Genomic DNA, 72,089 nt, shown 5'->3' on the forward strand with positions numbered 1-72,089 from the left:
TAATTTAACATATTCATTCAATCCTAAGGTATATGCATGCAAATCAAAAGGATGCATTCTCTATTTAATACATCATGTAACGAAATATATCGTTTAAATCAACCCCCTGTTAAACCAAATGTTTTAGTAAACTTAATTTCTAAACCCATAGACAAACAGTTATCATAACCTTGATCTATAGTCCGGTAGTGAGTTAAACTCTCTCATGTAAACTTGGTTATTCTAGTCACTGGATACGTGAGTTATTTTATACATATATAGTATATCAGTTAACTGTAAAACTATTGCTGTTTCCATTTATATCAATCAATAAAAATAAGCAAATTACTAATCAAAATTGTATTATTACGCTATAATTTGATTTTGTAAAGTAAAATTTACATAGCTCAGTCGCCACACGTAGGACTGAGTAATTGTTTTGGCTAGAATAATAAAATAGATATTCAACCATACCCGCTCAACATAATTGTATTACTTTACAAGATACGTTATAACCTCCCTGTGAAGTAGATGACCCATAGTTCTTGTCCACTTTTGTGTAATAGTGGTTTAATTACCCGCCAAATGTCACGCAGGAATGTTAATAACCACACCAGCATCGACAAGCAACCCTCTCCTTACTCTGATATCCTGCCCTTACCTGTTGGTATATAAATCACGAATAGTTTGTAGCAACATTGTACATTAGGCCATTATTTTATTATATTTTTTCAATATAAAACAGGTAACGTAGATATATCTAAAATTTAACTAATGAATGATTATAAGCTAAAAAAACAAAGTTTATAAATCAGTAGTGTGTGTGTGTGTGTGTGTGTGTGTGTGTGTGTGTGTGTGTGTGTGTAGTGTGTAAATTAGCTTTGGCGTACATATTAAGCTGTGTTGGTACTTGCATTTGAGTAGTATACTACGGCTTTGTAAAGGTCACTCTAATAACTCAATTAAACTTAAAATATAAAATACGATAAAATGCAATGATTGTTTACAAGCATGTACTTTCCTTTATTGCTAACAATTTATCAACTAACAACGGTATATGTATTATGCGATTTAATGTATTAACTCTTTTTAGTATCATAATTTTTATATTCAATAGTTTGAATTACTTTCTGCTTGAAGCTTACAACACATACAAGCTAGAAGTAATAGATCTCTTCTGGGCAACGGGAAACTTCTCGGTTTTAGAACTCCTGGTCTATAATCTACCACCCTTATGAAATCCCACAGTCTCGGTGATCCTTTCCTTTAGTTGGAACACCGCAACACCCCATCATCTGAAATATTCCTCTCTCGCGTCTTGGAAAGGTCTGTAACCATTTCCGTCTAGAAATCCCTTGGCCTCTATGGAAGTCAGATTCTAGATCAACTTCTGATCCGTATAGCTTTCTACCTAAAGTAACTTCTGGCCACCAAAAAACCAACTTTCTATAAATTTTATTATCTGTTCTGATATTTTATATACTCATTGGGAATCCATGTTCTCAGGAGATTTTTTTGTTTCTTGATGAATCTAATTTATAAGACCTACTGTATCTTGTCTCTAGAAGTATAAAATACTAAACACTCATCTTATCGTTTAGTGAATTTTACAACTGTTGAAATCAATATTATGAAACCCCTGTGAAGTAGTCTTCCAAACACGTACGGAATATTTAATTTTATTACGCCTAAAATAATCTACATTTATTTATTATGCTTACTTTATTAATGCTTCCTGTGATTTTTTGTTCGATTTCCACGGTAATCAATTCATAATGATATACGTCGTATTGAAAAGCTTATATATATGAACTATATATATATATATATATATATATATATATATATATATATATATATATATTGTTTTGAAATGTATTATGGAGTTTATTTAATAAAATCTGTGCTCTTTTCTAAAAAAAAAAAAAACACTAAAAATACAGTGGAATTCCTAACTATATTAGTTAATGTGTATTTACCCGCAACAAAACAAAGTTTTTTAAAACTAATTCGAATGACAGATTCCTAACACCTACGTATATAACTCATTAAAACTGGGAAGAAAATATGGCTTGGTAATATAATGATGTATTTGAAAGTTTACACAAATTACGTCAGGTTTCTGAAAAAATAAACGAATTATTTATGTAACTGATACAAGTTACAACCTTCCCATGCTGGATCTCAGAACAACTCCATCACACCAGAAGTCAGAAGCTCCTTTTGTAAGTAAAATGTTACTTCACACTTTCAAGTTTTTATAACTTCCTGATGTCTGATCCATTTAATTACTTTGGCTTACTTGGTCTAGTTACTTGCTAACTGAATTTCAATACACTAAATAGCGTTTAAAATCGTGTAATTCAATATTATTTTTATACTGACGAACAGTATTGAATACAATACAAAATTTGTAATTTAAAATTGTAATTTATTTTTACGGGTAATAATAAGCCCATGATGTATAATTTTATTGATTTCGACAAGTTTGTCTTATTTTTGTACAATATTAGTCATTAAAAATAACGAGGACGTTATAATCATGTGTATTAATGTTTGTAAATTTATTCATTTATCCATTATTGTGATAAATATTTTAAGTTTAAATGTAGTTGTTAGATTACTTTAAGTAATATTTTATACCAAGCATTTACTATGTATGTCTTGGTAAATAATTTTAGTTAAGGAGAAACACTATTCAAAGCCATTTTTATTGATTATTTATATTAACACCACACACCTTAACATATTGCTGCTGCTTTCTCACTAGTTAATTACACCCGTGCTAATAACAGTAAATTAAATTATTCTATAATATTCTATACCTAGTAGAACCTTAAAGATATAATATAAGATTGCATATTTTTGTTGCTAGGACACGGTTAAGCTTTACCCATCACCAACCCAAATTCAAAGACGCATGTTTTAAAAAGACGTATGTGCTATTATGAACGAGGATTTAAAGTAATAAAAACTGTAATAATGTAAACACACTAAAATCTTAATTAAAAAAACCATTATTTTGTATTGAACGTGTGCTTACAAATGGCACAAATTTTAAGAATCCTGGTGCACTAATTTTGATATTAAAATTAAAGACATTCATGCAGTAACGATAGTTAAGCTGATCGTCAACACAAATACAGATTCAATGCAAATATCGAGTTAAGCTCCATTTTACCTTCCGATACATGCAACATTTGAAATCTGACACTGGTACAGATATGTCTCAAGAAATCCATAAAAACCCGGTGGCGCAGACGTTCAAAACGAACTTAAATAGCTTCAACATCAGAGACACGTAGTTACAAAGGACCTCAGTCTGGTTACCCAGCTATCCAGTGTAAACTAGAGGAAGAGACATTTTTACTGTCTCATCAGGTGTACACACTGTTTTAGACACAACCCCCAAAACACGGTAGAACAACTGAGCCTTGTTGTTTTATAACAACAACACATGACGTAGCTACAGTGCAAAGGGTTGAGTCAATGTGAATATTGAGTCAAGCTCTGTTTCATCGTCCGCTAACTTTCTATATAACAATCACGGGTTTTAACTTTTCATTGCCTGTACTTTTGCTATCTCGATGCAGTACTATGTAGGCTGTAAGTATATACAGTATAAGTTAGTTTGCCAAGACAGTACACATCACATTACGACAATATATCAGGCTACCGGCAAGCGGCTGACAAACTTCACTCATAAATCCGTACACAAGTGCTGGAAGTTTTCTTGTTACTTTGACTCTGTATCTTTTGTAAGTCATCTGTCAAATAGATATATTGTTAAGTACGGCAGTATAGTAGCTATGTATAAGGAGCTGTTATTGAAAGTTGTGTTCGCTTCACCAAACTGGGTAAGATATTAAATACTTCACATCAATATAAAACGCACATGACTATTAGTACAGTGTTTGGCGTATTTTTGAAGTTGAAAGGAACAACGTAATAATGTTGAACCTAGTTTTTACGCTACCCCAACGGGTAGGATATTGGGTCATATAAGACGCTTTAGAAAATTTGTGATGATGACAAAATATGAAGCAGCTCCTCTACCACCCAAGTAGTTGAGTAACATTTTTTAATACACGATATGAAAATATGAATGGATTTAAGCTTTGCAAAGTGCATAATAATCTAATACACAATAGTGATGCTATAGTTTTATTAATACACACATTCTTACAATAAATAACAACATTTGTTGGTGGTAAACACTGAGCTGTTATTGAGTTTCTAACTTACAGTGAATCACCTCATTCAGAAACATTTTCAATTTATTGTAAACTGAGCGCTAGCGAAGCCTACATACTGATGGGCCTAGAAAATGTCACTTCTACCTCCAAGTCTGTCTGTATTTCCGAAAAATATTTCGATAAATAACTGACCTACGGACATAAGTTTTGTTTTTAAAAACTATGTAGGTCACATCTGTTTTGAGGATGGAGCATGTAATTCCATATAATTAGGCTGAGCGTTAGCGAAGACTTGTACATTATTATTACGGGTAACTATGATAGCAATGAGAAAATCGCAGATAAAATACGTTTATAATTTAGCTAAAATAATCAAAAGACAGTGACTTTGTAAAATATGTAGATATATTCTTGAAATTTTACAAGCAACCTGTTAGCAAGCAACAAAGTCTGTTATGCTACACGTGATGTGGAATTGTTGTATCTCGTTTTAACCACATGACGGGTTAATTCAACTGTAGCGGAATACGAAAAGACAACAACTTGAGTTGTGCAAATTGCCGAGAGAAATACATTAGGTACAAACCCACAGGTTTATAAAGAAAAAAAATTAAATTAAATAAAAGCAACGCGCAACTAACATGCCACATATTGACCTCGATTCAGAGGGGCAATTAATTATATTCTTCTTTCTCACTTTTTGACAACACGAAATAGCTAAAACCAATACAATTTTTTTGTAAACCCATGCCAACAAATCACACAAGCAAATCTAAGAGCTGGGTCAAATACGGTGGTAGGTGGAAGAAAACCTTGCCCGGAATCCTTTCTACATAAATCTAAGTGACATTTGCCTTTAAAGAAATGGTCAGAAGACGTATCTACTAGGTCCCACCTTTTCTTCCTAATACACCAATTCTTCACACCTTCTCAGTGGTTTAATTTCAGAAACCTAAGATATACATTCATATCAGTAAAACAAATTTCAAAAACATCAATAGAAGAAAAATAATAACTCTGTATAATTAACGGTGACTGATTTATTGTAAATATTATTCTGTCTAAAATCCACTGTTATAAAATATAATTACATGTTTTTAAGTATATTTTCTTTTTATAATATTTAAATGAAAAAGTATAAATAAGAATTTAGTATAAATAATTGAGAAAATAACAATTAAATCACCAATCCTAGTGTCGATGTCCAAACAGTCTAAGACGTTGGAGATAAGGTCTGAGTTAGAGATAGCGCAGGTCAAATCCTGTCTGTGATCGTTGCACTTTTTATCAGTACCATATACCTTGTACTGTGTCGATCTTCCCCTTTATTCTGTTTGGTAAGATCTTCGCACAGCCCAGTGACCTATGAGTACGATCAGAATAAGGTTCATAAAGGGATTGGCCCCTCCTTTTTTCAAAAACAAAGACGTTCTTGTCTTATTAATATTCGTAAAATGAGATCTTCAATAAAAACAGCCGGCTCTTAACCGGCTCTTATTATTTGCATGTTTTGCATACATTATCCCTCAGAGTTTTCCACAAGTTTCAGTTGTCGAAACGCTATTATACACCAATTTCATACTCTTAAGTTAGTAAAAAAATCACCCACTAAAAACCTCAGCAATGAAAAGATGATTTCCTGACAGTATCTCCCGTGTAACACTCTGGGGATAGCACTCGGGTTACTCTACCACTTTTGCTACACAGGATTCTGTCAACACTAGACTCAAAAAATGTTGTATTATAAACTGTTATTAGTTTGTGTTATTCGTAACGTAAAATTTTAACTGAAAACCTTGATTGGACAAAATATGTACGTATTATCTTATTGCTCCACGAAATATAAATTGCCAGTAAGACATTCCAGTATTGTTCATAACAACAATCATTACATAAATTTACCCAGAGTGTACATCGCTCTGAGACAGTGCTGCCCCAGCTGCGACGGTGAAGACCCTGTTAGCGCGATGTTCATGTCGTTACCCCGGTAACTGCCGCGTTTGTCAACTTCTTTACTTTCTTTATCACGTGTGTTACGTTGTCATTTGCGTCGTTTATACCAAGTTAACAGGCGCTCTAAGGATAGTACATCATTACGCTTAAGTCATTGCGTAACATCGGGAAATGTATAACCATACCTGGCAGTATAAAAGATGTGGCAGTTTAAATTTCTTACAGAATTTTGTAACTTATATGTTTTATTCTATCAAAACTATTTACTTATAATTATTCTATCCTTATATAAATCTTCCATGCGAATTTTTTATATAATCAATCAAGTCCCTTTAACATTCCTTCTTTTCTCCTCCTTCGCCTTTCTTCTTTATTATATTTTTCCGTTAGAAATCAAGACATTTATTTAAGTAACAAATATCGCAATGTAGTCACACGAAGCAGATCCTATACCAACAAAAAATACAGGTTAAAGAGATAATTAAAATTCATTAGCCTCTTGAATTTGTCGATTATGTATTTAGAAGCAGTTGTCCTACAATGTTATCAAAATTCAACTGGTACCTCCTGAACACCTGTTTTTGATTCAAATTAAAAGTAATAAGTCGGGAAGGTTTTAAATTATTCTTACTAGTTCATAATCCAATTTTTATACAGCTACAGGCTCTAGTACGTTTAGACAAAATAAATAATATATAAGTATAAAATAGCATGGACTTGTAAAGAAAAAAAGATTTCACTGAATAGTAACTGAACTGGCTTCACTAATGAATACAAAGGTCAGAGGGCACTACTAGAGACAAAAAACGTTTCACTGTCTAATATCGACATGCAACGTTGCGGCTTTAATTAGTAACCTCCGACACCGAGATATTAGACTATACCGTACAGGTGGAGTTTAATTAACATTTTTTTCCTTCTACAAGTTAGTAATTATTTATTTTTACCAACAATAAAAAAAATTACCATACTATTATTAATATGAAAAAATAATCATTATGAACATTATTATTATTATTATTTTATTATTATTACTATTATTATTGTTATTAGGCCTATAATTGTTTTTATCATTATTTTGGTTTATTTTGTAGGATAATATATAAATTGCATATGTTCCAAACATTGTATGGGTTTATTTATTAGTAGAATGACTTGATAGTTTCTAATAGAGAAATAGATATACTTTACATACATTGAAACTGTTATTTCCTATGTCTGAACACTTCATGAGATGAAAAACAAGTCAATGTTTTAAGTGTTATACAAGGCACGTCCAGAAAGTAAGTGTACTGGTACTCTAACAGTTGTAGGGAATACTTTTTCGACATGTTGGCATCACTACCGCGTAGCCTGAATCCTCCCCTTCTAAACGAGACCAATTCGAGGTTGGTGTATTGAAAACTCTTGACGCAGTAGCATCTCTCGCGAAAAATGACGATCGTATCTCCCGCCAAGTGCGAAATTCGCACCGTCTTTCGCTACCTCGAAAAAGTATTCCCTACAGCTGTGAGAGTACCAGTACAATTACTTTCTGGACGTGCCTCGTATTAATAATTAGTTACAAATTTTTAAACTTAATACGTACAATAATGTAATCATCGCGGTCGCCTGGCATTTCATGACTTTCAGTCGAAGTGTCAAACGCAGTAGATGATGATGTAAATATGTGAGCCATACTTAAATAAATGTACTTACACATTTCTGAAGAATTATCTAGTAGAAGAATTTTGTATTCGCAAGTGGTCGAACCATTCTCTGTTCATTTGCATTATTACTAAAGAAGGGATACTCAAGAGTTCCTATAAAATGTAGCTTTCACTAATTTGACAATATCACTTTTGTTTACATTACTACAACGAACGCCTTATCGTTGCATGAATTTTATCATCAACATGAACATTCATTACTAAATATGAACAAAACGTTGATAAAGGGCGTTATTGAGGTTTTTGGGGGTAGGCATTAAGGTGGATCTTTAAGACCAAAACTAACCTGAAGTCCCATGAAACATAAAACTCAAGAATAAGAATTGGATGCTTTTTAAGTCGAAGACTGCAGTGTCGAAATTTATAGTTTTATATGTGTTCATGAACTTAAGCTTAAATTTGAACAACTTCATGAGCCGAATGTGCTTATTGAATTCTGTAAAGGCCAGAGAGGCTACGCTCCTTAAATAGGTTTACAACAATCCGTACGAAGCTAGTACAAATAAATGGGTATTTACCAAACCTTAATTTATTCTTATAAATACAAATTAATTGCTAAATGTGTTGCTAAAAGCTAATCTCAACAATGGCTGGACACTTTGGCTAATTCGATATTTAATCGTCATTGGATTCCTTCAAGAAAGGTTTCAACGAAGAAGAAAAATACGAATATTTCAAAATGTTATGATAATATTTCTGAATCATAATTGAAATCCACGGTAAACTGCTGTTAAAAATTTCGGAAACATGAATATGAAATTGTTTACCAAAGTTTACTTTTATACTTAAGGGGGTTCGGTATGCCCTATCCTTCCCATGTTAATTTGGCCAATTTTATGTACCTTTTTCTCAGAAACCTTTAAAGCTATCATCATCAAACTTTAGGACATTACTATTTAGACCTTTGTTAACATTTAGAGCGGAACAAAGTTAAAAAAAGAAGTTTTTATTTAATTTGTTGTAAATAAAAAATTTATTAATTTTTTGTAAAATAATTTATAATTATAATTTTTTTAATAAAAATTTAAAATAGATTTTTATAATGTCTTCCGCTCTAAATGTGTGTACTGGTCTTAAGTACATGTGTATTTTTTTTATGTTAATCTGATCAGTGGATCTTGAGAAAAAGGTACATAAGTGATAAAAAAGTTAATTTTCGGGAAATCGAAACTAAGGGCAACACACATCAAATAAGTGAATTCACTGACCTTTATTATAATATTAATGACATCCAGCTGCATAACTAGGGTTATCAGGATCCTCCAACTCTTCCCACTGATCTTCCAGCTTCCTCTTGGCACTTGAGCGAGCTTCCCTTGATTTTGTTGCGACTTCGGTAGCCATGCGTTGAGCTTTTTGTAAGCGAGCTATGTCCAGCTTTTTCATTGCTTCACAAAAATTATGTCCAACAGTCATTCCAAGATGTTGTAAAACCATACATTTTGCCATATTTCCTTTATTGAAGGAACTTATGGCATCATACACTCCTAAGTGCAAGGTGTGTATGCCAACAAAGACAGTTTTTGCCAGGCGAGACCAGATTACTTGGTTTACGGACTAATTTGGGTTTTGTGACTTACCGTGGAGACATTTACGAAGCAAATCAGGTGCACTTAGGTCTGTAAAAATAGGCTTTATCTTGTTCATGATGACAGCAGGAAGGTGAAAATGTTTGGAATGGTCATAAGTTATATTACAAGCCATAGCCTTTTGGTACTTGCACCAACTTTCACTCCCTATTGGGCAAAGTCCGTGTTGAGGATTTGTATTCCTGGATAGAAAATGGTAATACTCAGCCCAAACAGCTTTTCGCATGTCTTCTAAATTGCTTGCATTTCTTCGAATTGCTAGACCATAATATTTTTGTATGGCTAATATGGCAGCTTCAGTCAGTCTGTTCCGACCGCCTATTGTTTTTCCATCGGTTTGTTTGTTTTTTCCCTCTTTTAATTTTAAATTCTTTAGGCGAGTATTTTTTGTTAGTAGACAAGTCAGGTGTACCAACCCATAAATCTAAATCATAGTTTGGAAGAATACAACTGTGTTACTATAACAAATACTTCAGTTGCAATGGAAACACTAAATTGTTGGCATGTAGTATATTTTTCAAAATAAAAATAAAAATAGTTCCCATCATAGGATTTTAATACTTTTTGCATTAAAATGTCAGGAATTAGTCATAGAATAATAAAATATTAAAACACGAAAATTTATAAAAATTTCATTTTTTGGATACCGAACCCCCTTAAAAAATGACGTTTGTATAGAGGGAAAAGACAAAGGGATGGCATAATGTTAGATAAGGATAACAAGTCTAGCTTACCGATTTAATCAAATAAAATTATGTAGCCTATTCATCTACAATACAATACCACAGAGGAATAGTTAAATTATATCAAATGAAAAAAATCTTTCTATATACTCGTAGACTGCAAGTTTGGGTAAGGGAAAGAGTCTAATATATCAGACTTATCTTAAATTAAATTCATATAGTATAACTTCAATAAAGTTTACAAAAGGTTAGTTTAAGAGTGTACAAAATACATTATTACGAAAAGCACAAAAAATATAAAAAACATACATAAGTATATATATTTATTTTAGGTACCGCACAACCACCAATCGTTTATTGTGTAATGGATGTGAACAATCCGATCACACCAGCAAACCAAATCAATAATTTCTCATATAGAGAATATTTTCGAATAAGTTCGTATTATCAGGCTTCTCAGTTATTTCAAACGATTATTATAAAATTATTACCGCAAACGAACCAGTGCCTCTGGAGTGGCACCACGCAGGTTGAGCAACCTCTGACCCACGCTACTCTTACACTCGGCAAAACTTCTACCGTCAGCCTCCAATATGTGCTGTAGTAGATTTTTATAAAGCACTTGAGCTATGAAAAAGGATTTAAATTGTCTATTGAACAGTTTGGTCGAGATATCTAATATTAAAACTGTATTCTATGTTTAGTAGTATATAGTATAATATAATAATATATTACTCCTTGTATTTTAAAAATAGTTGCCTTTCAGTTAAATCAGGACACTCTTGAAATAAAGGATTAGAAAAATATCTGCAGATTTTCCTTATAAGTACCCTTATTACATCTCTCTGCGTGACCGCAAACTGTTCTAGTACAGCGAACAACACCCCTCCACATGCGAAAACACCATGCAGAGTCGACTGCACGTGGGCAAAAAAGCTGACCTTAAGAGATCCCCACTCAATACCCCGGTGAGGTGATTAAAATCAAATATCAACTTTTTTTAATTTTTTGTTGACGTACCAGATGAGGTACACAATTCAATGTACTTTATAAAGTTATTCCTAGATATTTCTTTTGGTCCACAGGACCAATGATACCACAACTCCAGGATTTGGGGTAAGGACTACCTAAGGAGTAATTTAGTAATAATTTAACAAATAATAATAATTACTAGTATATTACCTTAATTGTATACGGATATTTTATTTCTTTAACCTTCGAAATGTTTGTGTTGGACTCTGCACCTTTTTTGGCGTTATCACTGTGTCGTGGCTAGCTATCATTGTGACTAACGTGAATAAATATATGAATAATTTACCTTACTGAATCATATAATAGTATATAGTATATTATAATAATATATTATTCCTAATATTTTAAAAATATTTGCCTTTCAGTTAAATCAGGACACTCTTGAAATAAAGCATTAGAAGCATATCTTCCGATTTTTCTTATAAGTATTTCCCTATGCTGTTACGCACACTATGCAGATTAAAATAAGCAGACAGAGTTAGATTACCTGTGCTGGGGAAACGGCAACCTCACGAGAAGGTGTTAGCTGGAGACATTTAAATTTGCGCTCTTGTGTTTTCTTTATATATAATATTGTTTTAAACTGAAAGTTTTACATAAAAATGAAGTCCTTAATATGTGAATCGATCTTCACAATAGGGTTCGATCTCTTACTCAAATTTATATCAAAATCTTCTCATTGTGTCTTAATACTATGTGGAATATTGGTTTTGGGAAGCAAGAGACGCTAACAAAAAATAAGCCATCAAAAAACTGACACTAAAGTAGACTCCAGCTTAAAGATAAGGTGATAAAGTTCTCGTTTCTCGCGTCAAAAATCTATTCCCAAAACGTGAGTTTTAATATTACTGAGATCTTAGTCTCGATATACTCCTTGTTAACTCCAATTTTAATGACGCGTCCATCCTACGTCTGAGGAGGACTAACTCTGTTTTCCTTGTTGCTTGAGTTAACCGAGGCTAACTCTTATCATGGCTAAATCAAGCTATAGCCTCTTTTAGAACCCTTAGAGCAATATCTGCGATCATTGGCTTATCTTATAAGGAAGCAATTTTTAGTAATTTTCGTAGGGAGGATTCCATTGCTTGCAATATTTTAGTTGCATCGTTCTAGGAAAGAACCTTGTCTACCATCAAACCCTTCTATAGCTGTGAAATATCCTCAAGAGGTGGCTAGGAACGCAATAGTGGCAAGCTTCTCAACATATCTAGTTGAACTGCACTGTTGCATAGGTGAAAATGCCCACCGTGCACCAGCCGACGCGACTGATAGCTATCACACTTAGCTGTTGCCTATTTACTGAGGCAGATGAACCAGTCTTGGACTAATATGGACTAATATTCCTCTGTGGAAAGATGAATCAACCCTGAACCCATTGTGATTTCCCGATACTCACTACTCGGTACTATTTTAAGATTGAAAAAATATGTAGTTGTTATTCAGTGTTCTATATTCAACCTATAAGAAATATATATATATATATATATATATATATATATATATATATATATATATATATATATAATTAAAATAATCTCTCTAAGACCACTCTTATTGATAATTGAGGTCTAATGGTTCCCTAACAACTTGCACACTTATAATAATTTTAAATGTTGCTGCAAGGTTCGTAGTTTAGCTCTTCTAAAAATGTTTTGGTAAATCACCAAAGTGCGTATTGAAATCTAAAAAAAATTAAAAAACTAAAATTAATCCCTTCTAAGTCATATTACGAATTTTCTAGAATGTATCGATTTGTATCAATAACACTAACCATTTCTTCTACTGTAAGCAGAAAAGAACAGGCTTTCGGGATGAAAAGTTTGACACTCGATATTGAGAGTGGTGAAAGGGGAAAGGGAAAGATTAGACAGACACGCGTGGGTTTTTATGAAAGTTCTTTATTTCTGAACAATGGATCATTATTTGACAGAAATCGTAAGGGTAAGGATTAAATTATGTCCCACAAAGGACAATGGAATTATAAAGAAGTTCTTACAGTCATGCCTACAAAATGGGATTTTTAATGATATAAACAAGTCCCCCAATACATAATGTAGTCAAGGGTTAATTTTCCGGCCTTCAATTCAGTTACCCGCCTTTATAGATTGTAACTTACTGAGTTATGGCATGGCCGAGCTTCTCCGGTAGAACACATGTTATCTATCCCTTAAAGGTATTACGTTATCATATGGTTAAGATATTTTAGATAGCCTACATACGTAATAAATTTCAATAAAAACGGTCTATGCGTACAAATGTATAAAACAAAAATACGAATTAAATAAACTTCCTGGGGTCAAGACAAACAAAAACGTTACTAAAAATTTAGTTCTAAAAATGGATTGTTTTCCGTTTGTTTGTTACTTCTTTACATTTTGTATAAACAACCATGGAAGGTAAAAAAGTTACAATTTTCAACATATGATAGTATTGTAAAGATCGTCAATATTTTAAAAATGTTCAAACATGTCATAGTTGAGAGTTATCAGATTTTTGTTAATCCTGGCTTCTAACACAGTATCTCTAAAATGGTCGAGCTCGCTTATGCATTGACAGATTTCGTTGAAATAAGTACCGTTTGAACAATTATACAATTCTTCAAATAGTTGGTGTCTAGTACATTTTATAATTATACTGGCAATTTTTTTATTTGACTTTAAAAATTTTCAACAGACGCTATTTCGTTAATGTTAAAGAAAAAAAATTTTTTTTCCTCTTACCTATTTTAACCTATGTGCCAAGTTTGGTTTCATTAGCTTTACTAGTTTTAGAGATAATAATGTTTTAATAAAATTTAAAAAGCGACTAGCGGCTACACGAAGTGGAAATTTTAAAACAGTTAAAAAGTTTATACTTCATTTTTAGCTTAGAATCACACATAAAATCTGAAAATGCATAGCCAGGCCACGCACACAAGGGCTGGAGGTTGACGCTTTTTGATCTACATAAGTTTTTCTGACCTTTATATTTATATATTTTCCTTTTCAAGGAACAAGTAAAACTCAGCTGTGGTGTTATAAATGTATACATAGACTCGCTCCTACACTCACAAAACATATATGAACCAGTAAATATTGAATTTCACTTTTGATTCTCTTACCAATTTATAGTCATTGAAATAATAAGTACCAGACATAATGCCTAATTTTCTGTTTGAAACATTTCATGGGGCTCCATCATACTACTTAATAGACGCATTCATTAAGAAGTCTACCACCGTTCTGCTCAATATATATTAGAAATATGTATTACGATTGTTAGGAAAATTGAAGGAAATAATTGGAAATAACGTCACAGGTGAAATCATAACTAATGACGCAAGTCATAAGTAATTTCCAGAGCTGCTGATTTCCCTGAATCGCTTATTATTCTTACGAGGAGTTTTGCCTAATAAGTTGACTGGAAAGAAGTGAGGGAAGGTTATTGTGCAGGTTCTAAAGTGTACTCGTACTTTAGAAGATAAATTGGTTTTTTAAGGTAACATTGTTACTGTTTGTATAAACGCAAATCGCTTGTAAAATCTGTTATTTATAGATGAACATAGACGAACAATAACAGTAAATCTGTGAACCTATCCCTTTAATGTGTGGACACAGACCAAGTAAATACACAAACAATAATCAACGCCACCCGAGAAGCTTCATGTATGATCAACGGATAATTCAACTACTTTTACCTGGTTGTAATGCCACTGATACCGTACATTTGGCCGAAATAAGGGCTTCATTTAACAATATTATCATATATTACGAAAGCTAACTGTGCCCATCTGTATCCTAATTACCTTTAAAGATATTACAACACTCAAGCTAAACTACGCTTATACGAGTATACTGTAAGTATTTCAGGTATTTCAATAACAGCTTACATTTCAGTAGTATAAAATAACTGTTTACAGTACTGTACTGTTTCAGTAGTGTGTTTAAGGGTGTAAAATACATATTCATATAGAGTTGTAAATGTGTATTGTACTGAATTTTATTGCAGCAAAATAAAGAATTTTTCTATTCTATTCTATTCTATAAACTTTTAATTAATTGTATTTAGACATACACCTTAATTTTTAACTAGTAAGTATAAAGGGTCAATATGTTTTTATTCAAATGCGTAGAAGTGGCCACATTAAATAGTCTAACGTATATTTGCCATAAATGATTATCACCAAAATACCCCACTTAATGCATTTTTTACTCTGCCTAGAGGTTTTAAAGTGCTTAAGACCAATGAACGGTAGTATACTGTCTTATTTATTTGTTAGTTCATATTAAAAAATCACCTCATTGTCTAATTACAACCCTGGTTAATCATTTTTAATAAATAATTTCTCTTCCATAAACAATTTAATGACCAAGCGTTAGCGAAGTCTATTCATTACTCAAAGAGGATGGAAAAATCTCTCTCCTATCTGACTGTCAGTACATTATCTTGAGAGTAAACAAATGTATAGAATTAAAATTTTCGCATATCCTTTTATTGTTATAAGGATAACATTTATTTCAAGGCGATGGCTGAATGTCAGAGAACATTTTACATTTTGCTTACGAATTAATACAATGGTAACAAAAAATTCGCAGAAAAAACAAACTGTGTATGATCATATGCAATTTTGCCATGTTACATAGTAACAAATCCTAATAATGTTGGTAAGACGTCTTACGTTCTATCGTGTCCTTCTATATTGGTTCACATATATATATATAGAAAATACATTGGGTTTTAGGGTCCAACCATAAGGTTTAGGCGATCATCCTCAAAGCCTATAACTCAGGATAACATATTGAAAACTAATTGCAACTATAACAATTTACATTCTGCTCAGCTATTACTGGCTCTGGTAATATTCCTCCTCTGTCAGTTTGTTTATATGCCTCTGTGTATTTTCCATTTGATATTTCAGGAACGAATCGAGGTAAAAATTTGAAATATTTCATTTTATTTTATTTCTATATGCAACGTAGTTTTCGATGTTGGACATATACCTCTACATTACGTGCTCAGTGTTTGCGGAACGATACTATCTGCAAGATTTCTACATAAATATTTTATCTGTAGACTGTAAACTTTGCATGACTCTTCGTTTCTACAAATGCAATGTCGTGTTTTTTTGGACCTGTCCTTCTACGTGATTTCCCACAGTATGTACCCTGCCAAACTATACGCAAGATATCTCGATACTTTACATATAGATTGTACATGTTGAATCACACTTTATAATGCGTGGAGAAAAAGAAATTAAACGAAGGCTCGAGTCCAATTAGGGAATTTGTACCCTAATAAGGCAACATAATTCCATCTACTAATACACTACTTTCATATTCAATTTCATCTGCCTTTAGTACTCAATAGTATAACGATATTTAATAAGTTCACAAATTTGGATACAAGAAATTAGAAAATTCTGTAACGTTTTAGGTTATAAAAACTCTTATTTACATAACTTTAAAATAACATAAAAAACTTATTTTTGCTAGAGAGAGTAAGTTAATGTAACTTAAGATCCATTTAAAACTGGTATCATCTCTCGAATGTTCTTTCCTAATATAAAACAATAATATTAGATCTGTTACTCAAATTTGTTATGGTTTTGAAACACTTTTTGAGTCAATCATGTACACGACTCATATATTAACCCTTGCTCCAAAACTCAACATGGTACCTTCATAGTCGCTACGGCAATACGGTATTTCATAACCACAACAACTGTAAGAACAGAATAGAAAAGTGCATTACAATAATTTTAGTAGACCAGTTTAACACTGCTCGAGTCTTGTCAAAATGTGGTGGTTTAGAAATTAACACAAGAATGTCAGCGGTCAGAGTGGTTCCGTTGCTATGGCAACCCTGTTACATTATTCAAACCTTACTTAACAATATTTCATGAAGATCCAGTTTACACACCACTAGTTACTTGATTAAATGTGCGCATAACATTTCATAAATATTAATGTAGAAATAGGTTCCATAAGTCTTATGCTCTTTCTCAGTGCTCACGACTATTATAAATGATTTTTTTTATTAATTTGTAAGTCATAATGTGATAATCACTGATTCAACGCCTATTAATAGGAACTAAGAAAAATTTTAATAGTAATATTTTAACGTTAATATATTTTGTAATTTGAATGCCTTTACTTATTTAACTAAATCCTGTGTCTTAATCTTAAGCATAACAACAAGCATCTGATCAAGGGTACCCGCTGATGCGTTACTATCCTCACGTTATCCAAGCTCATTGATAACAATTCAGTTGGTAACTTTTTCTGCAAGTCTACTTATTTTCTTCCTATACGAAGTTACCACCAACAAAGTAAATCCCTATCTTTATGTTCCCGGCCAGTATAATTGCCGTAAAACCATACATTTTTAATGATATTAACCCACATCAAGATTACACCCGTGGCTACTTTGTAACTCATCTACGTGAATAAATTATTACTAATATCCATCTTTAGTGAACAAAAATGTAGTTCTCTAGGATATAAACCCTTGAAGGATAAATACTCAGATATTTAGCCTTCATCAAAATCTACTTAAAGGGAGTACTTCTTCCTAACTGTAATGATACCGTATGTTGCTTTTTTCTGGTTATATAAAATATTTTCCTTAATTATTTCTCTTAATATTGCTATTTCTAGAAATGGACATTTTGATAGTTGTATTCTGTTAAGAAAATAGTTTTTGCATAATTGTTTTGTGTGATTTGGATTATACCAATATATATATATATATATATATATATATATATATATATATATATATATATATAATATATATATATATATATACATATAATACATATATGTATATATGTACATACATATATATGTATATGTATATACATATAATATACATTTATATATATATATATTATATACAATATATACATATATATACATATATATATATATTGTACTTAAACAAATCTATACCTGATTAATAGCCTCAGTATAGATGTATGTAGATCTAGTAAATGAGTACCAAATAGCATTGATATCCGTTATAGAACCTAAAATTAAGAACTGAACTGAATCAGAAGCCAGACCTGAAGGTTTGTTTTGCCTAATCTCAAAACCTGAACTATAAACCTTACATACCGCCACCTATTTATACTTTTGTTAAAATGTCAAGACAACTGTAATTAAGTGTACTCAAAGCATTTTAGCATACCAATTCAATAAAGGGTTAATTTTCATTGATGATAAATACTGAGACGGTTTACTTGAAGAGTCGAAGTCACTTAAGGCATAAAGGCATCGACCTAACGAGTTTAGGAGTTTAAATATAACGTTGTTATGGTACAGTCCACCCTTAAAAATCCAATGTGATCTGAGTATTTTTAGTTTTGAAGAGAAAAAAAACACAAATGAAAACTTGCATTAACTAATCACTTACTACTCAAATATTTCAGTATCTACAAACAAATTATTCAGTATCTCATCTCATAAACATAACTAAAAATCAAACACACAATTATCAGACAACAATTAGGTGCAGTGCCAGTTTAAGTAATATAAACATATAATACTTTCTCTAATCTAGGTAAAATACTATAATATCTACTGGACGGTAAAGTGAACTGTTTCACTTCAAAATTTCAACAAATCCCTTACTTAATTTAATTCATAAGTTACTCAACACTCCACTGGTTGTCAAGGAGCGTAACCCGCAGCTTGTTGAAGGCCAGTTTGAAAATATACTAAAACAAACCATTGAACCAGTATAAACCCAATCGTAACTATGTACATGAAACTAACTTGTATTAAAACCAAAAGTTTTTTATTTACAAAAGTAATATGTATCAATAAAAAAGCCAGTGTCAGTTCAGTTTTTGTTTGATTTGTTTTATGGATAGTAGATTTAACCGCTAAATTACTAGTTTCTCTTATATAAACAACGGGTGAGAAATATATTTTGTTGCTATGAAAATCATTATGAAATCGAGAAAATAAAATATCATGTTACACCTTCATATACTATAAAATAACATGGTACCTAACGTAAAATTCAAAAATAAATCTAATATAGATTTTGAATGACTTAAAATAGTCTTTAGTAATAAATACATATTAATGTATGAAATACCTAAATATTATCCAATTATACATTTGGATTTTTAATTAATTATAAACCAAAAATATAAGTGTGCAAGTTGGAACCTTGTTTAATATTGTTAAGTTAGGTTGCAATAACGTAACAGGTCACCATGGCAACAAAACCACGCTGACCAGTGACATTCCTGTGGTATTGTCTGGAATACCACATTTTGGTAAGGACTTAAGCAGCGGAAACTGCTCTACTAAAATTATTTCAGTGCACTGCACTATACTTCACTAAGTGTTGAGGCTATGACAAAGTACGCCAAACCTCATGTCGCGTCATCACCGAATGTTTTAAAGTTATTCTTACGAGTAACCATTGTAACAACGAGAAATTAGCAGGATAAATCAATTTATAACATATATATATATATAAAACATCTTATGTAGTAATTTCCCTTTATATATATATATATATATATAATATATATATATATATATATATATATATATATATAAAAAAGGCAAATTACTACAAGTCTATAAATACCAACATAAATACCAACAACCCCTCTTTGAATGATCCAAAAATGTTACTTATATTTTCCATGGCTTCTCTGAAGATATTTTAAAAGATTATAACTGAAAATGCGTTTAATCCAATACCTCTGCGAACTAAAACCCGATTGCATTGATTTAATGTTTGTTGTTCTGGTAGATATAGGAATCCTAGTTGTCATATACATAACGTACATATAAACACCATTTAAGCATTAAACAAAAATTGAATTCAGTTGATCTCCATATCGTATTTGTAATTAATTGTCAGGCACGGACGAGACGTTGATAAGTTTTAAACGTTTTAGTAATGACCTAAAATTTTTCAATAGGGAACCTGACATCCTATGTCCAACACACATAACCCCAGGGTAGTGTTCAGGGGATGACATTTATTGGTTTGACATTTGACCTTTGGTCGCTGCTGCTCTTGCCAATAAAACCTCGTGTATTACTCAGTATTGGTTCTTTTGAAATTCTTAAGATGAGTTTAACAGATTTAATTATTTTTCAATTACAACAAGGTTATTTGCTTTAATTACACTATAGACACGGTGCAGTTTTTTTAAGAAGCATTGTTATAAAAATCTATTGATTTATTATAACCCTACAATACATTATATGAAATATTTCCAAGACAACATTTTTTCGTAATAAGTTAAGCAATTTATCGATACAGAATATATAAACAATAAATCTGTCGTAGTCATTCTAAGATTATAAGTAACAAGTACAAAATGTTTTTATACCCATTTAAGAGGTATAGATGCACCCATTTTAAATATTCTTTTGTTTTATAACTTAGAAGGTTTTTTTTACTATTATAATATAATATAAATATATAATTATAAATAATTAAAGGATGTTTGAGTAAAAACAATTAAAATCTTATAATCCAAGGCTAACTATTCCTACGCCTAAAGCTCCTATTCCTTCCTTCTCCTCCCTCAATTCTTATTAGTTACATGAAGAATATTGGAACATCGTGTTAAAAATAATATTAAAAGGTATGTGACATACATGTGGCTTTATTTATAGGAGTATGTTTAGTTTGTTTACTGTCGCTTACATCTTGGAATCATACTACAAAGAAGATGAATTAAGTTTGAATTTAATTTTCGCAAAGTTGGTGTTGTGACAGCTATATATTGGTAACCATGTAAATATATTATCATCAAAAGTTTTTCCCTTTACGTTGAAGCAATGAAATATATCGCCATAGTTACAAACATGCAAAAGTTAAGTAAGACATTGCTTTGTGTTACTTTTTATTTATAACGAATAAAAGCAACGAGCAATGTGGAGTAAATGTAAAACCCCTCCATCTTAAAACATTTATTTCATTATTATAATTTGTGAAATAATACAGAAAAACATGATTGAAACTCTTATTTAAATAATTATGGCATACCTATTAAATCAGAGCTAAATTTAATTATAATAGTGCCAGTATTAGCTAAATAATTATTAGCTAGTATAATCATATTTTCATATTCTTTTATAACTTTAATAGCTACTTATTCTTACCGTCTAGTGGAAAATATGTCATTTTTAGGATCAGACACGAGTAAATTAAGTAATCTATACAGTATTGCAACTTTAATTCATTAAAAGATTCATTATTGTTCCCTAAGTTGATAAAAACGACACAGATAACGACATAATACAAGTGATAAGGAAAGTAAAGACGTTTACAAACGCAGCAGTTACCGGGTTAACGTCGTGAACATCTCGCTAACAGCGTCGCAGCAGCTGGCACTACAGCAATGTCCCGGAGCGAGGTACACTGATGGTATAAGTCTATTTGAAATGAGCAGTTGACATAAGATCTTATATTACATATATTAATATTCCTTAACTGCAATCAGACCAATAATAGGTTTTACTAATTACTCAATTCAATTTCGCGAAGAGCTTTCCACATTATGGTAAGGCAATGTTTAAAAAATGCTTCATATTCATAGGTCCGTTTATAATTTACGTGATGAAATATTTTTTAATTAACAGTTTTCTCTATATTTACCTTTATATCTATGTATAGTTAAGACTCAGTACATACTTACGAAAATCGGCATGGATGTTCTAAAATTTAATATCATGTCAAGATCTTTGTTTTGGAGGGACAAGAAGAGAAGGAGTCAGAGCTCTTGGGGTTAAGATACGTTCTATACATATTGATTAGATGTCTTGTGTTTGGATTAATTGAATACAAATCGGGACTAGGGTATAAAAGGTAAACTGAATACTATCTGAGTTCAAGAACGAGAATGTGCCAGAGAGAGAACTCCGATGGATTTAATCAGTAGCCCTCAACTCGGCTATCTTTCCTAGAAAGATTAATTTCCCTGACCCCCTCCCTCCCCCCTGGTACCTCTAGAAGTTTTCCTTTTAGATACAAGGAGTTTACAGATTTACTCGTAAATGAAAGCCCAGAGTCTGTGAGATTTTCGGAAGCTGGAAGGAAGCTGGAATCTTCAACAAGCCGTAAACTCTGGACACCATACCTTCTTCCGGGAATAAGTATTCAGTTGCCAGAAGTACTCAGTAATGGAACTTTTACGTGCTGATTTTAGTAATACATTTTATAACTATAGTAGCAATTAATAACTTCTATATTTTTGCTTAATTCTACAGCATTCAGCGGCTAAGAATGCGTAAAAACATATTAAGTAAAACTGAATCGCTGAAACTATTTTAAATAAAACAGATGTGTAATGATACTTTCTAATATGATAATAAAAAGTGAACCATTTGCTTCGAGATTTAAATACTCTCATTTGATTGAGGCCAAACATCGACAACTAACTGGAAGCTGACTTGCGGAGCCCTACACTTCTGCGACTAAGCAGTCCTTTTGCGTCACAAGATTGATTGAACTTCTCTCATTTGTCATTCCTGCTCACCCCTCTTGGAAAACTGGTGCGATTAATAAATAATCAATTCATTAGCTATTGATTGGAACTCTGCCGAGTTTCCGTTGTTTTAAATATATATATATATATATATATATATATATATATATATATATATATATATATATATATATATATATATATATATATATATATATATATATATAAAGAAAATTCAATATTTCTTAGGAAAGACTCAAAGAAATAAAAATCTATTACTCTGGTAAAATTATTGTACTGTAAAATGGTATCATAAAAACATACTTATATTGTTTATTTTAACTCCCTATTTATTCTTGTATGTATTTTACACTTAGACCTATTCAGAAAAGTATTATACATTCTTACAAATCTCAAATTACCAAAATCTATTAAAAGATAGTAAATTATAAATTTTTTTAAGTATCATTCATTTATTCTGGCCTGAAATATTTTGGTGCCAATACGTTTATTTTGACATAATTGGAAAAATATATTTTTTTATGTATAAACAAGAAAATTTTACTTTACAAGTCACATCTTTCTTATTAATTCCCCATATTATGAACGATGAACAATTTACCAATATAGTGTAAATAGAATACACAAATAGTGAACTAGGGCCGGTGTTAAACTACAGCTGAAATATGCAACGCAAGGAACATCGTGCTATCGAGTAATTGAGAGTCTCTGGCAGACCGAAACAGAACAATACAGCTGTGACTGTTGGAACTGTTAAATCCTATTTCATTAATTTATTGCCAGATCAAAACCTCCAATGAAGATAATTTTCTTATACTATGGTAATAACTGCGTGCATTGTGGCGATATATCTAAATTTAGAAAGAAAATATCGACAGTTTTAACAATGTGTTTATACATTATATCCCCTTACACATTATATATAAATGCACAATTTAAGACTTACGAAAATTCATTGGAATTAATTACATTTAAATAATATTATAATGCATTATACAAAAATTAGGCAAGTACTAAGTTTGCCTAAGTTAATTATGAAAAAATAAGTTAAAATAAAGAACGGTTTGAATTGAAGACGAATGAGTTAGTGAGAACCTGGACTAATAAATTTATGAATGTTTTTATCTTTTCTTAAGTATCCATACACGATACACAAAGCACACACTTAACACAGAATTTGGTACATTGTTACTGTGATATTAAAATTTTTCACCACCCTATTCGTGTTTTCTAAATTATTCCTGTAATTATATCAACTTAAACAATTATCCTTGTAGATTCCATATAAAACTACAAGTTTTATAACACAATGATACATTTTAAATATATGCCACTTACAAGAATAGAAATATTAGATTATAGAATTTCGAATGTTCCATGCCATTTACCATTTAACAAGCCACGACACACTTTTATACACAGAATATAGCTATATAACCCAATAGCACAATGCCTATTTAATATAATAGGTATAAATATAATATAATAATTAATAGTTAATGTTAAGGGCAGTAAAAGATAATCTGATCTTAAATGTTGCACTTAGCCCATGCCGCAATCTGCAGGATTTTGTCTCTATTTACAACGCCTTTGCCACTTAGCTCGTTTTATAGATATAAATGGCCTTACATTCAGAAATAAATTGAAGAAAAACTACGAGTACTTTCATAAAAAGGACTCTTGTCACTGAAATTTGAATTTGAACGTCTTACTTGCTGAGCGAGCATGTTATTTGTACACCACAGAAACTTTACGTTTGTGATTAAGTTATTTTTATATGACTGTCTCCATCAAAATATTTTGAAATTAGTAACAATGTATTTGAATATAAAAACTACTCATATTTACGTATGTAAGAATTGAAGTGGAACAAATTAGCGTTCTATTTTGTGGAATAGAATTATTTCTTTTACGTAATAAACAGTTGAATGCTATGTAAACGGTAACATAACTACCGAGGAATTAATACTATCGCATTCCGTCAGGCCCAATCAAACCCGACTAACACTAAATGGATCGTGATTGGGTTTATAAGTAAAAAGATTAATACATTCTCTGTTTCTATTATGAAAAATAATGAACAGAGTGACTTAAAATGTTTTTAACATTGTGTTTTTACATGTAAATACGAGCTACATCAACGGAATATTTTTATAAACCGCTGGATATAAGTTGCACAGTGAGACGTCTGGTGAATTTCGATAGTTCTCATGGGATCAAAAAAGCACTGAACAATTGACTGTAAAAAATAATCTGAGTCTCTAGTATTTTGTTGGCCGAAGGTTATACAGTCATATCAAACGTCATTTAAAACAGGCCACACTGACGATGTATACTACTAGCACAACGAGTAAACTGTTAATATACGTATAAGATACATAGCTACGATCGTAGCTAAGATACGTAAGATACGATATAAGATACGTAGCTTGAGCAAGTAAACTAACTGGTGGCGCACGTTTATGCAAGTTTGTTTAAGCAGAGTTGCGCTTACACTGGAAGCCAGCAAGTGCACGTGATAAAAATGGAACTGTCAGATGATATGGATATTGTACTTACCAACGGCGTTTTAAAATTTTAAGGGTTAGACGTAGAATAAGGTTAGAGAAGAGTAGGTGAATGAAATTTTCTAGACAGAGAAGATGGCGGGGACTATGCTCATATTTTTACAGACCTACTGCAGCAAAATTTTTGGATCATATTTTTGGATCATGCCAGACGCATAACATTGCATTTTAAAAGAAAAACTCCAGAAATACTGAGGCGTTCAAACTTGTGTACAGCTTGAAGTAAAACTTATGGTTAACTTGAGGCGATTTGCTTGGTATAAAAAAGGCCTCCTTTCTCTCTAATAAGTACTTTAACCTTCAATTTAAACGGCTTCAATCAAATTTCAAGCTAATATGGCAAAAATTTAACATAGATGGTGCACTACTCTAAAACTAACTCAACAAGCTTGTGGGAAGAGTGCACTTGCGAGTCACTGTAACCTGCACCGACAAGTCCACTTGTCTTCAAATTTGGTTTCTAAAGGCAAGCTTGCATAAGCGTGCGCCACCATTTTACTTACTGAAGCATGCAACCGGGAGAGTACCACATCTCTTTCTAAGTTCACAACTGTATGATTCCTGAACTGGTACTTAATTAATCTTTGTTGTAAAATGTGTTCCTATCATCGTTCAACTTATGTCTTGAGTGGTAGGAAGTTAAACCGTATGTTTTAAGCAAAAGTCATATCGAAAAGGTTTCGAACACTCACTCTTCACACAAACACTGTTTTTCACAATGATATGTGAATACTTGATATTTATACTTACCAACTGTCACGTAAAGTGATAGAACTACACGTTATAAATCCTTCTACTAATATTCTCATCATTTAATGATTATCGGTATTAAGTATAACAAGCAAGAGGTCACGGAAAATGAGCTTTGTGAGTTAATGAACGAAAACCCAAAGTTTACTTTCTGGTTTAAGTGCTCTTCAATCATAGCTAATAAGAAGAAAGAAAGCCAGAGTTTACGATAAGAAAACTTTTCAATCTCTGTAAATCAAAAGCAATTTTCTTTACAACTTGAAAGTTTATTATTTCACTTGTATTTTATTGTTCCGGGCTCATTGTCTTACCTCTGAGTTATGCCTTGGATCCTTTATACTGATTACAGAATAAAGAAAGTCTTATTCTTATAAACTAATAAAATGTCATATTATTTGCTTTACTCTTTACTGTTACTTGGCGATATTTCCCTACAACAACTTAACTATAGGAAATGTAGGAGAGTATTTATTGGAAACATTGCCATGGGTAGGATGTTAGTATTTTCGTAAATCTTATGTTTGTTTTTCTGAACACTGTTGTATTGGTTAATGTCTATAGTGTATAGCAATGTTTATAATACAGAAAATCGTATTGGTATGTTTCCTTAAATTTGTGATAATTTTTTCAATGTTAATGTATTAGAAACATTGTTGTGTCTAAGATAAACCAGAGTCATTTTATTCTGTGCATTTTTATTGTACAGTTAACATCCTACTACAATAATTTGAATTTAAATAAATGACTAGTAATATTATAAATATTAATACAGATCAACATCAAAAACATAACAAGTAACTAAAATAGGAACGAAGTTATTCTGTACAATAAAGTACAACTAACTTTAATTCTGAACAAACGAAATGTACTCAAAGACAATAGTACAATTCTTTGGAGTCTGCTTACAAAGTTTGCTTAACAAGTAGGTAAAGTATTACTTGGCTTTGTCTTGCTCAGAAATACCTAGAGTGTTCTTGGTACCTGACCCCAAAAATCACTTTTGCTCGATGTGTTGAACAAAGTTTTTTTTATGAGAAAAACGAAATTAAAACTTAAACGGTTTATTTAATTTTGATTACATAATAACTAACCGTAGTCTTTCTGAAAAGTTTACGTGTAGATCAGGACTTGTTTAGATAATTGAAACAACTACAGAGTTTGAGTTTATGGCACTGAAAACTATTTTTGTGACTACTGATTATTCAGATCCCATTCAATAAGGTAAAAAAAACAATCACCTCATAGACGCACGTACGTAGTAAAAAAAACAACTTATTTTTTGCAATTCAGAATAATGAAAAATGTTTTTTTGATGAAGCAGTGTTTTATATACATTGGAACGTTTAATAAATTTGAAAAGCCCTAATTTCTTAGCTAGTATAAAATATATTGTTATTCAAAGTTGAACGAATGATTACTGCAACCTTATTAATTTCTTTACACATATATATAATAAGATTTTGTAAAAAAATATCTTAGAGTAAAAGCAATTATGAAAGTATTAAAGACGTCATTTTGAACTTTTTAACAACGTAACCACGTTCATAAGCATCGAGGGCATCAAAACGTCGTTGATTGACCTCTGTAGGAGGTACGTAAGGGTACGTAAACATCGCGCCTTTGTTAAATTGGGAGAAGGAACATCTAGTAACTTCATGTATCACGGTAAACAATAGTGATCCAATTATAAAAACTAAAAGGTATTAAGTAAAAATATATTATTTTAAAGTATTAAATACTTAACACGAAACAAGTAATACGAAATACATTTTATGAATCATCCAAAATGTAAATAATATAACGATGAATTGAACCATATGTTAAGAAGGTAACTTTCTACTCATTCTATTTATGATTGTACCTATAAATAATATCCTTTTATATAAAACGTATAACACTACACTGTGTCCCAAATAGTCTGTTAGAGGTAGTATATGTGAAAAGAATGAATTTTGGTTATGAGAACCGTGAAATAAGATTTTAGAGGCTCGATTAAGAAGGACCACTTCACACTAGGCAGTAAAGACGCCGAACACACTGATTTTAACAAGAGTTCACTAGGTTACACATAATGAGTTTATGAACAGTGCATACTCAAATAAAGTGCAGAAAATAAACAGTTACCTTTGTTTTCATGAGGGGTAACCGTAGTCTGCTGTTGTTGAGGGCCAGGTTGTGATCAGGAAGTGTGGAAATAGGCTGCTGTCTTGTAGGCAGGCCTGAAGATGGAAGATGTCCTTCACGGATTCACTCACGCACAATACGACCGCAAACGAATAGTTCATAACACTGTGGCCAGTCCTGTAGAGCACGTTAGACGCGGGTGTCCGGGAACAGAGACGTTCTGGTTGAGATTGCCAATCCAGAGCACTGACTTTAATGTTAATGTAAATGTGCAACAAATAGAGATAAAACTAATATTTAAGTGAGAGAGTAACACATGGGCATAAAGTCACGTGTTGAGTAAGTATGGTCAGCAGTGGCTAGAGTGTCAAGAGCCCCAGGCGGGGACTGAGAATGTACTAAGCAAGCGTGCCCTCGCTTGCAAGGTGGGCACCACGGAGCCTTGATAAGTCAACCGTTGTGATTGGTTGGTGAGTGTACAGTAAACAGCTGATTCGTGAAACAATGGTTCATTGGTCTGTCACTGTACGTGAATATTTTAATCCAGTAAGGAATGGTATTGTAGGCACTAGGCCGCAGAAAGAGATATAGAATTAATGCAGGATATACAGTTTAGTAAACTAAAGGCAAATATAGAGTATAAATTGCCCAAAAAATATATACATAATTATTGTTCAATAAAAGTAGCCTTTTCATATTAGGCAATAAAAAACAAGTTATTTAACGCAATAATACTTAACAATATGTTTATAACTTTTACATATTGAGGTATAAAAACCTGAATGTTATTGCTGGGCATAAAAATACTATTTTAACACTTGTTAATAGATCATTTACCTTATCAGGAAGAGAATCTATGAGGGATCAAAAGGAAACACTAATTAAGAACATAGGTCGAGTATTATATTGAATTAAAGCTATTGATTAGTAATACCACAAACCGAACCAAAAAATGTTGCTTGTAGACAAATTCGTTTAAAGTTTCAAACCTACAACTCCAGATTTATTTCAACCGTTATTGTTTATGACGTATGACTTAAAAATAAAATTTAACTTTAACAATAAGTAACGGAAAACCTCTTAATATTTTATAACGTTACTTTGAATAGATGTTTAAATTACTATTTCATATAATTGAAACACACGTATATCAAAGTAGTTATACGTTGTTATAAAATCTTTCACAATTTTGTAGACACTGTGTTAATGAAATTATAGTTTATAATGACGAACATTTAGGGTAAGTGCTCGAAATAGCCCTAACTCTTAGTCGTAGCGTGCAAATCCATAATACTTTTTCTACTCTGAGTTGTTAAGTTCAAATAGGTTGTGCAGATTCGTGGAGAAAATAACGAAGTGGTGTCAAATCTGAAAGACCTGACATGCAATTCAACTGCCTATCGTCTGCCTATCTAATATAATTTGGAAACCTTATTGACGTATGGGTGATCGTTTATTGTAAAATGGGGCTGTGATTCATTCTGTTTAAATTAACTTTTGAAGTTATATCTTTTGTTGCTTTAAAGATAAGGAAGTATCATTAACCCCAAAAAGTAAGTAGTTTTATTGTTAAATACTGTTACTTATTTGAAAAATTAATTTAATTTATAACTTGTATTAATATTTTATTTTTTAATTTGTATAGTTTAATTAAGAATTCACCTATAAATTTCAGGAATCAGTCCCCTATATTTTTTGTATTCGTATGTAGCACTAGTTAAACCAATTTTGTTGTTACAAATAAATATACATTGTCACCTAAAACTGGGTAAATAAATGAAATATATGGTTAGATCTACCAGTCAAAATAAAGTTAAAGCCACTATCAGCTCCTTGAGTCACACCGATAGTGATTGCATAAAAAACGAGAGTAAAACTTTCCGTAGCATTACTTCATTAAATCCATATATTTATACTATCCATGGAAGAAATAGGCTGTTGAAAATACTACTCTGTCTTTGTTTTTTTAGCGTAATTTAGTCTCAGTCTTGTGTCCAGTTATTCAAAAGGGCTTGTTTTTGTATTAACTCATTAGTTAAATACAAAACACGTGTAGTGTTAGAGTTTAAATTTGTCCTAGAGTTAATGTATTGATATAGCTATGAACTATTGTCTTGAAAATAACTTGAATACAATACATTGATTTCTTCTTAGGGAAATCTATCTCTATCGGTTTCAGGAAAAAACCCAGTTGTGTGCTGATACAATACAAATTGGCTCTCGGCTCCTACACTATTGCGGCCATCAAACACTATTTTGGGTTCTTTACATGCAAGTATTTTCCGCCCAACTGGTAAGTAGGATATCTAATTTAGTTAAAGTTAAATACCGCTTAGTGAAATTTTTAACAAGATCTTCATATAATGTAACTTTATAGCTCTTTAGTATAAAAATAGATAATATTTTTAACTTTGTTTTCTTTAGATAAAACAATGAATCTTTGGTTATTACATAAAGTTGCTGTTACTAAAGCTCAGCGTTTGCAGAAGACGTGTCCAGTTGATAGAATTATCTGCCCCAAAGACATCAAAGGGAGAACCATCGGCGATCGAACGTTGTCTGGGGAATTTCGCCTCTGCATCAAAGTGACAAAACTGCGCTTTAGTGGACACACACCATATATAAAATATTGATTTGAACATTTGGATGTTCGTGATGCGTAACATTGAATCATTTAGTGTTTTAACCACACCATCAATTTAGTTCTCTGTAAGGTGAAGCTATATAAACACATGTTTTCATAATAACTACAATAATTTTATTGTAGTTGTAGGTACATTAAACAAGAATAGATTTTAATGAAACTAATTCGATGTATTTTAGAATAAAGTAAAAAAAAAACATTCTGACTGCTTTTTGGCATCAAAATTGTCAATAATAATCCGAAAAGTCAACCTTGATTCCACAAATTACGTTTGAACATGGGTAACAAAACACTACTACAGTAAATAATTTCAAACACTCAAAAGATAGATATGATTTTATGATGTAAAGTTTCACAATAGATTTGCTCAATTAACAATATCCTGTCAATATTGTGTTCTGTTGTTATAAACATAATATTAATGTATGTTACTGCACTTGTTTCTCAGAAGTTTAACCAATACTAGTATAGTAACATCCAAACACACAGCCATTGCTATTTTACCCTCAGTAAAATAATTTTGTTTATAATATCAATCAGGCCACATTGGAAGCTAAAACTGTACTCAGTGATGTAGCAAAGGAAAAACATGCTTTCCTGCTCAGTCAAAAAGTATATTTTCAAATGTATCATCTTAAAGGTTTTCAAACATTTAAATCATGAAACTTGTTAGAAGCATATAAACAGTATTTTAATGTGGTCTTTTTTAATATAGTTTCATTGCAACCAGTTTCTACCAAGTAAAAAAGAAGATTTACTTGTATATATTTCTCAAACTTTGTACGGCTACTATCTCAAATCCTTATGAGATGTTTAGAACATTTATGTACAAACCCCGAGCATTCCAAGATTAGTTTTTGCTCTTCTATAGAATGCTTAACAATTGAAATACAAAAATTCCATTCTTTTCTGAAAGAAAATTCAATTCTATCCTGAAAGCATAAGAGATTTTAAAAATTATGAAATACATATCTAAATTCTGTTTTAGGTTTAAAGTGCGAAATGCAGAACTCTACCCATCCTGAACTTTATTCTGAATCTACTAAAAATTACTGAAGTAATCTTAATATTGAGCAGTATTTTTTAATATTAAACAGGGTATTTCAGAACTCTCTACTAATGGCTTTGTATCTGGGCCGAAATAAACTTAAAAAATTTCTGGTATATTTTGATCAATCTTATTAATCAATGAATTTATCATTACAATCTTATTTAAAGAAATGCGTTGGTGTGAACTCTGCGAACCTCTTGATTCAAGTAAAGGCTCACCGTTTACGCCAAGCTTCGTAGATGGTCTTCGCATTTTAACCAAAGCCTTCTAATTCACAAAGGTTACCTAGCATTTTAAATGTTCAACTATCTGTTACAGCACATTACCTAGATTTGAGTTATTTTTTATGTAGAATACCTTCAAACCAACGTACTACTTATTAATACTTATGAAATTATGGTTTTGTAACATTTTCTATAATTAAGAAATGAATGGTAACTATCCAACTCTTTTTTTTAATTACAAGAATCAATATTATTACTCTGTAAATCCTTATAGTTAACAACGAAATATGTTTATTGGTTACTGGATACCTAATGTAAACTATAATAAACGGTTCTCAAAATTTACTTTCAGCATTTGTAATGAGCTTGTGATTGTTTTATCCTTAACAAATAGTTATGTATATTTACAAAAACATTTTATTTTCAGTATTTTTAATACTCTCAATCTCAATAAATCATATCATAATAAATGGAATTTTATTGTCTTTTTACTCCAATAAAAAGCTGTTCTGGAAGATGAGACTATAAAAGGGGCATGAATTAGTTATGAAATGCTCGAAGAACATATATTATCCTTCTATATTATTAGTAAAATATTAAAAAACCAAATACAATTTGATTATAATAAATTATTAAAAAAGGAAAATATTTTATATCGTACTTTTTGGACTACAGCAAATTATTAATATTATAAAACTTCACAAAATGTTGCTATGATAAACTATCATTTAAATAAAATGTTATTCCATAACTCATTTAAAGTATTGATTTACAACTCATTGAAGTAAATAAAATTAAAGTATTAAAACAAGACGGAAAGCCTGATGAGACATCTCAGACAAGGGTTCAGAAAACCTTTTTGGACGTAAACCTTGTTTAAAACTCATTATAAAAGGGTTTTCTTTGTGAAGAGTTTTCAAAAAAGGTCTATCTAAAACGAATTGTGAGGAAATAAGATGTCTTAGAACGGTCCTGACTTTGACTGGATCAAAAAATGTTCACTGTGTTTGAGTATAGTTGTAGAAAACAGTACACATTTTTTATGTTTTGAATGTTACACATTTAAATTTTACTTAAATTTAGCTTGGTTACAAAATACACCTAGCAATAAAAAATTATATAAAATATTGGCTTAATAAAATGGTATATTATATCAAGTATATACTCTTTAGATTAATGGGATATTGTTATGCATCAGGGAACATGCTAGAGCTTAGTGGTCCTTTAAAATAGTTAAAATTCTGTAGAGTATGAAAAAATTAACAAACATCTTTGTAGATAATTTTTATTCACTTTAATTTTCTGTAAACTTTTCAAATCTGCCATACATTTTTTATTAGATTTTAACTAGTCTTTATTGATTTTAATCAAAAGTCCTCTTAGTAATGTCCATAAAGTTATTTATTGGGTTACAAAACGTACAGGACAACTCTTTTAATTTCTTTTTTAATATTTTTTTATTTATTTTTTTTATTTATTTATTTTTTTTTTTTTTTTCAAAAAATAAGCCTACTGCAATTGCCATCACGGTAGCACTTACTGGAAATTTCTGCATAGATTGAAAATCCGTAAATGACCCCCAGATCCCAAAACCTCCCCCCGTTCAAATCTTTATTTATATATACATATAGAATGCTATGCTATATAATGCATCTTGTAGAAATTATAAATGTCCCAATAAAGTTCAAACTAGTTGAAACATGGTAAATGAATCTATCTCGTAAAATTCTCGGCTAAGATCGATGACCAGCTTAATACCCTATTTCGTTTCAATATAGTCATTGTTAAACTTAAAAAAATGTATAACTCAGTTGATAGTTAAGCTAGAGAAAACATAAATCTCATGTGAATAAATAAATACTATTTTGGTTGTCTCAACATCTACCAAAAGAGAAGTATTATTTAGTCTTCATGTTATGTTAAAATAAAATTATTGAATTATATAACCTAAATGACGTCTGAACCTACCAGAACTCTGGCTAAGTGAAACCAGGATAAAAGATGACTAGTGGTAAATGGAAAATTAGTTTCGACAAGCTTTTTGACTATTTTTACACATGACTATTCAGTCATATCATTACCTGTTTGGTTATAAAATACATGTTTGATTTAATACAATTGACGTTTTTTTACGTAGGGTAAATAACGATATAATTACTGGGTTATATTTTTCTATTTAACTCTAATATTGAAGATATTTATGTAGATTTCTTACAAACTTCTTAGTCATTCGATTAATGATATGATCATCATGTTACAAACTCCTTTATCGCAGCTGAGGACTCCCTCGCCAAAGTAATTCACTTACAAACTTGTTATTTACCCAATTAAAGATATGATCATCATGTTAAGAGCTCATTTACTATTGCAGCTGAGACTCCCTCGCCAAAGTAATTCACTTACAAACTTGTTATTTACCCAATTAAAGATATGATCATCATGTTAAGAGCTCATTTACTATTGCAGCTGAGACTCCCTCGCCAAGTAATTAATTTACAAACTTGTTAGTTACCCAATTAAAAAATATGATCATCATGTTAAGAGCTCCTTTACTGATGCAGCTGAGGACTCCCTCGCCAAGTAATTCACTTACAAAATTGTTAGTTAGCCAATTAAAGATATGAACACAATGTTAACAGCTCCTTCACCATCGCAACTAAGGACCTCATCGCCAAGCAATTCACTTATAGTAACTGTAAACTTAGGGGCAGCTAACTATTCGACTAGAAGTTAAGCGTTCTGTTTGGTAATTTTCCCTATTTTAAGAGTAATAATTTTACATTTAAATCACGGACATTAGCGTCCTGTCTGCTAATAAACTACGTATTATGTAAGAGAATCGTAAATAAAATATAAGCATTGTGACAGGAATTTTACATAAGGAAATAAGAGTTGTCTAAATGGAAAAGGAAGTCTACGTTAAAAATGATTACAATAAACAATATTTAGATGGAAAATTTTTTTTGTGAAAAGTGATATTAAGTATTAAGATTGATGTGTATATTTTATTATTTCACATCCTTACAAGCAATAATGTTTACATCATAATGACAAGTAACTACTTTTTTATACTTAAGTTGGTTCATAATGTTATTTTTTTCGTTACTTTATAACGAAGATCTGAAGAATTAGCGTCACAGAAATTAAATTTTGTAAGTCCTCTAATCTCAAACTTTGTTAATAGGAAAAAACTAAGATTTTATAAGTAAACTTGACAGTGTTGCTTTTTTTATACATTACGTAATAATTGTATAAGACAATTTATGTTTTATATATTTCCGTATGGTAAATACGATTGTTCATTAAAGTAAAAATGTAAAAAGAGTAAAAGTATCTTAAATTACTTCATCTTATTTCTAACCTCGGCTTTCCTTTAGTAAATCACGATTGGGCACGAAAAACAACTCCTTTTGCTACTAGTGATGAAAATACTACTTTAAAAGTAATGAATACATAGCAATTTGAAATGGCGGGACACACACACAATACTCATACGCTTTTTTACTTAATATAAATGTAAAGATGTTAGTAGTTCAGCGTGCACGAACGTTGCTGATATTGATATAGTAACATAAGGGCTCGTCCGGTCACAGTTGGCTTGGACATGAGAGACAGTTTATAGCTTATCTTGCAATATATAATCTTTCAACACATGAGAAGTAGACAAAGTCATTTTTAATAATAATAAATATCCATGTATATGCTGTAATATCCCCAACAGCATTGTTTGTTCTATTATAATGTTACGCTAACTAATGTTACGACTTTATTATAATGTAACTGACCACAATATTGTCTACAATAATCGTAGAATTAGGGTCAAAAGTGTAATATTACCCATAAATGCACTGAAATAGTCTATATACACTTTTATAACTTTATAAACAAGGCAGGAGTACGCCACATGATATAAGAAAAGTTTACACACTAAATAATGATGTATGTCTTTGGGTCATTAGCCAACAATATTTATTATGTCAGTTATAAAAATATTATATTATTTTACTCACTTTGTTTAAAAATCCATACTTTTGCTATTTCATCGTTGACACCATTGTTATCCATAAGACAATTGTAAATATATTCGTTGATCCTCAACAGAATTTCATGCAGCGGTATGCACCATAATCAAACTTAGTGTTGTCTATAAAGCCATATTATGATTTGGTCTATTTTATCATGCCTAATCAGCCGCAGCCTGATTTGAATAGGTGGCCTCTGTTTAATCTGAAAGTACCTTCATTTTTTCCATGTATGGATACAAATTTTTTAACTTTCATTTGTAAAATTGAAATACTAGTAGGTACCTTTACATCTTTATAATGCATAGATATGTGAAGAATGAACTAAGAATTTCTAAACTAACTAATCAACATCTAAAACATGTCCTAACAGAGTGTGTACTTTTTAAAAGTATAAACAGCAAAACAGTCTATTTTAATAATGCATATAATTAACTGACAAGCTATACGCATTAATTATTTGTATTGAGATTTACAAATTAAATTAAAATCAATACTAATAAATATTTATTCCCTGTACGTTACGTACGTCCTTGTTCTTTTTGACTGAAATGGTCTTATAGATATTAGCAAGTACATATTTTGAATAAGCACTTATGTTTATCTTGAGGTTGATAGAAATTTACTTCATTTATTGTTAATCTATTTCAACATTTCTTGTACTGACCCATTTATCTCAAAATAAATTCCGTATTTATACGTAACAAATATTTCATATCAAAAATTTCTTTTGAAAGAAATTTTATTTAGGATCCAAAATATATGTAATAACGAGACAAATTGTATTTTTATATATTTCAAGTGAATGTGTGGTATTTATTAATTAAAGATTTTTAATTCCTTTGAGGGGATAGGAAACTAAAAATGAAAGAAATAAGAAAGGAGGAGGAGACAAGAATGAAGGCTAGAAGGCATGATGTTTCTATAAATAAAATTTGCTTCCACACACGCTTGCAAAGTCATCATATTGATAGTAAAACGATATTTTAAAATAATTTTAATAATACTTACAACAAATTAATGTTTGCACTGATAAAAAAAGAGGTTTACATTTCCAGGCTAACAAAGTTAATTTAATATCGAATACGGTCATACTTTATCACGATATTTAATTGGTTTTTATGGAATAAACCTAATAACATGAAAAAACTATGAGAGAATTTAAACTGCTACATTTATGGCAAGGGTATTAGGTAATGGCTTAAGCCTAACAATATATTATCCTTCAAGTACCTGTTAACTTGGTAAGAACGACGCAAATGACAACGTAAAACACGTGATAAGGAAAGTAAAGAAGTTGACAAACGCGGTAGTTACCGGGGTAACGACGTAAACATCGCGCTAACAGGGTCTTCACCGTCGCAGCTGGGGCAGCACTGTCTCAGAGCGATGTACACTCTGGGTAGTAGTAATAAATTATAGCTTCTGCGACAGCTGACTCAACAAATTTTATCTCTCTGCAGGGGGTCCTTATCTGAGATAACCTTTGACTTTTCCGCATTTTTGAGATAAACACGTGCTAGATAACCTTGACCCCTTTTAAAAAGCAATTGACCTCTAATTAAATAACAATTAAATAAGTCTTATCAGACCCCAAGGTCGCTTCTATTGTTTACATTTTGTTATCGACACGCGCCGGTTCGTATCGCTAATTCTTGACCTCAGGGTTATCGTCGTTTTGAGTTATTTTGTTTGCGCTTGTTACATCGAATTCTCGTTTGATATGTAATGATTGTTGTCATAAGCAATATATTTTTCTAAGCTCGAGTGCCTTATTGGTTACTTGCATTTTGTGAAGAAATAATAACATGAAATGTAAATGTTGCCAATGTCATATTTAAATGTCATATGCTAATGCTTACTTAGAATAGTAAAATAAAAATGAAAATAATCTATTAATGATATAAATATGAATAATAATTAACGTTACAAAACTAAACTTCTTTCCCGTAACAAAGACGAGCGTTTAATCGAAAATATGTTCAAGAATATGAGATGGTGAAAAAGATTTAACGCGTCTCTAAAGAACATTTAAAAGTGCTTTTCATGAGTTACTGGGGACTATTTTTATTTGAATCCACTAAGAACGGTATTTAAATAATTTTTTTATCGTTATATATTTAGTCGTAGATTTATGCAACATTCCTTACTCAAAAATGTTATTTGTACTTGTTCACATAACTTTGAATTATTTTATAGATTTTTATTGGTTATTCAGAAAATATATAAAACCTGTTTGAACTGAATAATTTAAATACACGGTTGAACACCAGAACACCACACAACGTGTAAAGTGATTTGCTCTGCTGAGTTTATATGCAAATTCAAGACTATATTTTAATATATATTGTATCTTAAAATGTCATATGTTTGTACTCAGTTAGTGTACAAATGCCTTATTTATTTTGCGATTTTCTGGTTGCCATCGTGGCTATATATAAGAGCACTGTAAAAATATATTCTAATGCTCAGCCAAACTCTAAATATCACACGCAAAATCATCAAACTCAAATGATCCTTTACAGTTTCAGGAATGAATAGCTTCATGTAAACTTTCAAACTTGTAGGTCAGTTCGTAGTCAAGATATTGCTGAGTCATAAAGATAGGAAGTTTTACCCTAAATAGAGCTGTAAGTTCTGGTGACGCTAAATCAAATCTAAATTATTTACAAAAGAAGCAAAAACAAATAGCAGTTAACAATGAAAAATGTTTATTTAACTTGAAGAGTGATTTTGAACTATTTAATATTCTTTAAACTTAAGTGTCAATATATTCAAAACATATGGTGAGGTTTACTATAAGTTGCAATATAATGGCCTCATAAATGTTTATTTTGATAGTACAGGCTTCGATAGTCTCAAACGATAGCGCATGGTTTGAATTTAGTATTAACACAATCCTGGGTAAAACAACTGCAGGAGGGCCAAAAGGCAAATGTCATGCGAAGTACTATCCCCAGAGTGCCACACGCCAGATATGGTGTGGTGTGCTGTACACGGCTGGGACGTGGAGTTTAATGTTGTTCAACGTCAGGTTTTAAATTACTTATAAGGCGTAAAACTACTAAAGCTTAACATCGTTCTTATGAGGCAAAACTGAAGGTCGCTTTACTACAATTTATGTTCAAACAAAGAATTCATATAAAGCAGTAGTCCTTTAAGAAATGGTTAATTTACAATACACCACAATACAAAACCGTCCATTGTGAGAATAAACTTAACAAGTAAAGTAATAATATCTCATGTGGTATTAGTAGAACGCTTCTGTAGTTGCAGACTTGCGTTTAGTGTAGTACTTTGCTGTAATTTTTTACCTTAGTCAAATATATTGTAATATATACTAGCTTACTTTTTCATTAAGGTAACTCATAACAAAATAAAATATTCTTAAGGATGCTTTTACTTGTATAAAATGTTTATTGTTAAATATAAACTGTAAAATATTACATAAAGGTCATTTAAAAGATTAAGTATAAATTAAAATACTACGCAAAATCACTATTCGATAATTCTTAAACCTGTGCAATGATTTAAAGGTATGTTTCAAGCGTATTCCCCAACTTCAAAACCCACTGTCGAAAAAGTTGTTTAGCGATCCTACCAATCAATCTTACCTATCGATTAGGTTGTATAAGGTTTGTGGGGAAATGGGCTTTAAGTTGTATAATAAGTTTGGTTGAACACCACTACTGCATTTAATTTTTTATTTTAAATAAATGTTAATATTATTCTATCACATTTCAATGTTTTAAGTCTTCGTTGGGGCGAGATATGATGTAGCATATCAAAAAACAATTACAAGTTCTTAGTCATTCACCGTATATTATGTATATTTATATACATATAGAAGTGTAACTGCAAAACGTTTCAAACTTTGCACTTATTTAATTTGCAAGTTGATTTAATATTACTTGTCCATTTATGCACCGAACATTTCAATTTAAATAAAATAATAATATAAAATGAAACGTTTGAACCTCTTCGTGGGACCACCGGGCCTATATGTATGTGTATATATATATATATATATATATATATATATATATATATATATATATTCGTTTCGATCATAATTTTTATTTTCAATAGGAAAGTTAAGATTGAAAATAAAAGTCTGAGTACTTGATAATTTCTCTGCACAAATCATTATTCACCAATGTACCAGAAATTGACCATGTTGTATCTTCGTTGTAAAGGAGATTATTCATGTCTAAATTAATTGCACCCTAAATTATTCTTGGATTTCCAATCCTTTATGCAGTTCCACCGCTTTCTTATCTTTTCTATCTGTAATGGAGAAGATGGAGAGGGATTTATAATACTTATTACAGTACTTTTGAGGTTCTATTTGAAAAAATCAATGCTTTGAAATTTAGTCACGTAACTTGCTCAAAAACTTTACATGCGTAAAATGTGGGATTCCTTATTTTATTATTCATCAAATACAATATTTATAATTTTATTCGTTCTCGTTATATCACTATGAACTATATAGGCTTTGCAAACACTTAAAATTTTATCCCATTTAGTAACATGCACTATCATCGATGCTCGTTGTTTCCTATATTATAGACATTCTTGCAAGATATTAAGTGTGTAGGTCAGCTCATTCTCGAGATTTCTCAAATACACAAATATACAAAGATTAAATCTATCAGGTTGGCCTCGCCAACACTTAACCAATAAAAAACACAAATGAAAGTTTATAATAACCTATTGTGTTAACTAATCTAACAATAACTAACCTATTAAATATGTTTTTTACAATTTTTTTGTATTTTATAATAGTATATTTTAGATGGGATAAAATGTATGATAACATAAAACAATCACAACTAATTATACTTTATACTTTTTTCTCTTGGTGTATATGAAATTCACTTTACTGTTATCAATTGTATATCTTTGTTTTATGAAACTGATTCAGAAAGAAGAAGGCGATGAAGAATTGATGTAAGGGGATGAAAAGGTTGGACCTAGTAGATGTCTTTCGACAAAGTTATTAAGGGCAAATGTCTCTTAGATTTATGTATAAAGGATTCCAGGCTAGGTTTTGTTCCACCTGCTACCGTATTTTACCTAGCTCTTGGTTTTTCCTGTGTGATTTTCTAACGAGTGATTCACCAAAAACAATTTTATTATTAAGCTTACATGAAACAAATATTCAAACAAACTACTGTAACTAGCAACAAATCTTATGCTATGAAAAGTTGAATAAGACGAAAACAATTACTAATTGACACAAAACACATATTTAACATGTCAGTTGTGCATATTTACAACACTCATTTCAAAATTAACTTTTTCTTTCCAAATCTGTGTATTTGTTCTAAATGCATTACTCTAATTATAAGTAGAGTAGTTGTCTTATATATTATATAATATATCATATTTTACTATAGTGGAATTAGCACGTCATCTAGTCTAAACAAGATTGGACAAAGCCACACCACGTCGGTACCAGTCTTTACTGAGACTGCAAGTAACATTACCAGTGTAACATTACTGTTGTAAAATTTCATGTGTTAAAATGACATATGAGTTAAATCAGATCCATTTTAAATTTATCAATCCGTATTTAATGTTAATAAGACTGTAAGAATTTTCGATATGCTTAGCAAAATCCCATGGAATTGTATACACCAACATAAAATCGATATGACTTTCAGTAGAGAAATTCAGCTTTATGTAATATCTCATGTTTATAGGTCAGTTAGTTATCGTTCAGATAAATATACAGATACACAGGAAAACAGAAGCGACATTATTCTAGCCCCATGAGTAATATGCTTCGCTGACACTCATCCAACAAAGAATTGTTAATCATTTCAGGGGAGATCATTTACAGTGCGAGCAAAGTTAAATCACCATTTATTTTTTCCATCAACAAGTGTTACTTTTGACACGAACGTGTGTGTGTGTGTGTGTGTGTGTGTGTGTGTGTGTGTGTGTGTGTGTGTGTGTGTGTGTGTGTGTGTGTGTGTGTGTGTGTGTGTGTGTGTGTGTGTGTGTGTGTGTGTGTGTGTGTGTGTGTGTGTGTGACTACAGCTATGGCATTACTATTTTGTATTAGATTGTTATACGCTTTACAAAGATTAAATCCATTCATACTTTCATATAATCAGTTAAAAAAGGTACTACACTCTCCTTTAGTAGTCCAGGAGGTGTTTCATATTTTCTTATTATCACAAATATTCTAAAACATCTAATATAAACAAATGTCTTATCCGATGTGGAAGCGTCAAAACTAGATTCGGCACCATAACGCTGCGTTTTCCAACTTCATAAATACGACAGCCTATGTACTAATTGTGTGTGCTTTATGGAATATTTTATCTTTTGAGCTTAACCCAGTTTTTTGGTGCGAACATATCCTAAAATAACAGTTCTTTTTCATACATATTGTACTACTAAAAATATATCTACTCATAACATTACATTGATGTTTAAAGACGCCTGAAGACTTAAAAGATACAGTGTGAAAGTAACAAGAAAACTTCCAAGCACTTGTGTACGGATTTATGAGTGAAGTTTGTCAGCCGCTTGCCGGCAGCCTGATATATTGTAGTGATGTGATGTATAATGTCTTTACAAACTAACTTATACTGTATGTACTTACCGCCTACATAGAACCGCATTTGGAAAGTAAATTTACAATCAACAATAATTTCAAAATTGTAATCCAAAGTTAAGAATGAAAATAAAAGTCTAAGTACTTGATAATTTCTCTGCAAAAATTATTATTCACCAATATACCATAAAGTATGCACGTTGTATCTTCTTACATTCTAAAGGAGTTTATCATGTATAAATTAATTGCACCTGAAATTATTCTTGAATTCCCAATCCTTTTCGTAGTTCCACTGCTTTCTTATGTTTTCTCTCTGTAATGGAGAAGAATGAAGAGGAATTTATAATAGTTATCACATTACTTTTGAGGTTCTATTTGACCAAACCAATACTTAGAAATTTAGTCACGTAACTTGCTCAATAACTTTACATGCAAAATGATATAATTAATAAAGAAATGTATAAAAGTTGATTAACCCTTTGACCGCCAACGTCCGATTGATCGGACAGTGTAGGTTTATGCCAAAACCGCCAACGTCCGACTGATCGGACAGCCTAGGTTCGTTCCAAAAACCGCCAACGTCCGACCGATCGGACGTTCAGGAAAAAAAATATTTTTTAAATATACATATGAACTTTAAAAGTTGTGTCGACACTGTTCGACTTCCTTTTGGACTAAATAAGATGATATGTGAACAATTTTAATGTTTGGCAGTCCTGGAGACCTTGACTCAGCTGTTTGTTTACTTCTCTTAACTCGCCGAGCGTGCGCTAGTGTTTACGACTAACCTATTTTTAGAGATGCGCTAAACGATTACTTTGCCGTACCGATTACAACGATTACTGGTACAGCTTGGTACCAGTTACTTTTAGTGATTACTTTGTAATCGCGATTACTCTTGCGGACACAACTGCTATCGTAGACTGGGGAACCAGGAATCCGTTTTTGTCCGCCTGTTCCAACGAATACGATTACATCCTGTACTCACGTTTCCACCCATGACTCAGTCTGCATTCGTCATTTGGTGCATTGACCCCTATTTCAGTTCAGCAGGTTTACAAAGGATGGGGGGAGGAGGTTGGTTGGGGTTTCCAGGAATATGTCTTAGTCATCAGCGCAGCAACCAGATTGGTCGGTTACTCGGTTTATCCCGCGCCCCTTAGGAGGGGGAACTAAACGAATTCCCGTTCCATAAAGTTCCATTATATTTTCATTTCGTCGTCAATATAAGTATACTTCTTGGCTCTCTTGTGGTAAACGTGTAGTAAGCTTAGATTGTAAAAACATATTGTGTGTTGTGCAATGTTTTATAAAGTGTTAGTTAGTTGCATGGTTATTTCATTGTGTAATAAAGTGTTGTTTTGAAATTAAATGGAGCCTCCAGCAGCAAAACGTAAAGAAGACGAGTGAGATTTGGAACTTTTTTTGATCCAGTAGGTACAAATCAAGCAATTTGTAAGCTTTGTAAAAGGAAATTTTTCTTTTACTGGTTCTATTTCTAATTTTAAAAAAACATATGGGAAGGAAGCATCCAACAGTTTCATTGCCTGCCGCAACAGTAGAGTTACCAGCTACCAGTAATGAAGACAGAACTAACGTTATTACTGAAGAGACACCTATAGTTATCGAGTTTTCACAATCTCAGCCAGTAGAGCTTCCCGACACAGCTAGACTGTTGCCTTCAGTGATGTTTCCGAGTACGAGTACAATAACAAGTAAGACTACCACAGATGTAACAGTCCCTTTGTAACACGTTACCATCAAAGAAAAAACAAACACCAATTACGTCATTTGTGCCTAAAATAAATCACACCATCGGATAAAAATAAAATTGACTTGGCCATATTAAAATTATTTGCTTGGGATTTTCAGCCATTTTCAATGGTAGAGGACAGAGGCTTTAAAAATCTCATGGAAACTTGCTGTCCTTCCTATAAAATACCTGGTAGAAAATATTTTTTCTAACTCAATGATGCCAGCTATTTTTGAAGAAACCCGCACTACACTTAAACATACTTTAGAGAAGGAAGCAACAAGTGTTTGTCTTACAACAGACATATGGACATCAAGTAAAAACGACAGTTATATGGGCATCACAGGCCACTACATAACTGAAGATTTTTCAATGAAAACAGTACTTTTTCAATGCACAGTTTTCGAAGAAACCCAATACTGCTAAAAAACTTAGCAGACGAAATTTTTTTCAGCTATAAATGAGTGGGATATAAAAAAATAAAGTATCCATGATAGTTTTCAGATAATTGTTCAAACATTACTAGTGCAGTAACAAAAGTGTTGAAGAATGAAACACTATGGCTGTTACGCTCATAAGTTTAAATTTACTTGTCCAACAATCATTACATCCTGTTGAAGACCTGATAAAAAAAGTCAAAAACTATAGTCTCCCACTTTAAACGTAGTAACAAAGCATCACAAAAACTGATTAAGTATCAGGAGTTGCAGGGAGCCAAACAGCCTAAAAGGATCTTGCAGGATATTGCTACAAGATGGAACTCTACGTTCTACATGTTACAAAGGTTCGTAGATTTGGAAGAGGCTATAAAAAATTCCCTAGCAATCCTGGATACCGATTTGACCCCATTAAGTTCGGATGAGTGGGAAATTTGTAAGCAGTGTTGTGTGACGTCCTACGCCCATGTGAAGAAGTTACCAAAGAGATGAGTAGCGAAAAATATTTGAACGCCAGTAAAGTAATCCCAATAACAAGGGGTTTGAAGTCTGCTCTTAAGAAAATTTCTGTTAATGTTACTAAAGAAAGTGTGAAAGACGTGCTTAATTCCATGCTCAAAAGCTGTGAATGACAGATTTCCGAACTTGGAAAAAAGTAAAACCTTAAGACTTTGCACATTCCTCGATCCCCGCTATAAACATCACATGTTTCTAGAAGAATCTACAACCATTGAAATCAAGAAAGACCTGTGTGATTTATTAGTTGGAGTCATTAAATCAAAAAAGAAATGAACAAAATCCTGAGGACCTCAGTGATAATGAAGTTGAACCAGACCAAGAAACAGAATCTACCGAGAAAAAGATTTCAGTTTGGGATGATGTTGAGGAAATAATTGCTAAAGTGAAACCGAAATCCAATCCCACTTCAATGGCAATCCAAGAGGTAAATTAATTATTACTTTTTTATATTTTCAAAAATTACAAAAGTTACATTTGTAACCCCCTTTGTTCATTTTAGGTTGAACGACACAACGTACATTTTGTTTACTTTTGCATTCCAAGCTAACCTAACCATTAAATTCATTGAAAAAAATGTTTTAAAATAAACCCTACAGTTTTTAACTTTTTTTTAAACCTACAAATTTTATTCTAAATTGTTACAGATACAAAAATACATGGATGACAGTCCAATATCTAGGAAAAAGGATCCACTGGAGTGGTGGAAAATGCCACAAAAACATTTATCCCCATCTAGCCACAGTATTTATTCGGAGCTGTGGCATTGTCGCAACATCCGTCCCTTGTGAGAGGATGTTCTCTAAAGCTGGTTATTTTATAAGTGACAGAAGAACCCGTTTAACAACAAAAAAAGTAAATGAACTGATGTTTTTAAACACAAACCTAAAGTAGACCAAGACTTTTAAAACTGCAACTCTGGTGAATCGAGGGTAGGCCTACAGTTCTTCGAAACTCATTGTTTTTTGTATGTAATTACACCTACATAATTAATATTAATGACTCTAGTTGATCTTTTGATATTTTTTCTATTATGATGTTATGAAGTACTATCTTATTATAATTATGTCATTTCTGTTAATTTGTTCCTATTTCGTATTTAATGCCTAAGTATAAGTTACCTCAAACAAAACAGACTGATACATGTTATTTTTTCTTAATTTAGATGTGTTTTTTATAATGTTATTCGATACAAGAAATATTGATTCTCGGAAATGATTTTTCTTTATATATGGTTTGTATATAGTTAGTTACAGTTATCTGCAATATGTTTTTTCATTTAGGTTATTTGCACATAAAGGAATCCCAAAGACTTTTGTGATGTTAGCAATCATAAAAAAGATTAAATAGATGGTTTGTTTAAGATTGTTGGTATATTATTTAAAATTATACTTGTTACTCTCGTAAAATACGAAATTTAAAAAACAGCTGAAAAACCCTAATTGGAATTTCTGAGTTTTTTTATGAACCTGACTTTAATCTGAATATTTCTGAGTCACAATTTTTTTACCATAACGTTTTAACTACTGTAAGTAGCAAATGGAAAACTCACACATTTTGTTTGCCATTCAGTAAGTTCAGTAATATGATAAACCAGTACTATTTTTAATGCCTGACTTTAAACATTTAATTCTGTCTTGATTATATTTTTGTTTTTAATATTTAGATAATAAGATACGGTAACTCAAATGATTATTTTAAATACTGATTCTCGTATAATTGAGTACAAAAAAGTAGAGGCTATCAAATATGTTGTACTCAATGCTTGCTATGCAATTTACTCAGTAGTACCATTGAATTTTTAGTTCAGCTCGATTACTAATACAAGTACTATGCCAAGTAATCGCTTAGATTTGCAGTAGTAGGTGAGGGGCTCATCACGAAAACTGTTTACACGTAACTGTTACTGCTAGACAGTAGCCGCGTAGCCGCGTTCGGTGAGGAAGTGATTACTTTGTACCTGGTACTCGACGCCTAGAGTAATCGATTACTTTTTGAGAGGGCAAAGTACCAGTTACAAAAGGAGCGATTACAGTTACTTGGACCCACCTCTAACCTATTTGCCAAGTTCCCGCCTTTCTCATAGATGCCTACTTGGTTTTTTGTTTAGTTTTTCTCTGAAGTTAGTGATCTGTATTATTTGTGCAAGATGAGTCGTTCGCCGGTGAGTGACAACACAATCCACAATATTATTGTTGAGGACGAATTTCTTAGTGATAGTGAAATAAACAAATTTGCAAAACAGTTCGTCATCTGAAGTAAGTGAAAGTGAAGCTGGATGATACTGACTTGGATCCTAGTTATACTCCTACCCTAGTACAAGTTGTAATTTTCAAGGAACTTTAGCTAGCAATAGGCCTGTAAATAGGTCAGTAATTTTCGTCATCTGAGGATGAAGATCGAAGTGCAGCAACTACAACTACGCCGCGGCCACGTGGCCGGCCCCGCCTTCCTGAAAACATCTCAAGCAGTGAGTCTAATAGCGACGATGATCAGTGGGAAAATATAGAGGAAAAACAATGACCCTGGGTAATAACCATTCTTTTCAGTTCAATGAAATTCCTGGCTGTAAACATTGTCCTCCTCGAAATTCAGCCCCCATAACTTATTTGATCTTTATTTCCCTATGACTTTTTTGAACATATTAGTGACCTACACTAACTTGTATGCTAGAAATTTTATTCAACAAAAAACCTCCATAAATTAGGAAATCACAGCAGAAGTCGAGCTTGGAGGCCTGTCAGCTTTGTTGAGATAAAAGCTTTCCTAGCTGTTGTAATAAATATGGGTTTGAATAAAAAAGCCTACGATTGAGTCATATTGGAGTACAAAGTCATCCCAGAATTCACCTTGGTTCGGGAAAATGTTTTCTAGAAATAGATTCGAAATCAATTCTGAAATTTTTCCCATATGCTAGATACGCGACACTTGCCTTCACCAAAGGAGCCTGGATATGGACCCATGTGCTCGATTTGCTCCTATTGTTTGATCATGCTAACAATGTATTCAAGCATTACTATGCACCAAATAAACAGCTGTCTATTGACGAAAGTTTAGTGGGCACTAAAAATCACACACAGCTGCTACAGTACCTGCCCAAACAAGCTCCAACCCACCATCATAAGTGGGGGAGTAAAATTGTGGTTGTTATGCGACAGTGTTTACTCACTACTGTTTATCTTTTTTTTGCTACAAGGGTAAAGAGATACAGAACAAAGCAATGGACGTGTCAAACATGGACTTGGGTATACTGTTGTAATGAAATTGTTAGAAATGGGAAACTACTTGAACAAAGGGTTTCATGTATTTGTCGACAACTTTTTCACCTCATTTCCGTTGGCCAATGATTTGTACGCAAAACTTACTCATCTGACAGGCACTTTACGAATAAACAGGCAAGGAATACCCCCTACCTTACACAAAAATTTGGTGTAGGGCAAACTAAATATTGTCGCAAAGGAAAAATGCTTTTGGTTGCTGCCCGATTGAAAAAATCGCAAAAAAAGCAAGTACTTCTCTTGTCAACTAATGCTGAGGCAAAAAGTGAGTTGAAAAGTAAAAAAACGGGGAAATAAAGTATTTATTACCAGCAAGCCTTCTGTCATTTCGTCAGTATAACTCCTATATGGGTGGAGACACGTCAGACCAAATGTTGTATTGTTACCTGGACGAACGACGTTACGCTTAAATATTGGCTAAAGGTAACATTCCACATTTTTGGACGGATGATTGTCAACCTATATGTCCTATACAAAAATAACACAGGACAATCCGATATCGAGACTAGATTTTACTGTGGCACTAGTCGAAGGACTTGCTGCCGAGTGGCTCGGTGACCAAGCGCCAGTTCAAGCACAAACGTGCTGGCAATGAACCTCTTGACCTATTACCTGGTGGAAAAGAAAGAAATTGCTCTGTGTGTAGTAGGTTGAGCACAGCCCAAGGTGGCAAAGGAAGAAAAAGTAAGGTACATTTGCAAAAAATCAACCCCAAAAAACAATGCAAGAAAAGTGTTCACCCTTTGTGCTTGCCGAAACATACATGCTAAAGGAATGTGAACTGATTGTATATATTTGTAAATATGCTTCTTACTAATATTTGATAATGTTATTTGTGTATTTTCCTGTGTTCTTTGAAAGAAAACACTTTTAAATTGACAATTATCAGTACCTATAAAACTTCCATTACTATAACACGTAAGTATTTTTAAGCTTATTTAATATAAGTAGCTCTTGAAATATTAGATTATTTTCAAATGTTAACATTTCAAATTTACTTTTGTAAACACACTAATTTTCTAGATAGAGTTCTAAAAATTTGTAAATAGTTAGATATGTAACAAGTGCACAAAATACAAATGTTTGCGATGTATAAAAATATTTTTTTTACCACTGATTTTTTAGTCTAAAGTTAATTTTTTAAATAAAAATATTTTTACTTTAGGCGTTATCACATTATAGAAAACTTTTTTTTATATGTAGTGTTATTTAATCAACACTATTCGATAGCGTATACAATATGCTAGAAAACAAAAAAAAAATCGTTCCATTTGCATAAAAAATAAGGATAGCACAGAGCGGAACGTAAAAGGTTGTTAAAACGTCAATTATGCCTTGGCGGTATTGGGTAGTACAGCGGCTGAGACGCCTGGCGGCGACGGGTAAGGCCGCGGTCTCGGGCGCTGGCGTTCAAAGGGTTAAACAATTAAATGTTCCACATATATATTTTAAACATCATATAACCTGTAACTTTCATGCCGGTTTTTCCAAGTATAAGTGATTCATAACTCCCAAATTTCACGGAGTGTTATGTAACTTTAGTGAAGTGTTAATGTATAAATTATTGAATAATGTAATCACAAATTTCAATCGGATTTAATAATTATATTTTAATGTTATTGCTATAGTTAATATTCAATAACTTACAGTAACAAAACCTCATTTCCAAACCCCACTTTTCTCATTGTTTGGATCTGTTTTAAATAATGTTGTACAATACATAAGTTAAGTGACATTATTATATTTTGCATAACTGATTGGATTTAAACCTTCCATTTTAGACTAACTAGGGCCTTAACTAGGGCCTAGGTATTAACAAAGTTGGAGAGTAAGTAAAATAGTTTATATGAAACTACTAAAAAACAATATTAAAAATGTATTATTGCCTATACAAATTTAAATATTATGTTATAAACCAAAGTGGACTAGACTGTCAAGTGATGGAGTGGAGCTTGCTTATGAACGACATACGTACGATACATGGAGCTCAGATAACTAAAGCCAAGAACCTAAACTGCCTTGCACACACAAAAAAGTAACACTAATCGAGTCAACGAACATTCTTCACTTATGATATCTAACGGGCGAAAGGGTGCTGAAACGGGCATTTCAAGGGACACAGACACATTTGAAAACAAAACAAGCGAACAACATCCCACGTGCAACGTTTTCTTGAATCTCTAGACGTTCAGTACCCGAAATTACAAAAGTTTTCTAACAGTCTCCCTACTGTAAAGATATATGGTTCGTGCTGAGTTTACACAAAGTGTATCTATATATCGATCTCCAAACACCATTATACAATAATCCAGAGTTATAGAATAATAAGAGTCCTCAGACCAATCAAGGAGCAAAATTAATACAAAAAATAGTTTCACACGTTGGTAGCCTTATTTGTTATATGTTGTCTTAGGTTATAAACCTTACACTGACGTTAGCACACATTTGGAGCATTTCCTTTCCAGCCACATTGGCAGTGAAGGACTCTACTTTAAAACTCGTATACTGCAGAATACATTAAATACAATTTTACGCAAAATAATCAAGCCATTTTTAATATGTGGTGTGTGCAATATTATTACGGAATTACACTAACGTAATCTCGTATATTTTAGTCATAATTGTAAATTAGATTAATATATTAGTTTATTTTAACTAATTGTTGTACAACAGGATATATAAAAATGCACGTGAAGTCTATTGTATGTAACGATCTTTCACACACCTAAGTCATAGAAGTTGACTTATTATCAAACAAAGTATATGACTGTACTTATTCTTATGTAAGTCATAAACTCGTACTATAAAACCTTTAATATATTATTATTTTATTTTATTTATCATTTCGTCTAAAGCTATCAAAATCTATCACTATAACTACGTTTTCAAGTGGAGTAAACCATTCAACATTCAGTCACTTGTGGATCACTTTATGCAGTTGAACTGAGATGTTCCATTCTCAGATACTCTGTAGATATATCCCAACGATATCAGTCAATGAAGTAAATTATATCATTCATTATCAAAACTACTTGAGTGTTTCTGTATCCCACAGAAACAGACGGCACAGTCGTTTCTTGGATATAATGTAGATGTGATGGAAGAATATCCATAGAATGAAGTATATTTATATATACTATATACTATATGCAGTGTAATGGCGATTTTGTGTAACCATCGTCTGGTGAAGCAATTGACTGTGACCATTATTGTATGTAACCATCTATTGACAACTTTACAAAGCTGCGATAACATTTTATATTTCCAGGTAAACGGACAGTTCAGAGAAAGAAATATTCCTAAATAGGTAGAAATTAATATGGAAAAAGTACCATAGCAGGGATGTCACTGTTTTTTTTTTACTTTAAAAAAATTGTATTACATTCATAAACTACAAAAGTTACAGAGATGACTGAATACATTAAAAAATAGCAATATATACCTTATCAAATAAACTACTGAACACATTTCAAAATAATACTTGTATTAGTTTTTAAATGAGATGTCTATCAGTATCTATTGATTATCATGGAAATCCATGAGAAATCTTAGAAAGCTGTTCTTAGATGAAAGTCGCTTGGTTGGCTGTGTAGTAGTTAACATTAAAACGTAAAATTTGGCGTAAAATTAAATCATTATTACACAAAGATGGGCTAGAATAATGGGATAATCTACTTCATAGGGATATGTAGATAGTATAAGGTGTCTTGTAAAGTAATAACATTATATCGGCAGATATGTTTTAAAATCGATTTGTAAATCTAGTAAAAACGAAAAGCTCGATCACTGTCCCAAATTTGGCTACTGAACGCTATTTTACTCCATAAAATTCAAACTATGGGCCAGTAACATCATTGCTTATTGTTATTCATATTTCATGCATAAAAAAGTTGCTACATTTACAATTATCTAATAGACTAGATGTGTATAAAAACTTGCTTACCCAGTATCTGGAATAACAGAGTTTAGATGATCAAAGCTTGATCTGTTAACTTGTCTAACTATGTGTTAGAGGTTAGGTTAAATATAGGATTTAGGTTACCGGAAAGTAAGGGTTGTCATGGAATTGAGTTGTCCAAGTTGTTTAATTTTATGAGAAATAAAATATAGAAGGGTGCTTAAATATTAAGTTCTTGAAGTATTACTACAACACCTCATAACTAACTATTCATATAATTAAGTAAACAAATTTCCAAAATGGAAAGTTATAAATTTCATTGAATATTTGTAATGCGCTTCCAATAAACTAACACTCTCAATGGAGTTTAATGATAATAATGTTTGAACAATATTATATATATATATATATATATATATATATATATATATATATATATATATATAAACGGGACATTTAGACTTTTTTTTCTTCAAATTAGTACAGTGAAACGTACTCCGTGTGGTGCAATTCGCTTGATACATTGTGAATAATTATTTAAACGTTACTACCATTATTTTAATATTTTGCAAAGAAAAAAGCATTAAATGTTAAGGTTTGTATTAAACGAATTCAGGAAGAGAGCCTCTATGGAGGGATGCCTAAAGTAACATCAGAAGTGAGCAGCTTTGGACCAAGCAATATGTCATAAATTAACACAATCTAAAAGGCATTATGTCAGCTGATGTGTCTAGCTAATTTGTAACTCTCATTTACACATTAACCGCAGTGGTGTTCCTTTTGATTTACAAATATATATCTTAGGATGGAGTGAAAACTTTGACTTTGTAAATTAAAAATGGAATGCTTATAAAAGGGTACGGTTAGATAAGATAGTATAAGACAAATGCATAATGAAATAAACTGTTACTTTTAAGTATCCCAATCATATAAAAGTAGCACGTAATCAAGTATTCTTATTAAAAAAGTATTAAAGGCTTCGTAAATTTCTAATGAGGTAGTGATAAAAATGCTGTCTTAGGTAAATTTTGTAAGTTTAAAATGAATTAATTCAGTGCTTAAAATTTTCAAAGAGTTTAAAATTTGCACTTTTGGAACTGAGCGAATACATTGTACTACGAGTAATTACATCGTAAAAGCATTATAATGATACAAGACCAAACAATGTTTACACGCAGTCTTTACAAGACTTTTTGCACGGCTTTTCATATATTAGTAGACATATTATAAATTAAAACACAATTAAAGTGACTAATGTTATTTATTACTACTTAAGGTAAATAGAACTATATAAGAAATTGTTTTCTTCGAAAGTTTATTTCCAGCTCATCTTTATTTTTCTTTAGTCCTAGTTTGTAATGGACGTAGCATTTTAAGGTAAAAGTTGCAACCTATGAACAAACCTGTGAACACACAAAATAAAATATAGACTCAAAATGACATAAGCGGTGCTAGGAAATCATTAGTGTTACAAGTCATTGTTATACAAGAATTGCGACGCTTATGTTCCAGACGCGGTAAACAGCATGACTCCATCACAAAGGATCAATTCCACCAAGTCAACAAAAGCGCGTTGTGTATATCTTCTAATTGTATTCTTGTAGTAGATTAAATTAGAGTGTCTTCTAAAACACTGTATTTTGTATCACTGAGAGCAGTCCCGGTCTATGCAGATTCTGCGTATAAATCATTTGCCACTTCGTAAATCCATATTATATGTCATATGTCTTATTAAGTTTATAAACATTTTCATCCTAGTTATAGTTATAAATCTGGATGATTTTGCCTTGCTCCAAATTTACATTCATATTCATATTCATGTTAAGAGCTCACTGTAAAATGTAGAATCTCACGGAAAACATAGATATTAGTAATTGTAATCTTCACACAAATTTATTATTTATCCACATGTATTCGTTATTAATATAAAAATACACAGACATTTCAGTTTCAGGATTTTAATGTGTACTAATCCAGAAAGGAAGTCCAACACATTACAAATCAGTTGCTTAGAGACTTATATTTGGTATAATTATATATTTGAAACTTAAGCCTCTTGTAAATTTTATTCATCTTCAGTAAAGTGTTTATTTTATTTTATTTATTGATTACCCAGTAACTTTACAGTATTTAATATTCCCTGGTTTCTTAATCTTCTTAAATTTGTATACATAATTAAAAGTAGACAATATACGTATTCTTAAGATATTTATTTTAAGAATTTTATATGTAGCTGTGTTAAAAAAAATAATTTAGTCTATCCGATTAAGCTTATTCAATAACATTAAAAATTATGGTGGAAAATTTGAATAAATTAATCAAGCGTTGCACGAAATCGTTTTATAGGGTTGTTCCTTCCTATTTTTGTTAAAATGAATGAAAATATTATCTCCAATCAATTGTTAATTACTGTGCATTGATAAAATGTTGCTCCTGTTATAAAAAGTAGTCTTATGAAACAAAAAATACATAACTGTGAAGCACGTGCGTAAAGAAATTGAATTTATTTCTGCACCTTCGAATGTGGAATGGCATATCGCATTACTCGGCCAACGTTTTGTGCTTAAATATTTATTGTATTTTAAACACCTGTTTCATCCGTAATGACACAAATTACGACGTAAAAAAATTATGGTTGCCTGTAAAGTCGGTTTTACGGGCGAAGATTTTACGTGACAACGTCTTTTTCTCGGTAGAATATTTATTGATATGAATATTATTAAATTGCACAATAGGAACAAGGAATTGAATGAAAATAAGAATTGCACAAATTTTAACTATAGAAATATATTTTGTTTACTAAAACATTGTACATAATTTGAAATTAATTAAAATTTGTTATTGTAAATGGTAAAGTTGAATAAAACATTTACTAAAATTGGAATTTGAAATTCTTGCTAAACACAGTTAAATTCTAACTCCGCGCGTGGTGATTGGTCGGTTTAGTTCGTTTGTTTGGTCGCACTGTTATGACAGGTTAGAGGTTATAATTTGTTATTTTAAATGTTTGACTAGCAATACGCGCTGTTTCTTCTCAATCGACTGAATTACGATTGATTGCAGAGTGATTTAAACTAATAATTTACTTAACACTATCAACATTTGTCAATAGTATGACATAACCTATAAATTCAGTTTCTCAACTTTTGTGTCAATATAACAATTAATCAATCAATCATAGTTTACGATAATGAAATATCAGTGTACAATTATTTACCTTTATTGTTGTAGTTGTTGTAAATGACGAATCTAAGCACTCCACATTTTCACGAATAAACATAGTTATCTGCTTTATACCGTGCGGCGGACCCACAGTTATCTGCTTTATCCCGTGCGGATCCCGTGCGGCGGACCCACTGGACGGGCATCGTAACGTTACCGGGCGTTACACTTTTTCATGAGTGACTCCGAGCCGCAACCTAATTTAAGACGTTGTCACGTCAATAAATGACAAAGTAACTAAGGAAGTTTACAAAATGATAAGCTATCGGTTTAAAGATATGAACATCACGTTAATAGCTCCTTCACCACCTTAGCTAACACTCCAATGTATTTACTCACGTAACTTATTGGTAGGGGTACACGTATAGCTTATAGTTCGGTCAAGGATTTAGTATTCTGTTTGACTCTATTTCCGGAGTAACTGTATGCAAAACCGAGAAGATGCATTCAACATTTAAAATGTGATAGCACCCGGTTTTTAAGAGTCTTTGTGTTATTAAATAGGTGCATAAGCAAAATGTGAAAGTTCTGGCAGTCTGGAATTTTACATCTATGGTTTTACAAGTATTTTTTAAATCTGAGGTGCTTTTAAATTTAATATCATCTTATTTCTAACATCGGATTTGTCTCTGTAGTACAACATGATTGAGCATCGAAAACAACTAATTTTGCAATTAGTAATGAAAATACTACTCTAAAAGTAATCAATAGTGTGACAAGCAATTTGAAATGGCGGGACACACAATATTCATACGCTTTTAAAATTAATATCAGTGTAAATATGTTAGTAGTTCAGTCTGCAGAAACGTCGCTGATATTGATATAATAACATAAGGGTTCGTTCGGTCACAGATGGCTTGGACATGAGAGACAGTTTATTGCTTATCTTACAAAATAATCTTTCATGAAAAGTCGACATATTATATAAATACTTTAATATTTCACTGGACATGTTTTTCTATTATACTAATACGTTATATAATACTAAAATTCATCATATGATAACAAACCTTAATATCAACTACATTGCTTGAATTATTATACAGGGTGGAGCGCGGTAATTTGCTTTTTTGCACTGCAGGCTGTGGCGCCACTGTTGGTCGAAGAGAGGGGAGACTGGACGTGGCTTATAGTGGCTGACGGGAGATTTGTATTCCTCTGCGTTCCAGTTGCCATCATGCAGTGGACACGAGAGGAGAGGTCGTTTTGTGTTAAAGCGTATTTTTCAAATGCCCACTCGATCATTACAGTGCAGCGTGCTTTTCGTTTACGATTCGCTGTTCCCCCACGCGGACGTGTTCCTGGTCGGCAATCAATTGTAAATTGGGTAACTGCATTCAGAACAGCAGGGAATGTGTCATGTGTACGAAGGGGACCTCAGAGAAGGATTACAACACCGGAAAACATCGATAGAGTTAGAGCAGCAGTACTGCAATCTCCAAAACACTCTGCTCATAAGCAATCACTTGCTCTTGGCATTTCAAGACGTTCTCTCCACCGGATTCTTCATGATGAACTAAGATTTCACCCGTATAAAATGTGCGTGGTCCATCAATTGTCAGCACGGGAATATTTGACACGGCGTACTTCTTGTGAAGACATGCTTGCAATTATACCGCGTGACGCAATTGTGTTCTTTTCTGATGAGGCACATTTTCACCTCAGTGGGTGTGTCAACAAGCAAAACATGCGCTACTGGAGTGAAACAAACCCCAGAGAAGTCCACCAGAGACCTCTGCATTCGGACCGCGTCACTGTGTGGTGCGCCATATCACGAGTAGGCATCATTGGCCCTTACTTTTTTTAGGATAACCGTCGTGCCATAACTGTGAACTCCGAACGGTACTTGACTATGATACAGGATTTTTTTCAGCCGCCTCTTGAGGCAATGCAATTAGAGGATACATGGTTCTAACAGGATGGTGTCACTGCACACACAGCGAGGGTTACCATGAATTGTTTGAGGCAAATGTTTCCTGGACGGCTTATCTCTTTGAGGGGTGATGTGAACTGGCCGGCACGCTCACCAGACTTAGCCCCAAGCGATTTTTTCCTTTGGGGTTACCTCAAGTCGAAGGTGTATATCAACCGTCCCAACACCTTGGAAGACATAAGGAACAACATTGAGGCTAAAATTGGCAGAATACCAGTCGACACGCTTGTTAGAGTTAATGAAAACATCAGAAAACGTATGCAGCAGTGTGTGGATGCCAAAGGTCGACAATTGCCAGATACATTAATTAAAACCATGTAATTTAAAAATTCCCTTACTGTTCAATATAATTTAAAAAAATATTTTTTTTCTAAGGTTCATACTTTTTTTATTTCATTTCCAAATCAGCAAATTTCCGCGCTCCACCCTGTATTAAAAACTTAAATAAATAACGAAAAAACGAACCTTATTAGATCTTACACCTATCAAAATAGGTAGGAGTACGCCACACTATATAGTGCGTAACAGATCTCGCTTAGTAGCATGGAAATTCCAATTTTATCACTTTATCCTCGAGACGTCCTGAGGTTAGATGAATAGAACAAAGTATATTTTTACATCCCCCGGCAGAAAATAATGAGTTTATTAACCTACTTAGTGATAGACTTCAATATGTTCAGCCAAATTGCATTGTTGGACATGTACCATTTTATATAATCATTCTTGCGTTTGTAGAAATGAATTTTCATGCAAAATTAAAGGTCTGCAGATGAAATATTTCTTGACTTATTTTGTTACATGGATGCTTAGCTTTCTACGTTGGGATTCATAGAGGTGTAAAAATAGTACACATTAACACACTACTGACCTAGTGATGACGTTGTATGTTTTTGGTTAGTTTACCTACAAATGTTAATATGTCATGTAAAAATTTCATATGATTATACTAACTTTGTTTACAAATATATTTATGTTATTTTATTGTTGGTTATACATAAGACCAATGTAAATCCAATGGCTGACACTGAGTCATATTCCCTGGAGTCACATGCACCACCATCGGACTCAGTGTTGTCCTTACAGAATCGATCTTCATGCAACAATTCACGTCTATTGGTCGGTTCGATTTCAAAATATCGTACAAGACAGACAGACGGACATAACTTTTCATCTCTTAGAGTTAGTCTTCCTTGTAGCTGAAGCAGTTACAAAAATTCATTCTATAAATGTCTAACTTTTAATTACATAGGCTGTTCTATTCAGTTACCAAAAAGTTATAAATAAACTATTTCGTGTTCAAAAAAACGGGGCTCCCAATGTGTTAATCTTTACTGATTCAAAGATAAAAGATCCAAAAATTTACATTGCAGTGACAGAGGATTTACGTGCCCCGTGGCCAGTGAATATCCCAATTTTGTGTTGTAGTGCGTCATCGTTTGAGCTAGGCAAGGTAAATTCTAACAGATAACTCTTCTTTGTGTGTTTATATCTGTTTCCAAATATAAGTTTGTTTACTTCGTTCATATTATATGTTTATATTAATAATAAATTAATATTTTTAGTTATAAAAGTAAGTGAACTAAAAAATACACAATTTAATAAAACACACAAATGCATTGTGATGTTCAAGTAATTCATTGGTTTGACCTGATTTAATTAGCGTTGTTTCGTTGGTAACTTGTTACTACTCATGGTAATAATAGCTACAGACAATATTCAAAACCAACAATTATATAAACTATGGTTGCCAATAACGATAGCTCTTTGTGAGTTTAATATTTTAAAATATTTGGTTTAACTTTAAACAGGTTTAATGTTCTTATTAGACCTAAGTTCACTCGAAAGACTCTAAGGAAACTTGAAATAAATTTCATTAATTCCAACTTTTGGAATTCATTTTTTAAAGTAAATTTATTAATTTACGTATATTTAAATATATATTAACTGTTTAGATTTAAAATCAATTGCCTCATTTTAATTAGATAATAAATGAAGAAAGTTCAAAACACACTGTCCTCTGTTGAGTTCACTATTCAAAACGTAATCACTATTTAGTGTTTTTTTATCATCTATCAACTCACTATTAATTTTATCATCCAACATTACCAACCCATCTCTGTAACCTTGTTTTTGTTTTTTTTATAATTTCAACTTAAAGATTATATAAACTGTGCAACATGTCTACATTCAAATATATTTCATATTGACAATAACAATCACGATTTTGTTCTTTATTTCAAAGGCTGAAGCAATCCAAGTGTGATTAAAGTAAATATATAAATTAATTTTGTTATACTACTGCATCAGATTACTCGGGTGCACAATTCAAATAGCATAGAAAATCTCAGAGTCTATTCATTCGTTTTAGATTCTGAAACTAACTTCAGCTGTTCATTAATTTCATTGCCAAAATAATATAGTATACCGAAAAGTCGAGGAATATACACATAAATGGATGTCAATGTCTTAATATTTTCAACTACTATTTCAACTGTGATAAAATTATTATTTTTGATATATGAAAATTAAAAAAACAATATGAAAGTCATCTGGAAACCTTAAGTAACGTTTAAACAAGTTTCTTATCAATAATAAATCTTGATGAAAAGAATTACATGAAAATTTTAATATTGTTACACTTCAAATATAGTTACAATTTGCTCAACTTCCGTTTCAAAATTAAAATACTAGTACTATAGGTATCTTAATATTTCTTTAGAATTCGTGGATATTTAAGTTATCAACTAGGGTTTTTAACATAAAGTAATAAACGTCCAAGGAGTTTAGACACAGAATTCGTATTGTTTTTAATAACATAATACTTAAATACAGTTTATCAGTATTTTAATGCTTTATACAATAACTTCAAAAACCATATGCAATAATTATTTATATTGGAATTTACAAATTAAAACGAAATCTAAATACGAATATAAATGTGTTTCCTATATGCAACAGCGTTCTTATTTTATTCAATTGACTAGAATGAACTTATAATTAATTGTATGTCTATGCTTTGAATAAGCAGTAGAGTGTACCTTAAGATTAATGGTAGTTTATCTCATACGTTATTCTTTCTCAACACTTCTGATTAATAAATACATTCTTCATCTGGTATTGATTTTTTGAACTTAAAGTAAATTGCTAATTTACTTTTAACAAATACGTCCAAACCTTCTTGATAAGGAAATTTTATTTAGGATCTAAAACATATTCACTTGAAAAAAGATAATTGTACTTTAAAATAAATGTACGGTATTTGTTAATTAATTATGAACAATAGTAGAATCTGAGAGTTTATAAATTGTATCCAACATAACTGTGATTCAAGGATAGTAATGCTTTATGAGATATTGTGTTTATCTAAAACAAACAAGGATTTGTTCTCTAATAGATGTAACTCGTATAAAGTATTTCTTATGTATATTGAATACAATTGTTTAATTGAATATTACTCATTATAACTCTCACTAATAAATTATTAGTCATTCTCGAACAGCAAAAATAGAATGTATAATAGGGATGTATATAATGAATGTATAATAGGGATGTATATAATGAATGTATAATAGGGATGTATATAATAGAATGTATATAATATAATGTATAATAGGGATGTATATAATGAATGTATAATAGGGATGTATATAATGAATGTATAATAGGGATGTATATAATAGAATGTATATAATATAATGTATAATAGGGATGTATATAATAAAATGAATAATAATTCTGTTTCATATCCTACGATATCTTTGTCCCTATAATAGTTGGCCTTAAGACCAATGTGAAAACTTTCAATCCCATGGGGTAGTATGCTCATCATCGAATTCAATTTTTACTATATATAAGTGTGTGTGTGTGTCGCTCGTTTTCGAGATATACAGATATTGTGAATAGACACACGGACGGACAAACAGAAATTATATTCTCCCAGACCCTTTAGTGAGTTTTTAGTTAATTTAAAACATTAATGGCTTAGGTAAGTAACTAATAACATGGAAACACAAGGGATTATTTTAGCGAGACAGTATTGAATGTACATTACGGTACGAAAGCACATTTCACGAATGTTTCCATCTCCTTTGGGAGGCATTAGTAATTAAGTTTCATTTTAAAAAGGAAATATTTAAATTACACGTCTAAAGAAGAAAGCTTTCTTGTCCCACCGTTAGATATATTGTAGCAGAATATTGCACTGTCTGTGTATAGAGACACTGGTAGATTTATCTGCCTATATGGAAGAACAATTCCTCTCAATCGTTTCGAACAAATTGAGTTGAATTCTTGAGTGTTATTCAACACTCTCAATGGTGCATATAAACTCGTCATTTTGAGTATTCGACATATTAAGTTGAATAAATGCACGTTTTTACACTATTTCATTTGTGAATCTTGCATACAATAGCATACTTCATAGCGAAATGTAAAAACCCTAGTTACATGTAGTCAATATTAATATATTTTCGGTGTGATTTTCAAAGATTTAAAAATTATTTGATAGCTTGGTTGCATTATTATTATTAAAGCAAACGTTTTGCGAATACGATTGAAATTTCTACCATTTGGGCAATTAAATCAGATACAAAATAATGAAATATGTGTAAATTATATACATAAATATATATATATATATATATATATATATATATATATATATATATATATATATAATGTAATTTCAATAAACATTGAATCGCAAAAAGTACTTGCTCCGCCGGGAGTCGAACCCGGATCTCTCACTTGCCGGGTGAATGTGCTACCATTCATTAGTATATATATACAACTAAATATATATAAATCAAAGTCCAACATTAAAGCTGTGACGACAGTTAATCAAGCAATACAATAATTAGTTTCACTAAATGTAATATTTTTAAATAATTCACAATTAAGTAATAGGCTTAGGGCGTCGGGCATGGATAATTTATTAGGAAGAGGAGTATTCGGTAAAACTTTCTGAAAATGTAAGGGAATTTAAAAATGTGTGTTTCCTTCACAAATTAATTATAGGCAATGTAAGGTTTTATTAGAGGCAATGTGGGGCTTTATGAGAGACTTAAAGGTCTATCTGGATTGGCATCACCCTTACTTAATCTTCTGTGTCAGTTTATGGAAAACTTATGATTTTGATTATAATGTCATTTATTGTTTTCTATATTTATTGATACTTTTAAAATGCTCAACGTTAGGTTGTTCACTTCGAATTTAGGGTACAGGAACAGGGACATTTACTGACGGACAATACTCATTCTAACAAAAATTTTACCACCGAAAGTTTTTTCTCTGGTAGACCTCTCCCTGCTCTTTGATTTCATCACAGCTCTGGGTGGCCCCTATTCTAATATCTTCCCCAATATGGGAGTTCTCTGACCACCCCTCCATATATCACCATCATATTAACTTCAAACATACCTGGTTAACGGATCCCTGGATAGATTAATTCCGACTCTCTATTATAGATCCTGCATGCCTCATCGTTTAAACCTTCCTCGGAATCCAATTACCATTAAAAAAGAAGCTCTCGAGATTAGTGCTTAGCAATATATTTAGAAATTCTTTTTAACAGTAAGAATAAAGTGTAACTTTATACACCCATGTATTTATATTAGCTTCCTACAGATTGTTGTGAAAACGGAAGTAGCATGGCTTTTAGAGGATTCAATAAGAATAAAATATCCGGATCATAAAGTTGTTCCAATTTTAGCTGATGTTCATGAACCCATATGAAATCAATCAGAAGCCCCAGCCTCCGTCTTCAAAACCGTCTCATTCTGGAGTTTTACGTTTTATAGGAATTCCATTCAGTATAGGTTTAGGCTTAAATATCTACTGTATTGTCCCAAAGGATTTCAATTATACCTTTAGTTAACATTTGTTTATTTATAGCCTTTTGTTCTGCGGTGTCTGTAATGCTCTTAGTTGAATTTGTTTCATTTATAGTAATAGATTTCATGTTTATTTCGATAAAGTCCCTGTAACGATGAAGCTTTCGTGGTAGTAGTATACGCCTAAGTGATATAGTTAAATTAGTGAAAGGTAGGGTTTATACGAACTCTTTACCTTCCTTAATAATTACAAATAAACAGAGAATTGATACAAAATTCCCACTGATAGAGAAATTATCTAGAATCTATCAGTAACAGTTGTCATTAGTCTTTAGAATCATATAGTAATTCAAAAATGGCTCACACCATGCACTACATTTTAAATCTAGTACTTAATTTGTATAACACCCTAAAAATTTATTTACTTTCACATCATGAATTGTGCTGACGTAGGAAATAGCAGTTTCATTGAATATAAAAAAAATGTATTTCTCTATTACAAACTATCAAGTTATTTTACAAATAGGTAATCCCATATAATGTTTGGGTCATAAATTAGTTATATATTATCTTAAGTAATAATTATTAATTACTGTAAATTGAAGTATAAAACAATATCAATTGAAGTCTACCTGTACGGTATTGTCCAATATCTTGTTCCTTATATTGTCCAATATAAGGTTTCTAATTACAGCCACGACGTGAGAAGTATTCTGTCTCCAGTAGTGCCTTCTGACCTTTGCATTCATTGTTAAGGCCAGTTCAGTTACTTTTCAGTGAAATCTTTCTCTTAACAAGTCCATAACTTTCATCCCCATTATTTATTGCGTTTATGTGTCCTGAACCTCTTATGGCACGTTACTGTAGCTGAACATAAATTACTAAGAATAATTTGAATCCTTTAGTATTTATTCTTATCAATTTAAAACAAAAAGCATTTGTTCAAGAGATATCATTTGATCGTATTAACATTTTTGACAGATTTTCCTGTATACAGAATAAACCAATACAGACAGCTAATGATACGACATAATATGATTAACGTGTGATAGTTCCCTTTAATGACGTCAGCGCTCCTGAGCTGTGGTAAGAATGAGCTTATGATTTAACCTGAAAGTAGTAATCATACTCCTGTATGTAGTGTTTTATCACGTACTGTGTTCTTAAAAAAACACGACGTTAAAATTTTCTCTATAGTCACACACTGATTTCAAGACAAGTAGGGTAAAAGTTGGATAAGCGACGATATATATCTTCAATAAGAAATCTTCAAATGTTTAAATTAAACAGTTTCTATATTTCGGCTTAAGCCGTCTTCAACAAAATAAACATAAAGCATCAACACAGAAAATAAAAATTAAGAATGAATTATGTAGAATGGTAAACATATGATTTAATTTTATAAATTCACTTTGTTGACTAAGTCACCTTAAATTTGATCCACTTGGAAATTTTGATTTAGTGACGAGTTGATGGTCTTGTTCCATGGCTCTAAGACTGTTTGTACTTAAATTTTATGATATTTTTCTAATTGGTTTCACTGAATATGTTTCTTCAAAATTTAAATTATGTATTAAGCCATGTGCCACTACAGGTTGCGCTGTCTTTTTATGTTTATATGTACACCTATGCCCTGTCATCCTTGTTCTAAGAGAATTTATCGTTGAGCCAATATAATCTTTAGGACATACCTTGCAACTGAATTTGGTAAAACATATTTTTGACTCACATGTTAGTCTTCAAATATACTGCTTGATTTTTGTGTAGAACTACTTGTAAATCTTTTTGAAGTAGAGTACATGTTGCAAACTAAACACCCAACTGCAAAGGATGTGATCCAACTGTCACGTTTTCTTGGTCTTTGTGCTTAGGTAATTTTGGATGGACTAAAATATTACCCACCATCGATCAATACTCTTCTATATCAATGAAGAAGTATACGATTATGTACTATACGAAACAACATTGTATGTATATTCTATGCACATCCCTGTTTACACTACTCTGGATCTGTGGTAGCTAATATATTATACTCTAGGGATGTATGTAACACATCCATACCTTTGGAGTGACAAAGAGTAACTTGGTTACTTTTTATTAGTTTTACTATTTTTAATTATTTTTTAGCATTCTACTTTTCCTTCTACCATACAAGATCACATATATATATATATATATATATATATATATATATATATATATATATATATATACCTGCCGTCGGGTTGCTAGATGCTACGCCCCTAGGCCCCTATTCGGGTGTTTAAAAATACTGGAATACGAGGAATATTGTGATTAGTTGAATTCGGAGATGAGGTTCTCCAGGAAGTTAAAGAAAACCTTATTTTGGTGATTTTTTCCAGATTTAGTTAATGTTTTGACTTTGAGGGCGTTTTGTGGCTTATGACTAAAAATTACTGGACCTATTGAAAATGTTTATGTCGTCAGATTTGAGCTAAGACCTCTCGTTTACAGACCTTGAGAGTAAAGACTACATTTGTCAGCTGTACTGAGTTGCTTAGACTACTTTCATATGAATGGTGGCATGGTTTCAGATGTATTTTGATAATTATCAGAAAAATAAGTTGATTCACGCAGAAGATTACCTACAGAGGCTTCGGGACCCCTTCCGGAGGTTATATTACCTGGTGTTAAAAGATCACTTGGTTATTTCCTACAAAGAGTTGCATCTGTTATTAGAATAAGTAGACAGTAATATTAGCAGAATAAGTTGATAAGGGTAAAATTAAATCAGGATATGACCTGGGAAATATTGTTTTGATATGTTTATGATAATGCATTCGTTTTTTGGTATTGTAATATATTTTTTATGTTACATTCATAACATTTAAATGTACATTCATTGCCTTAATACATAAAAAGTATAAAACTCAATTATTTATTTATTCAGGCCCAAACAAAGCAGTCAAAGTTTAAAATGTTAAATTTATCTTAAGCAGTTTACATTTTGTTCCGATTACCAAAAACGTTTTTCTTACTTTTCCTAAAAACAAAAATTATTATAACATTTCTGTATTCCAGTTGAGTGAAAATACTAAAGTCAAAATGTGTTTTACTATTGAGTCAAATTCTGTGATTTTTAGGGTTCAAATAAAGAATATTGCCATATACAGTAACTTCTACAAGATTTGATATTATTATCCTATAGATAAGCATTGCATATAGAAGTATTAATTAAAATAAGCTAGACAATGGCGTCTTAAATATATTAGTGTATGTTATAAGTTAGTGTATACCCGTTAAATTGTTGTACAACCCACGTAAGTATAATTTTCTCTTATTATTGGTATTAATATAGGCTACTTATCTTTTAAAAGTTTTGTAGCCATATTTTATGTTTTCTTCATAATAGAGATAGAGATTAAAATAAATATAAAAGCTAATAACTAATTTGAATTACACCGCTAAGAATTATACTCTGAGATTTTACATGATGGACAATTTTATAATATTAAATTATATCATTTCAATCAACAGATAATGCTTAGAAGCTTGGGACCCTGAAGTGAAACTATAAACTATAACTATTTATGAAACTAGTTTGTTCCCAAATATAAAAAAATGTAATGTTAAATATCATCCAGTTTTACAAATTTATTTGTAGAGTTATGAGATGTATTTAATTTAAATACATAGTCTATACGCATCCAAACGCTTTATGTGTTTATTACATATTTTTATGAGTTTCTCAGACAAAAGAATTTAGTAATTCACTGTTTAAATACCCTAAAAGTTTACACTTTACAAAATCAAAGTCATTTTACTACACATCTTTCTTAAAAAATACACCATTTACTTATTTCCATAACTCAGGATTTGGATCAAAATGGTGATTGTAGATCGATATCTATAGACCCTTTATGTAAACTCAGCACGTAACATATATCTTACAATAGGGAGACTGTCAGAAAACTTTTGTAACTTCAGATACTAAGCGTTTGGAGATGTTGGAAAACGTTGCGTGTGGAATGATGTTTGCTTGTTTTATTTGCAAATGTTACTGCCTCCCCTAGAATATTTCACCATTTAAATATATATATATATATATATATATATATATATATATATATATATATATATATATGTATAAATCGAAGAAGTGGGGAAAGTCCATAAACTTTATGAGAGTTACCACTTTGTTGTACAAGGCAATTTACTCTATTGGCTTTAGTTAGTTATCTGTGCTTCATGACTCAATTAATTGTTAAATTAAAATTCTCAGCCCACCTCTTTACAGCCCAATCCATTAGTGACTAATATGTTATATTTAATTCTGCACAAGTATTTTTTTTCATATTTTGTTAAATGTTTTATTTAATCTGTTGTTCTTAGACTCCAGGTTTTATTTTATTTCCAAGCCTAAAGTAAGGGTTAGTCTAAAATTTAAAGTTCTCATAACACAATAAGTTATAAAACATACGTCTACCCTACTTAAATTATTGTAAATTTTTACGGCAGATGAAATTAAAGGCAAAAGTATGAAAAATATAAGGGAAATGTTTCATTGTCTTGCCACATTTTATGTATATAATAAGAAATATGTCATTAATGCAAGTTATCTACTACCTTTGCATAAGTTGACGCAATGAAAATCAGTGTAATTCCTAAATCATGCATGGTATTCTAATATTTGCCACTTACGGAAAGGAAAATCTTATAATAATTAACCTTACTACTCAATAACTGTAAGTTATTCATAAAAAATAGTTGAGTTGAGATGTTGGGTTATTCCATAATTTACGCATCATCTTTTCGCACAAAACTTTGCATGTACGCTGTAAGTACATACAGTATAAGTTAGTTTGTAGAGACAGTGTACATCACATTACGACAATATATCAGGCTGCCGGCAAGCGGCTGACAAACTTCACTCATAAATCCGTACACAAGTGCTTGGAAGTTTTCTTATTACTTTGACTCTGTATCTTTTAAGTCTTCAGTCGTCTCTAAACTCAATTCTATAAATTTATTAGTAAATATATCTTTAGAATACAGTCTAGTAAAGAAATAATATACTAGGAACTATTACTTCAAGATACCTTTGATACAATAAATACAGCTCTGGATTGGCCTCCCATGGGTTGGTTAAATAACCGGACAGGTAAATTAATTGAAGTATTTATGATGGTAGAAGACAAATAATATTATTACAAAGATGCTGAAAGCTTGGCAATGCTCAATCTAATCTGATTCTGAAGTTACCTCATCAAGACAAGAAATTGGTAAATTTAAAACTGTTGAAATTCATACGCAAGGATGAAAAAGTAGGAAGCCTGGACCACTCAAGAAGCGTAGTAATAGTTAGTAACCTGTATAAAACATGAAGCTGGAAATTATGTGTGTATTACCAGCTACATATTTCTGGGTTTAGCATTATATCATTATTGCTGTTTGCTACTTGAAAACAATTTCGGAAACAATGCCCACTTTGCCGAAATAACAGCACAGTCGTCGACAAATAAATAAATATAGATTTTCATTAATTTTAAAAGTCTCTATAGTTTGAAGTAAATGTACATTTGTTTACTGCCACTAAATAAATAACGTACCATCGGCCAATTAATACAGATCCAATAGTTTTTCTTAAAGTGTACAAACGTACTACAGCCAAATAATTTATAAAACATATATATATATATATATATATATATATATATATATATATATATATATATATATATATATATATAGGGCGTAAGATAAGTCCTGATACTCTTAGATATATTCCAAACTTGTAGAGATATCGATGTAAAACCTTCAACATACTTATTAAAATACTTTTTGCATAACAACCCCAATCTTGTAACATGTTATTATTGTAAAGATATATTAAAGAGAAACACTATGACACGAAGAAAACATCTATACGACGTTCCTAGAAAATGTATGTGTAAATAAGGCAAAAAATTATAAAATGTAGGACAATTCCAATATCTTGCGCATATCGTCACAATGCATGCATGAGATCTCTCAGTAACAATATGAGGTCCCAGATTATCCCTTAACGTAGTGATCTAATTTTTATGGTGTGCATAATATTATTGGTAAGAGATGAATTTTTATAGGCATCAGTACAATTTAAGGGGTTATTTCCCCATAAAGTTTGCTAGGAAAGTTGTTCTCTCTATGAGTTTAAATTTGAAAATTTGAGTTATATCGGGACTATATTTCATTTAACATATTAGTACATTATCCTACTGAAACACTACAGGTTTTGTAATTTCGTGTCGTAAGATAAAGTAATAAGAAACTTTAGTGAAGATGAAAGGAATAAGAGAATATTGTCCTCTGTACAGCAATAACAAAATATCTTACTCGCTTTGTGACAAAATACAAATTTAAATATTACCACTTTAAATCATGTAGTTAAAATATTTTGTTTAAATATTACTTTGTTTTAAGACTTATAATAATTTAGTTTAGTAAATCTCACATCAGCAAATCTTACAAAATAAACCAAGGTCTAGGTAAAATATAGCGGCAGGTGGAACAAAACCTTACCCGGAATCCTTTCTACATAAATCTAAGTGACATTTACCTTTAGTGTCTTGGTCAGAAGACGTATCTACTAGGTCTGACCTTTTCCTCCTGTTCCAGCAATACTTCACCACCTTCTCTGCGGTTAAATTTCAGAAAAGTAAGATATACGTTCTTATCAGTAAAATAATTTTTTTTAATATCAGAAGCACATTATGAAACTTTACAAATAACCATGTTTGATTTATCTTATCATACATTTCATGCCGTATAAAATACAAAAAGACATAAAAAATTGGCAATAAAGATAAACTGATACTATGAGTTATTATAACTATGGATTTATATATTTTATCTCCTGAGGGTTTTCATAGTCTTACAATTGTTCATTAAATGTCATTTCTATACTAGAAAGAACTATTTCAACAAAGGTGCATCTTACTCCACGGGATATTTGGAAGCATTAGCAATGCCTGTAATTTGGAGTGATATCTTGAACAATTTTAAACCTGAAGCTACACAACATTGTCATCTCCCGACGTCCCAGTCCTGTCCAACACACACCATATATTCCGTGTGGCACTCTGGGGATAGCACTTGGCTTGACATTTGAATTTAGGTCACTCCTGCAGTTGTGTAACACAGGATTATGTTAATACTACTTTTAAAACCTGTATTTATTAATTATAAAAACACAAAAATAGTTTATCTGCGCAACTCATGTTCTATATGAGGTTCAAATTATACTAATTTTAATAATCTTGTACATTGCTATAAAAATAACCGTTTATGAGGGCATTATATTGCAACATTAGTTAACTATTCTATACGTTTTTTAAATACTACTTAGAAGAGTATTATTGATAAATTCAAAGAATATTTCAGTACTTTTAAATGACGGTAAAATTGAAATGAATTATTTTACTGTAAATTGTTATTTTTGTCGTTTTGATATATTCTTTATATCTGGCTGAGCGTTGGTAAAGTCTATAGGTCGAGGGGTGCAAAAAATAATTTATGTCAGTCTGCACGATATCTTGAGTTTGAACTGAAGCTAGAGACTTGAAATTGTGCATGAAGCTAACATATGAGTTAGGTAAAAGAGTGAGGACAAGAATCATATAAGTTATATGATTATGCATGTGATCCATAAGACTTGGCTGGGTAGTAAATACATTATTTGTAAACAAACTGAGTACAGGTCTATGACATTATAACGTGGGCATTATTAAACTAAAGACGACATTTTGCTTACAACCTCAACGAAGCTGGTACTCGCCACGTGGTGTATCGTTTTTTTTACCTTATGAATAATAAATAAAAAAATATTTTAGGAACTAAAAAACGTAATATCATGTTAAAAATTAAACCATTTCCTCATAGATCTTTTGACTATAAATTTATTAGGTCAAAACTTTTGAAATTTTAACACCGTTCAGGCAGGATTGAAATAAAGATGGCCGCTAGTATAGCTCTCATGAGAGCCACAGACTACAGTGATACTTACTTTTAGTGAAGGGAGTTCGAATATTAATTTAATAATTAATTGGCATTAAAAAAGTAATATTTCCGATTTCCCTTACTGAAAAACTTTATAAAATAACGGAGAGCGAATAGCTAAAAGGTATAAAAACACATAATGAGGACTACTTATGGAATGTTTCCTTGAGACTTGAATTTTTAAACCTTAATTCACCATCGCATTTTCTTGAACTTGGATATTAATATTATGTCAATCGCAAAACTCGTCTTTGTTTACGGGAAGAAGGATTATTTTAAACTTATTTATAGTTATAGTTATTTATACTTATATAAGGATTATTTATAGTTTATATTTTGAATTAATTAATATATCAATTTTATAATTACTTTTATGGTTTTTCACGAAAACGAAAAATCTAGACATCATTCAAATATGGACTAACGTAAAATTGAGACATAATAAATGAATTTGACAAAAAATTTATTTTCATATTATACCTTCACGAAATGAGCAAGTGACCAGTAAGATACTCAAGTACAAACAACTTTAATGTCTATGATATCAGTCATTACCTAAATTTACCCAGAGTGTATGTTACATCGCTCTGAGACAGTGCCCTGCTTCCCCAGCTGCGACGGTGAAGACCCTGTTAGCGAGATGTTCACGTTGTTTACCCCGG

Source organism: Homalodisca vitripennis, chromosome 1 (genome assembly GCF_021130785.1).
Source record: "Homalodisca vitripennis isolate AUS2020 chromosome 1, UT_GWSS_2.1, whole genome shotgun sequence".
In the NCBI taxonomy this organism is placed as follows: domain Eukaryota; kingdom Metazoa; phylum Arthropoda; class Insecta; order Hemiptera; family Cicadellidae; genus Homalodisca; species Homalodisca vitripennis.